The following is a 72,089-nucleotide window of genomic DNA, read 5'->3' as shown; positions in this document are numbered from 1 at the left end:
TTCAAATTAAAGCTCTGGGGACTAAAAATTTTAAATTTGAAGCCTGCGTGTCTGTAGCAGTTACTGATTGTTTGGGCATTGACCAAGATTGTCTTATAAGACGTAATGCGTCTAACACATTCAACACTAAATCCACGTGATTATCAATAGCTTCCAGTTGTTTTTAGCTCACCTGTCACAAAGTGACAGGGTGAGCTTTTGTGATCGCTTTTCGTCCGGCGTCCGGCCCGTCGTCCGTCAGGGTCCGTTGTCCGTGAAACTTTTTACTTTAAATGAATCTCCTAATGAAAGCCACTAGTCATTTCATCCAATCACAGGAATTGGTTTCTTTGGCTGGTCAATTTAAAAATTGTTCAAGAGAATTTAATTCCAATCAGAACTTCTGGTTCCATGCAACGAAAGGAAAAAACTTTAAATGATCTTCTTTTAAAAAATAAAGCTGAGCTTAGGATATTTGTTCATGAAATCTGCTAGTGGAGTGGGTTACAAAGTTTGTTCGAGGATAAGAAGCCTGGGGTCAAAATTGGCGCCCCGGGGGGTTTCCATTGAGTTTTCCTATATACATATAGTAAAAAACTAAAAAAGTCTTCTTTTAAAGAACCAAAGAGCTACAGCTAAGATATTTAGCATGAAACATGTTCTAATGGGTGTCTACGCAAGTTTGTTCAAATAAAAGCCCTGGGGTCAAAATTGGCCCCGCCCCGGGGGATCATTCATTCTCCCTATATGCATATAGTAAAAAACTTAAAAAATCTTCTTTTAAAGAACTCAAAGAGCTATGGCTAAGATATTTAGCATGAAACATGTTCTAATAGGTGTCTACCAAGTTTGTTCAAATAAAAGCCCTGGGGTCAAATTGGCCCCGCCCCAGGGGGGTCATTGATTTTCCCTATATGTAAAAACTTAAATAATTTTTTAAAGAACCAAAAGAGTTTAAAGCTAAGATATTTAGCATGAAACATGTTCTAATAAGTGTCTACCAAGTTTGTTCAAATAAAAGCCATGGGGTCAAAATTGGCCCGCCCGGGGGTCATTGATTTTCCCTATATGCATATAGTAAAAAACTTAAAAAATCTTCTTTTAAAGAACCAAAAAGCTAGAGCTAAGATTTTAGCATGAAACATGCTTCTAATAGGTTTCTACCAAGTTTGTTCAAATAAAAAGCACCTGGGGTCAAAATTGGCCCCGCCCCAGGGGGGAGGTCATTGATTTTCCCTAATATGTAAAAACTTAAATAATCTTTTTAAAGAACCAAAAGAGTTAAAGCTAAGATATTTAGCATGAAACATGTTCTAATAATGTGTCTACAAGTTTGTTCAAATAAAGCCATGGGGTCAAAATTGGCCCGCCCGGGGTCATTGATTTTCCCTATATGCATATAGTAAAAAACTTAAAAAATCTTCTTTTAAAAGAACCAAAAAAGCTAGAGCTAAGATTTTTAGCATGAAACATGTTCTAATAGGTTTCTACCAAGTTTGGTTGTTCTCAAATAAAAGCCCTGGGGTCAAAATTGGCCCGCCCCAGGGGGGTCATTGTTTTCCCTATATGCATATAGTAAAAACTTAAGAAATCTTCTTTTAAAGAACCAAAAGAGCTAGAGCTAAGATATTTAGCATGAAACATGTTCTAATGGTGTCTACCAAGTTTGTTCAAATAAAAGCCCTGGGGTCAAAATTGGCCCCACACGGGGGGACGGGGTCATTGATTTTCCCTATATGCATGTAGTAAAAACTTAAAAAATCTTGCTTTTTAAAAGAACTCAAAGAGCTATGGCTAAGATATTGAGCATCAAACATGTTCTAATAGGTTGTTCTGACCAATGTTTCTTCAAATAAAAGCCCTTGGGTCAAAATTGCCCCAACCCAGGGGGGTCATTGATTTTCCCTATATGACATATAGGTAAAAACTTAAAAAAATCTTCTTTTAAACGAACCAAAAGAGTTAAAGCTAAGATATTTAGCATAGAAACTGTTTCTAAATAAGTGTCTACCGAAGTTTTTGTTCAAATGAAAGCCCTGAGGTCAAAATTGGCCCCGCCCCGGGATCATTGATTTTCCCTATATGCATATCATAAGTAAAAACTTAAAAAATTCTTCTTTTAAAGAACTCAAAGAGCTATGCTAAGATATTTTAGCATCAAACACTGTTCTATAGGTTCTAACAAGTTTGTTTCAAATAAAAGCCCTGGGTCAAAATTGGCCCCCCGCCCCGGGGGTCATATGATTTTCCTTGATATGGTGTATAGCAAAAAACTTAAAAATTTTCTTTGAAAAAAAACGCCAAATAGCTAGAGTTAAGATATTAAGCATGAAACATCTTTTAGTGAGTGTCTACAAAGTGTTGTTCAAATTAAAGACCTGGGGGTCAAAATTGGCCCGCCGACCGGGGGGTCATTGATTTTTCTTTATAGTGCTGTATAGCAAAAACTTAAAAATCTTCTTTGAAAAAAACCAATAGATAGAGTTCAGATATTAAGCATGAAACATCTTCTAGTAAGTGTCTACAAAGTTTGTTCAAATAAAAAAAAGCCCTGGGGTCAAAACTGGCCCGGCCCCAGGGGTGTCATTGTTTTTAACTATATGATGTATAGTCAAACTTTAAAAAAATCTTCCTTCAAATAAAGCCCAATGAGCTATGAGCTTAGATGTTTAGCATGAACAGTCTTTCTTATGGGTGTCTACCGAGATTTGTTGGCAAATAAAGCCTTGGGTTAATTGGCCTGCGCAATGTTGGGGGGGGGGGGGGTTGGGGTGCCTATATACAGGTGAGCGACCTGAGGGCCATCATGGCCCTCTTGTTTATCACTTGACGAATGTAATGTACTTTTAAGTTTTTGGTAATTCCTTGGTCCAAAGGTTGAGTATGACTGTTGGTATTTGGTGGTAAAAACACAAGCTCAATTGCTTTGAGTCCTTTTTCTTTTGGATGGGCAGACAACTATCAATCACCATAGCCACTTTTCTGTTCTGACGATGAAATGTTTATCAAGTTTCATTAACCAGTATGTGAATAGTTCCCCTGGCATCCATGCTTTTGTATTCTACAGGTAATGTCTTTATATCCTTGAAACACCTGGGATTTGCTGACTTTCCTATCAATAACAACGAAACCTGTTGGAGTAGTCACCTTAAGTACAGTTAAACATTCTTTACTGCTCTTTCCACCCTGACAACTGACATTTTTGACTCTTGGGAGTTTTTTCTGGTTTAAGTTTATCGATAGCGCAGCTTCTTTGGCATTGGAAATGTTCATTGGTGAATATTTCCTAAGAATTGTTTCTAGATGACCTAACCAGGCGTTCATATCTGTTAAGTTACAATCTACCGATTTAGCTTCACCGCATATTGTTTTAAATGTTATTCTGCCCGGGTCAGTCTATAATTTACCCAAAGACTACCCCAAGACACCCAAAGACAACTGCAAGACACCCCAAGAATCTTCTTAATGGAAATTAACTTATAAATTGGAAATGTTTCATTAATATACGACCCTGTCGGAGATAATCTAAGGGGAGTAACTAGGTGCATCCGATGTCATTATTGGAATTAACTCCATGAAGTTGTGTGACAGGTTGGAATTAAAAAAATAAGATGTGATTCTTGTGTTTCTTCAATCATATTTTAATAATATGTTTGTTTGTATGTGTTAACTAAAAATATAGCAAGAATATCATAGCAGCAACAATGTTGGAAAAGTAGGAAAAGTACAATGGTCAATTACCAAAAGTATAAGTTTAAAGATATATTTCACAGGAAATAAAAAACAAGGATTTCAAAAAATATAAGAACATTTAATCTCCTTTTTTTTAAGCTCACCTGTCATCAAGTGACAGGGTGAGCTTTTGTGATCGCTTTTCGTTCGGGCGAACCGGCCATCGTACGTCCATCCGTCCGTCCCGTAAACTGTTTACTTTAAATGACATCTCCTCATAAACGCACCAAGCCAATTTCATCCAAACTTCACAGGAATGTTCCTTTGGTGTCCCCTTTAAAAATTTGTTCCAAGAATTTAAATTCCATGCAGAACTCGTGGTTGCCATGGCAACCGAAAGAAAAAACTTTAAATATCTTCTCTTAAAAACCCTAAGAGCTAGAGCTTAGATATTTGGCATGAAACATCTTCTAATGAGTGTCTACCAAGTTTGTTCAAATTATAGCCCTGGGTCAAAAATTAACCCGCCCCAGGGGGTCATTGATTTTCCCTATATGATATATGTAAAAACTTAAAAAATCTTCTTTTTAAAGAACTCAAAGAAGCTAGAGCTAAGATTATTAGCATGAAACATGTTCTAAGGGTGTTTACCAAGTTTTCTTCAAATAAAAAGCCCTGGGGTCAAAATTGGCCCCGCCCAGGGGTCAATTGAATTTCCTTATATGTGGTATAGCAAAAACTTAAAAGTCTTCTTTGAAAAAAACCCAAAAAGCTAGAGTTTAGATATTTTAGCATGAAACATGTCTCTAATGGGTGTCTACCAAAGTTTGTTCAAATAAAAGCCCTGGGGTCAAAATTGGCCCCGTCCCAGGGGGTCATTGATTTTCCTTATATGTGTATAGCAAAAACTTAAAAAATCTTCTTTGAAAAAAACCAAATAGCTGGAGTTTAGATATTAAGCATGAAACATCTTCTGAGTGTCTACAAAGTTTGTTCAAATAAAAAGCCCTGGGGTCAAAATTTGCCCCGCCCCAGGGGTGTCAGTTGTTTTAACTATATGTGTATAGTAAAACTTAAAAATCTTCTTTAAAAACCCCAATGAGCTAGAGCTTAGATGTTTAGCATGAAACATCTTCTTATTAGTGTCTACCAAGTTTGTTCAAAATAAAAGCCCCTGGATTAAAATTGGCCTGCGGGGGGGGGGGGTGAAAGAGAGGGGGGGGGGGTAGATCATTGTTTTATATTATTATGTGTGTAGTAAAAATTAACATTGTGAAACATCTTCTAATGGGTGTCTTCCAAGTTTGTTCAAATAAAAGCCCTGGGGTTTAAACTGGCCCTGCTCCGGGTGCCTTTAATACAGGTGAGCGACCTTAGGGCCATCATGGCCCTCTTGTTAATAGAATATGTAAACAAAAAGTTGTTTTTTCTCTCAACAAAATGGTATGGCAACAATCAGTCACACCTTGAATTATAATAATATTATTTATTTTTTAAACTTGAGTTTTTTAAACTTGAGACAATTTATTAAAGACACAACAGACATTATGTTAAACATGGTTACACAAAGGAAAAAAGAAAAAGTAATAGCCTTAAATGTCATATTCATCTACAGTATTTACATTTGTGTAAAAAAATAATTTTCATCGATGATAGTTCTCTAAAGAAAATTATGTTAGAGACAAAAAATGGCAAAGTAGAGCATGAAGAAATCCCGTCATTAAAAATATCATCAACAAAAAAATATTCTTAAAGTATAAAAAAAAATGACAAAATTATCTTGCTTCCATGGTTTTGAGAGTCAATTATTGAACTAATTGCATGAGTTGGTAAAAAGAATGTATCTGTTATGTAACATATACAAATATTTTAAGCAGCAAATAGAAAGACAAGTAAGTACACAAATAAAATGTTCAATACCAAATATTATATTGCTACTTATACAGCATTATGTATAACATTATATGTACATTTCAAAGACGACATGTACGTAGATAGGTCTGAAATCAGTTTATACTATGCTACCTGAATATACCTGGTATACAACACTCACTGTGATCAATTTATTATTAATACACACATTTCCGGCATTTCTAAAATTTACTGGACAGTTTTTAATTTTCTGTCTGTTAAAGGCATTGCAACAAAAAGTCAAGCAATATGCATACAAATTCATTAACTTTTCATATTCACAGCATGAACATTTAAATGCATGTGCACTGTATTTTTTGTCTTTATAATTTGGGACACTAGTTTTTGGGATCAAGGCTTCCTAGTTCTTTCATTGAGGGAACGCTTGCGCTGTCCTGGTTTCTTAGCCACACCACTAACTTTGTTAATAAATGTGTACTTTCCGTTTTTTGCCTCAACATACTTCATTTTTATCAGTCTCTTTTTGTCCATCAAGAATTGGTCAAATATTTCATTTTTGTGCCCCCACGTTAGTGGCGGGCATTTAGATTTACCCTTGTCCGTCCGTCCTTCCGTCCGTCCTTCCGTCCGTCCGTCCGTTCACTTTTGTGTCGCACGTAACTCAAAAAGTATTTGACCTAGAGTCATGAAACTTTACAGGAATGTTGATCAGCATGTGTAGTTGTGCACCTGGGTATTTTCGTCTGGATATTTTTAGTATTTTCAGAGTTATTGCCCTTGACTTAGTAAAAACTCGAAAAGTATTTGACCCAAAGTCATGAAACTTTACAGGAATGTTGATCAGCATGTTAGTAGTTGTGCACCTGGGTATTTTCATGTGATATTTTTTAGTATTTTCAGAGTTATTGCCCTTGCTTTAGTAAAATTTTGCAATTTTTCAACTTGTGTCGCATGTAACTCAAAAAGTATTTGACCTAGTGTCATGAAACTTAACAGGATGTTAATCAGCATGTGTAGTTGTGCACCTGGGTATTTTCGTTTGATATTTTTAGTATTTTCGGAGTTATTGCCCTTGACTTAGTAAAATTTTGCAATTTTCAACTTGTGTCGCATGTTACTCAAAAAGTATTTGACCTAGTTAGTCATGAAACTTTACAGGAATGTTGATCAGCATGTGTTGTTGTGCACCTGGGTATTTTCGTTTGGATATTTTTAGTATTTTCAGAGTTATTGCCCTTGACTTAGTAAAATTTTGCAATTTTCAACTTGTGTCGCACGTAACTCAAAAAAGTATTTGACCTAGAGTCATGAAACTTAACAGGAATGTTGATCAGCATGTGTAGTTGTGCACCTGGGTATTTTCGTGTGGATATTTTTAGTATTTTCAGAGTTATTGTCCTTGACTTAGTAAAATTTTGCAATTTTCAACATGTGTCGCACGTAAAACTCAAAAAGTATTTGACCTAGAGTCATGTAACTTTAAGCAGGAATATTGATCAGCATGTGCAGTTGTGCACCAGGTATTTTCGTCGTGATTTATTTAGTATTTTTAGAGTTATTGCCCTTCACTTAGAAATTTTTGCAATTTTCAACTTGTGTCGCAAGTTACTCAAAAAGGATTTTACATAGTCATTAACCTATATGGGCAGCTTGCTCAGCATATTTAGATTTGCACTGGGTTTTTGGCTTTGTGATTTATCAGTTATTTGTAGAGTTATTTCTTGACTGAGTAAAAAGATTGACAGAACATGGTGCGCGGTGGGGGCACCGTGTCCTACTGGACACATTTCTAGTTTTTCTCTTCTGTCTTACAGCGCTAAATTGAGTCCGGGATATGGTAACACGACGTTCTTCTGCGTCGGGTTGTAGTTACCCGTGTCATGAGAGGGATTCGGATAATCATGAAAGTGGAGATTTGTTATGACATACATTTTTTCGATTAGTTCTCGGGTTCGTTCGGTTTTCAGTCTAAAAGATAGTTTTGAGTATATTGTTCATTGATTCTGCGTTGTTTGTTTGTCCAATTTTTCTTAAATCCATTTGTTTTTTGCGACTCGGTTTTGAAGACAAATTCTAACAGTCTTGGTTTAAGGTTGTTACAGAAATACGTTTTTAGAGAATCATTTTTTTGTCTATTTTTTTCCTTGAATTTGAGCCTTAGTTTCAAATCCAAAGTTGAGGCAGCATCTATCAATCATTCATTAATATGTTTCTTTGTTTAATTTCAATGCCGGTTTTGTTTTGAAGGTAATGTTTAACATTGTCTTTTAGATGCTTGGTACACAAATATCTATCAGATGATGGAAACACTTCTTCAATTTCCTTAGTAAGGGCTATTTCATCATCTGTACCGAATTCCATATTTTCTGAAATTTTCATTTCAATTGTATCAATGTCACAATCTACTTCAGTGGCTATATGTTCCAGAAAAGCTTATTATGAAGGAAAAATATAGAAATGATACTTTCTTATTTTCTCAGTCAGGTTGATAACTTGTTGGCACGTACGTGTGATATCCCTCAGAAGGGAGATAATTCAATGTGTACTTGTGAATCGCATAGTTACCTCCCATAAACAATGTAAAATAGGATCGCAATTACATATCAGTTAAACAAAGTGTCTTAGGGTCGTCTTGGAATGTCTTGGGGTTGTCTTGGGGTAAATTGACCAACTGGATCAGTCTATTTACCCCAAGACACCCCAAAACTACCCAAAGACAACCGCAAGACACCCCAAGAACCTTCTTAATGGAAATTAACTTATAAATTGGAAATGTTTCATTAATATACGACCCTGTCGGAGATAATCTAAGGGGAGTAACTAGGTGCATCCAATGTCATTATTGGAATTAACTCCATGAAGTTGTGTGACAGGTTGGAATTAAAAAAATAAGATGTGATTCTTGTGTTTCTTCAATCATATTTTAATAATATGTTTGTTTGTATGTGTTAACTAAAAATATAGCAAGAATTACATAGCAGCAACAATGTTGGAAAAGTAGGAAAAGTACAATGGTCAATTAACAAAAAGTATAAGTTTAAAGATATTTTCATGGGAAATAAAAAACAAGGATTTCAAAAAATATAAGAACATTTAATCTCTTTTTTTTAGCTCACCTGTTACAAAGTGACAGGATGAGCTTTTGTAATTGCTTTTCGTCCGGCGTCCGTCCGGCGTCCGTCCGTCCGTAAACTTTTACTTTAAATGACATCTCCTCATAAACCACTAAAGAGGCCAATTTCATCCACTTCACAGGAATGTTCCTTTGGTGGTCCCCTTTAAAAATTGTTTCCAAGAATTTAATTCCATGCAGAACTCTGGTTGCCATGGCAACCGAAAGAAAAAACTTTAAATATCTTCTCTTAAAAAAACCCTAAGAGTTAGAGCTTAGATATTTGGCATGAAACATCTTCTAATGAGTGTCTACCAAGTTTTGTTCAAATTATAGCCCTGGGGTCAAAATTAACCCCGCCCCAGGGGGTCATTGATTTTCCCTATATGCATATAGTAAAAACTTAAAAAATCTTCTTTTAAAGAACTCAAAGAGCTAGAGCTAAGATATTTAGCATGAAACATGTTCTAATGGGTGTTTACCAAGTTTCTTCAAATAAAAGCCCTGGGGTCAAAATTGGCCCCGCCCCAGGGGTCATTGATTTTCCTTATATGTGTATAGCAAAAACTTAAAAGTCTTCTTTGAAAAAACCCAAAAAGCTAGAGTTTAGATATTAAGCATGAAACATGTTCTAATGGGTGTCTACCAAGTTTGTTCAAATAAAAGCCCTGGGGTCAAAATTGGCCCCGTCCCAGGGGGTCATTGATTTTCCTTATATGTGTATAGCAAAAACTTAAAAAATCTTCTTTGAAAAAAACCCAAATAGCTGGAGTTAGATATTAAGCATGAAACATCTTCTACTGAGTGTCTACAAAGTTGTTCAAATAAAAGCCCTGGGTCAAAATTGGGCCCGCCCAGGGGGGTCATTGATTTTCCTTATATGAAGTGGAAAGCAAAAACTAAAAAATCTTCTTTGAAAAAAACCCAGATAGCCTAGAGTTTAGATATTAAGCATGAAACATCTTCTAGTGAGTGTCTACCAAGTTTGTTCAAATAAAAGCCCTGGGGTCAAAATTGGCCTCGCCCTGGGGGTCATTGATTTTATTTATGTGTATACACTGTAGCAAAAACTTAAAAAACCTTCTTTGAAAAAACTCAAATAGCTAGAGTAAAGATATTAAGCATGAAACATCTTCTAGTGAGTGTCTACCAAGTTTGTTCAAATAGAAGCCCTGGGGTCAAAATTGGCCCTGCCCCAGGGGGTATTTGATTTTCCCTATAATTATATGCATATAGTAAAAACTTAAAAATCTTCTTTTAAAGAACCCAAAGAGCTAGAGCTCAGATATTTAGCATGAATCATCTTCTAATGAGTGTCTACCAAGTTTGTTCAAATAAAAGCCCTAGGGTCAAAATTGGCCCCGCCCCAGGGGGTCATTGATTTTCCCTATATGCATATAGTAAAAACTTAAAAAATCTTCTTTTAAAGAACTCAAAGAGCTAGAGCTAAGATATTTAGCATGAAACATGTTCTAATGGGTGTCTACCAAGTTTGTTCAAATAAAAGCCCTGGGGTCAAAATTGGCCCCGTCCCAGGGGGTCATTGATTTTCCTTATATGTGTATAGCAAAAACTTAAAAGTCTTCTTTGAAAAAACCCAAATAGCTGGAGTTTAGATATTAAGCATGAAACATCTTCTACTGAGTGTCTACAAAGTTTGTTCAAATAAAAGCCCTGGGGTCAAAATTGGCCCCGCCCCGGGGGTCATTGATTTTCCTTATATGACAGTGTATAGCAAAAACCAAAAAAAAATCTTCTTTGAAAAAACCCAGATAGCTAGAGTTTAGATATTAAGCATGAAACATCTTCTAGTGAGTGTCTACCAAGTTTGTTCAAATAAAAGCCCTGGGGTCAAAATTGGCCTCGCCCCTGGGGTCATTGATTTTATTTATGTGTATAGCAAAAACTTAAAAAACCTTCCTTGAAAAAACTCAAATAGCTAGAGTAAAGATATTAAGCATGAAACATCTTCCAGTTAGTGTCTTCAAAGTTTTTTCAAATAAAAGCCCTAGGGTCAAAATTGGCCCTTCCCCGGGGGACATTGATTTTCCTTATATGTATATAGCAAAAACTTAAAAATCTGATTTAAAGGGAGACAGGGGCAAAATTTTAATTTCTTAGTTTTAAATTTTTCATTCTTATTCTTAAAATGCCTCGAAATGAATACAGTTAGACAGTCAAAGGAAACGAACTTTTCCTCCTATAAAGAAAAAACGGTGGTTTTTTTAACTTGCCCCGCGTGGGTCAGGATACAGCGGGCTAATTTTTAAAATATTTCCAATATCGGGAAACTTAAAGGGTAATAAATTTTTTGGCTTTTTAAAATTTTCACATTTGTTTTTAAATTCTTTTTGGTCAAATTTTTTTTTTCAACTATTTGATTTTTTTAAAATTTTTCAAAAAAGATTTTTATTTTTAAACCCCAAAATTTTTGGGTTTGTTTTGACATGAGATCTTTTTAATATTTTTGTCTTTATTTTTCCCTGAATACCCCTTTAAAAAAAAAAATGCTAGAGTTTAGATATTAGCATAAAACTCTTCTAGTGGTGTAAATGGGGGAAAAAAGGGGCCCCCCCCAAGGGGGGTGACTTGCTTTTAACTATATTTGTTATTTTAAATCTTAAAAAATTTTTTTTTTAAAAACTCAACGAGCCAAAATTGGTTTACCCCATGAAAAATTTCTAGGTGTCTCCAAAGTTTTTTTTCAAAAAAACCCCGGGGTTTTTAAAACTGGCCCCGTTTGGGGGGGCCTTATACAGGTGACGACTTCGGGGCCTATGGCCCTTTGTTTGATAGAAAAAACTTAAAAATCTTTTTTGAAAAATCCAAATGGGTAAATCCCGGGGTAATGGCAGTTTTAAAATGACGTTTTTTAAAGGGGAAAAAAAAATTTTTTTTTTAAATTTATATAAAAAAAAAATGGAAAAGAAAAAGGGGGAAAAAGGGAAAGGGGGAAAAAGAAGAAAACAATGCCAAAAAAGAAAGAAAAAAAAAAAAAAAATTAAAGAAAAAAAATTGAAAGAAAAAAAAAAAAAAAAAAAAGAAAAAAAAAAAAAAAAGGGAAAAAAGGAGAAAAAAAAAAAAAAAAAAAGAAAAAGCAGTTTCTGCTCCAAAAACCTCTATGGCTGGTAAGCAATTGTATGACTTGTGGGGCTTAGGCGACGGCTTTTCGTACGACCTCTGTAACGTTTTTGAATTGTGGGTGGTAGAAAAAGTGCGTGCGATCGCTGGCTGTTAACAGAATTTTCCTCTTCCTCAGGAATAATATCCATGACAATGGCATCGCCGGTAGCAAGTAGACTCATTAACTGACAGGTTCACTTATATCTAAAATTGGAGCAAGTGAACTATCAGTTTGTTCCAAATGATACTGTCAGAAAGAAGACAGATTGTCACCATCGAATGAGACACTTGTAAAAGGCATTGTGACTTCTTCGAGGGATTCAAATTGATCGGAGCCGGCATACTCACTTCCTCTATGGAAATATTGCCTAGTGCTAAAACAGGCTCTGGTGGAGGGACAAACTGGTACATAAGAGACATTTTCCGAAACTATAACGGACTTAAGCGAACTAACAACTTGTTTTTAACGGGCATATTTTGTGATACTAATACAGGCTCGGGCGGACTTACAACGTCTTCAGAGGAGACATTTGCTGAAGCTGAAACAGGTCGAGTGACTGGTTGATCAGTAAGCTTACTTGGACAGAAAGCCCTTGTTGGGCACACTGCGCGTCTATTGAGAGGTACATACCACAGGCTCTAAAAACATTTTTGTACATTCGTTGATGAGACACAGCTTTCTCCCAAGCAAGTGAGAATAGAGCAGGAAATGTCCATTTGTCAACTACATGTGATAGAACATTTTCCTGCAAAAAAGAAGAACATGCATCATTGTATGCCTTTTTCAACGGCCCAAAGACTGTGCGTCTAAGGTTGGAGAAAATGGGTACAAAGGGGTGGTAAAACTCAGGAGGACAATATTCTCTTCAATAGCCCGCTCTATTTATAGCCAAACTCTCATGCGACCATGGCCATCCATTATGAGAAGCTGCGGCCGATCAGGACCACAGTGTTTCAGAAAAACTGTGTCAAACCACTCTTCAGCAATGTCATCTGTTATCCCATCCATTTTGTTGAAACGTCCATCATGAATTATCAGGCGCTCCAAGGGTATTGAATCCGAGTAAAGACCGTTTGGTTTTGCCTTTGTAATAAACATGGGAGGCATGCGATCACCTGCACCGTTAACGCAAGCCATCAACGTAATATTTGATGACATGTTACTGGTCCTGCTCACAACTGATTTCTCTCCTTTTTCAGCGTAAAATCTTGACTGGATTATGCTCCATATTAAAGCCGGATTCATCGCAATTCCAGATGTTTTGCGACTTATCCAGCAGATTATTTGCAGCAACAACTGACTCTAGTGTATCAAGTACTTTCCAAGCACTAGCTTCTGGATTTAACATGCGTGCCCTTACAGAAGAAATTTTTCGGGCTTTCTCAAACAAGGTGCGGGAATGGCGCTTTAAACCTTCGAACCATGCTTTTTCCAGCTTTGAAATCATTAATAAACTGGACTTAATCTAAGCCGGTCGCACAACACATGTGTTCTTCTCAATGATTTGTTTACGGCTAAGGCCACACTCTAAGTTTAGCAGCTGCTTTAATGCTACCGTACAATTTTTGCTTCTACAGTAGCAGGTAATGCTGGTGGTCTGCCATGAAATTGTGTTCAGACCATGCTTTCCGGACTTGCGGTCACCGATGGTTGACCTCGGCACATTAAACTGTTTTGCCGCATTTCGTACCGACATCCCGGCTTCAACAGCTCGAACAGCGTTTTCCAGTGACGTTTGTTCATATTTCATAGTTTTACCCCTACATTTTATATAGTATACTTTTAGGCATCCTGAAAAAGAAGGAATGGTTGGGATGATGAAATATAATTATAGTTATTAATAGAAATTGTCAAAGAGGGAAGAGCAAAGGAAAATAAATATGTCACTTTTGACAGGCCAAGATATAAGAGGTTTGATTAAGATATGTTTGAACAATAGGTTAATTAGAAACAGATTAAAATGGAATATATTTAGCATGATGAAGTGGCCTTGAGGAAGTTGCCTTGTAATTATAGCCCATATTAAGGATCGATCAGGTTTGAAATTCAGCGCGTGTGCAATGATTATAAGATAGATTAAGAGTAATTGTTTATTGTTATAAAACATTGTCAGTTCTATGCATTGAAAATGGAGAAAATGCCTTTATTTTTTTTATTTGAATCTTGTAATTGCTCTTCGATCAGCGTTGTCCGTATTTTCAGTACTGAAGAAAAAGTCGTAGGAAAAATACGGACGATTTATTTTTTTGCAAATATCTATTTAGTTAATCTTAAAATGTCTTGTGCAAGTACATTTTTTCAAAAAAAATAAATGTAATTTAAGAAAAATTCTATCAAATTTAAAGAGAAGGCTATACAATGAATTAAAACTGAGACCTCAAAACCAAGGTGACTGGTATATCTTCGATTTAAATGTTCAAAAAATAGCCTGGAAGCGTAGATGGTTGGTTTAAAAGAAAGGAAATGACGTCATACATACCTTATGACATCATCACTGTTAGATATATTCGAACACGAATATTAAAAGAAGCGACATCGTCATAAATAGACACTACGGTTTGTCAAGCGCTGGTGGTAATGATATTAATGTTGCTCGCGTCCGTATTTACCGAATTGTCCGTATTTACCGGGATTTACCCTAGCTAGAGTTTAGATATTAAACATGAAACATCTTCTAGTGAGTGTCTACCAAGTTTGTTCAAATAAAAGCCCTGGGGTCAAAATTGGCCGCCCCAGGGGGTCTTTGATTTTCCCTATAGGTATATAGTAAAAACTTAAAAAATCTTCTTTTAAAGAACCCAAAGAGCTAGAGCTAAGATGTTTAGCATGAAACATCTTCTAATAAGTGTCTACCAAGTTTCTTCAAATAAAAGCCATGGGGTCAAAATTGGCCCCGCCTGGGGTCATTGATTTTCCTTATATGTGTATAGCAAAAACTTAAAAAATCTTCTTTGAAAAAACCCAAATAGCTGGAGTTTAGATATTAAGCATGAAACATCTTCTAGTGAGTGTTTACAAAGTTTGTTCAAATCAAAGCCCTGGGGTCAAAACTGGCCCCGCCCCAGGGGTGTCAGTGTTTTTAACTATATGTGTATAGTAAAAACTTAAAAAATCTTCTTTAAAAAACCCCAATGAGCTAGAGCTTAGATGTTTAGCATGAAACATCTTCTTATTAGTGTCTACCAAGTTTGTTCAAATAAAAGCCCCTGGATTAAAATTGGCCCTGTCGGGAGGGGGGGAGTTATAGGGGGGGGGGGTAGATCATTGTTTTTAATATTATATGTGTGTAGTAAAAACTTAACATTGTGAAACATCTTCTAATGGGATTCTTCCAAGTTTGTTCAAATAAAAGCCCTGGGGTTTAAACTGGCCCTGCTCCGGGTGCCTTTATACAGGTGAGCGACCTTAGGGCCATCATGGCCCTCTTGTTAATAGAATATGTAAACAAAAAGTTGTTTTTTCTCTCAACAAAATGGTATGGCAACAATCAGTCACACTTGAATTATAATAATATTATTTATTTTTTAAACTTGAGACAATTTATTAAAGACACAACAGACAATATGTTAAACATGGTTACACAAAGGAAAAAAGAAAAAGTAATAGCCTTAAATGTCATATTCATCTACAGTATTTACATTTGTGTAAAAAAATAATTTTCATCGATGATAGTTCTCTAAAGAAAATTATGTTAGAGACAAAAAATGGCAAAGTTAAGCATGTAGAAATCCCGTCATTAAAAAAAGCTTAATTTAAAGGGAGACATAGGCAAAATTTTCATTTTCTTAGTTTTGAATTTTTGCTTCATTATTTTGTAAATGCCCACAAAACGAATATATTAGACAGTCAAAGGAACAAAACTTTTCTCCATATAAAGAATAAAATGGTGGTTTCCTAACCTGACCCGCGTGGGTCAGGTTAGAGCGCAAGAACTTCACAATAGTTGTCAAAGTGAACTCTGGAAACGTTAAAGAACATGTCAAAAGAATGACTTAGGCTTGTTTCAATCATACAATATCCACAATATCTGTTATTGTAACTTCAAGGATTTGTTCAAGTCACCTGACTTGTTTTATAACTATTTGGTGATTCTATTGGTTTCTAAATTTTGTCCAGCATATATAGATATATTTACGCTTCAAACCCAAAATATATAGAATTTAAACAGAAATTCATGCTGAAACGTCATTTTAGCGTGATTTGATTACATAAGATCATTTTAATATTTTTGTCATTATTTTGCCTGAATATCGCTTAAACGATTGTTTGCAAGAAAAAAAAAATTCTTAAAATATAAAAAAATGACAAAATTATCTTGCTTCCATGGTTTTGAGAGTCGATTATTGAGCTAATTGCATGAGTTGGTGAATGTATCTGTTATGTAACATATACAAATATTTTAGTCTTGGGGTAGTCTTGGAATGTCTCGGGGTAGTCTTGGGGTGTCTTGGGGTAAATAGACCGACCGGTTTAAATTCTGTGTCTTTCTTTGGAACGCTCTAACCATCCAGTTGACTGTTTAAATTCTTAAATTCCCAACTGTTCTGCGAAAAATTTAGACTCCTCTAAAAGAATCGAGCCACTAATGGCGATGTCTTGGTCACCAGCTTGTTTGAACTATCGTTACAGCGTGGTCTCTAATTCTTTGTAGCATCCCTGACATACTGTTTTGAGATATGAGAACGATACTAAATCGAAACCACTTTCATACAACCTAAAGAACTTGGGCACATTTCACTCATTTCATTTAATTTCATTAATTACCATTAATATGCATTTTGTTTTATCTTAATTAAAGCAGTCGATGAGCGAATATCACCTCCGACCTGTAACTTTGTCATACAGATTTTGAAATAGCTTGGCACAAATGTCTACCACATCAAGACAATGTGTGGCGTCTAAGAACCACATCCCTACCTGTCATGATATCAAGATCAGATAACTCTTTACATGTTAAGTTGTACAGTTAAAAGGATTACTTCCCTTTACTTGATATTCATTAATGCTATGTTATATATATTATCATGCCTCTCTTATACCTGGGCATTTCTCACTTGAGCTCTGGTCTTAACAACATGTATTAAATGGTTATAATAAATAGTAGAATAGTTTGAATCTTGTTATCCATACAACATAACACTACCTCAAAGGTCAAGGTCACACATTTTGAAGTTTCACATTATCACAGAGTTAATAGGTAAACACATTTGTGTCCTGGCTGTAACTTTGTCATGCATCTTAAGGATTTCAAAATAACTAGGCATATAGATCTACCGCATCAAGATGATGTGTGGCGTCCAAGAATTACGTCCCTACCTCAAAGGTCAAAGTCACACTACCATTTTGAAGTTCACTTTATCACAATTAGAGTTAATAGGTACACATAATCGTGTCAGGGCTGTAACTTTGTCATGCATGTAACTTTGCATAAATGTCTACCACATCAAGACGACGTGTCACGTCCAAGAATCATCCCTACCTCAAAGGTCAAGGTCACACTAACATTTTGAAGTTTCACTTTATCACATTAAGAGTTTATAGGTACACACATTTGTGTCCGGCCTGTAACTTTTGTCATGAATTGAAGAATTTTAAAATAACTATGCATAAATATCAACCACATTAAGACAACATGTCACGTTCAAAACCCCAGTCCCTACCTTCAAGGTCAAGGTCACACTTATAGTTTGAAGGTACTCCAGAAGAGTTTGAAGAGACGCATTCATGTCCAGACTGTAACTTTGCCATGCATGGAAGGATTTTAAAATAACTTGGCACGAATGTCTACCACATCAAGATGATGTGTTGTGTGCATGTTCCAACCTCCAAGGTCAAGGTCACACTGATAGTTTGAAGGTACACAATGTCATGCTCATAAGAAGAGTTTAAAGGTACACTTTAGTTTCCAAATTGTAACATTGTCATGCATTGAAGGATTTTAAAATAACTTGGCCTAATTGTCTACCACATCAAGATGTTGTGTTGCATCCAAGACCCTTCTCCCAAGGTGTTAAGTTTGCTATAAATAGCACTTCATTTCACAAGAACAATTTTTAAACAATTACTTTCATTCTCTTAACCTAAACCTGCAAGTTGGATAAGTCTTAAGTTCTATCTGTTCTAATGGCTTCATAATTTTCAATGGATTTATCTCCCTTTGAACTTAGAATTTTCCTTAAAAAATATTATAGGGTTAACACACGTTTTTCAGTGTTCCGAGTCCCGAGGAACGGTTGGTGCTCAAGGCCGGTAGGGCGAGGGCTCCAACAATTCGGAGGGACAATGCAGACTTTCTAACACGAAATAAACATGCGTTGACGCTATTTTAGCATAAAATTTCAAAACAGATTCATGATGTCTATTTAATACAAAACACATACATTAAATCGTTATGCTTGGACGGTATTTATCCAATTCTACATGTTTTACGTATGCGTTTTATTTTTCCTGGGCCAACATCTTTGGAAATACAAATGCTCAGAACCGAACGAAATTTCGAATTTTAATTGATTTAACAAAGCTTAACATTGGAGATTTATTAACTTAAGAAAAAATACACATTAAATTACTCTACACAAGATAAAACATGACCCTCAGAAATTCCTAGAGTTATTTCAGATTGACGGTAGAAAAAAGATCAATGACATCAAGAATTGTTTGGTTTTTTTCAAGCACACAAGTTTATAAAAAAAATCAGGCTCTAAACATTATTCTCTCAAAGAAATATAAAGAGCATTTATCAATATAAACATATATAAAACAACATTTTCTCATATTCATTTTGTGTTATCTTGTTTTGTAAGTTACTCGGAGGGTTTTGTTTACATTGGCAACGGTCTTTTCTTAGAAAGGGGCGACAACTAAGATTAGCGGCGATGTCTATATGCCGTATTTCCAAGCATAGTTGCTGCGCCGTTACTTATGCGATTGATGCCTCGAATCAATAATTTCAATATAACAAAAGCACATGACTCTTTGGCAAACAAGGCCAAATCGTCATTTTATTTGTTTGTTTACTGGGCCCTGTATGTATTGCGCATAAGTAAAACTGGGGCTATAACAAGAGCACGTGACTATGTTAACACATGGTTTTGGTCCCGTTATAACATGGGCAAAAAGAGGGAAAAATAGCCGATTTTATGCTATAATATATTTTTTACTGTTACTTCTTTATTTTTCTTAAGGGATCACCTTAATACTTCAAATATATGTTCCTTATCATTAACCACATCAGATTCTTATGTTACAAGGTTCATATCTCTAGGACCAATATTGCCTAAGAAAATTGTTTCCTCATTAACTTAGTTTTTTTTACTTGAAAAATTGTTATTTTTTACTATAACTTTTTTTTAGTTTTAAAGGTATCTACCTCAAACTTCAAATAAATATTCTTTTTATTAACCAGAACTTATGTGACAAGGTTCATAACTCTTGAAGCAATATTTTCAGACTTATCTCCCTTTTAACTTGGCCTTTCTTTAAGAAATATAACTTTTTTACTTTTTAAGGTTATTCTTCAAACTTCAAATACAAATTTCGAATTATTACACACATGTTGTGTGACAAGGTCCATAACTCTAGTGAGATTATTTCCCCTTGAACTTAGAATTTTTATTAACAACTATAACCTCTTGTCATTAGAAGAAATATACTTGTATCATAACTGATTTTTTATGCCCCCCGAAAAATTTTGGGGGAGCATATAGTGCGGCCTTGTCCGTCCGTCATTTCGTCCCTCCGTCCCTGCGTCCGTCCGCTTTTCTTGTCCGGGACATAACTTTGAAACAACAAGAGTTATCAACATGAAACTTTGTAGGTAGATAGATCTCATTGAGAAGGTGTACAGTGCACAAGAACCGTAACTCTGCCTTGCCTAATTTTTTAATTATTCCCCTTTGTTTATTTTTAAACTTTGAACTTTGTCCAGGACATAACTCTAAAACTATAAGAAGGATCAACATGAAACTTTGCAGGTAGATAGATCTCATTGAGTAGGTGTGCAGTGCACAAGAACCGTAACTCTGTCTTGCCTATTTTTTAGCTCACCTGTCACAAAATGACAGGGTGAGCTTTTGTGATCGCTTTTTGTCCGTCGTCCGTCCGTCCGTCCGTAAACTTTTACTTTAAATGACATCTCCTCATAAACCACGAAGCCAATTTCATCCAAACTTCACAGGAATGTTCCTTTGGTAGTCACCTTTAAAAATTGTTCAAAGAATTTAATTCCATGCAGAACTCTGGTTGCCATGGCAACCGAAAGAAAAAACTTTAAATATCTTCTTTTAAAGAACTCAAAGAGCTAGAGCTTAGATATTTGGCGTGAAACATCTTCTAGTGAGTGTCTACCAAGTTTGTTCAAATAAAAGCCCTGGGGTCAAAATTGGCCCCGCCTTGGGGGGTCATTGATTTTCCCTATATGCATATAGTAAAAACTTAAAAAATCTTCTTTTAAAGAGCCCAAAGAGCTAGAGCTAAGATATTTAGCATGAAACATGTTCTAATGGGTGTCTACCAAGTTTGTTCAAATAAAAGTCCTGGGGTCAAAATTGGCCCCGCCCCGGGGGGTCATTGATTTTCCCTATATGCATATAGTAAAAACTTAAAAAATCTTCTTTTAAAGAACTCAAAGAGCTATGGCTAAGATATTGAGCATCAAACATGTTCTTATATGTGTCTACCAAGTTTGTTCAAATAAAAGCCCTGGGGTCAAAATTGGCACTGCCCCGGATTGATTTTCCTTATATGTGTATAACAAAAACTTAAAAAAATCTTCTTTGAAAAAAACCCAAATAGCTAGAGTTAAGATATTAAGCATGAAACATCTTTAAGTGAGTGTCTACAAAGTTTGTTCAAATAAAAGACCTGGGTCAAAATTGGCCCCGCCCCGGGGGTCATTGATTTTCTTTATATGTGTTTAGCAAAACTTTAAATCTTCTTTTGAAAAAACCCAAATAGCTAGAGTTTTAGATATTAAGCATGAAAACATCTTCTAGTAAGTGTCTACAAAGTTTGTTCAAATAAAAGCCCTGGGGTCAAAACTGGCCGGCCCCAGGGGTGTCATTGTTTTTAACTATATGTGTATAGTAAAAACTTAAAAAAAAATTTCTTTTAAAAAGCCAATGAGCTAGAGCTTAGATGTTTAGCATGAAACATTCTTCTTATGGGTGTCTACCAAGTTTGTGAAAATAAAAGCCCTTGGGTTAAATTGGCCCTGCAACGTTGGAGGGGAGGGGTAGTGGGGGTAGGGGGGGGGCCTATATACAGGTGAGCGACCTCAGGGCCATCATGGCCCTCTTGTTGAATTATCCCCCTTTGTTAATTTTACACTTTGAACTTTGTCCAGGACATAACTCTAAAACTATAAGATGTATCAACATGAAACTTTGTAGGTAGATAGATCTCATTTAGTAGGTTTGCAGTGCACAAGAACTGTAACACTGTCTTGCCTAATTTTGAAGTTATTGCCTTTGTTTATTTTGACACTTTGAACTTTGTCCGGGACATTACTCTAAAATTATAAGAGATATTAACATGAAACTTTGTAGATAGATAGGTCTCATTGGGGTAGAAGTGCAGTGCTTAAGAATCATTACTCTGCCTTGCCTTATTTTGAAGTTATTGCCCTTTGTTTATTTTTACTTTTGACTTTTGTCTGGGACATAACTTTAAAACTATTAGAGTTATCAACATGAAACTTTGTAGGTAGCTAGATATCATTGCTTAGTACTGCAATGCTTAAAGAACCTAAACAAAGCCTGGTCTAATTTTGGAGTTATTGCCCTTTGTTTCATTTTTACACTTTGAATTTTTACCTGGGACATAACTCTGAAACTATAAGAGATATCATCAGGAAACTTTATAGATAGATAGATCTCATTGAATAGAAGTGCAGTGCAAAAAAACATTACTCCGCCTTGCCTAATTTTGGAGTTTTTGCCCTTTGTTCATTTTTTTATACTTTCCTGTGTCCAGAACCTTCTCGGGGAAGCATCGCCCGTTTCAACCGGTTCTTGTCTTTCATAGTTTTGTCTTCCATACTGAGTCCAGTTTTTAATTATTCGAGCTTTGCTGTCTTCCTGTGACAGCTCTTGTTGTTCATACAGCCTTTAATTTTTAAATTAATGTGTTTCATGTTTGATACTGACATGCCCTTGGAGGTCCTCTTCTTTTGGGTTTTGTTAGGGGTCATTTGGGTTCAAGTCACCATGTCAAAAATAGCGAAGGATTTTAAAATAACATTGCATAAATGTCTACAATATCAAGACGATGTGTTGCATCCAAGAATCATGTCCCTGCCTCAAAGGTCAAGGTCAAACTGACATTTTGAATTTTCACTTTATCACTTTTAGAGTTTATAGGTACACACATTCGTTTCAGACTGTAACTTTGACATGCATCGAAGGAATTTAAAAATAACAAATGTCTCTACACATCAAGACAATGTGTTGCTGCTAAGGCTCATGTCTGTCCATGCGTCCCCACTTTCACGACAGCCGAGTCCAGAATGTAACTTTGTCATGCGTTGAGGGATTTTGAAATACTTGGCACAAATGTGTACCACATCACTATGTTGTTGCATCCAAGAACCTAGTCCCTTCTTCAAAGGTCAAGGTCACACATACATTTTGAAGGTTCACCCTACTACAATAAGAGATTATAGGTACACACATTCGTTCCTAAACTGTAACTTTGTCATGCATCAAAGGATTTTAAAATAACTTGGCATTAATGTCTACTACATCAAGACGATGTGTCAAGTCCAAGACTCATGTCCCTACCTCCAAGGTCGAGGTCACACTTATTATTTGAAGTATGTTCACATTCCTGTCAGGACTTACCTTTGTTGTTCATTGAAGGATTTTTAAATAACTTTGCACAAGTGTCTACCACACTAGACAATGTGTCGCAGCTAAGGCCCATATCACTACCTAAAAGATCAAGGTCACACATACAGGCACACATTTGTGTCCAAACTTAAGCTTTGTCATGCATGGAAGGATTTTAAAATTACTTGACACAAAAGTCAAACACATCATGGTGATGTGTTTCATTAGTCAAAGGTCAAAGTTTGTTAATCAAATGTCAAGGTCACACTTACATTTTGAAGGTTTCATATTCTCACTAGTGTTCAAAAGGTATACACATTTGTGTCTGGACTAACTTTTTATGCAATGAAGGAATTTTAAATAACGTAGCATATAATGTCTACCACATGAAGATGACATGTCGCGGTTTAAGACTTATGTTCCTACCTCCAAGGTCACTCTTACAGTTAGAAGGTTTTCATTTTCTCTCAAGAAGAGTTTGAAGATACACATACATGTCCAGACTGTAAAAAACTTTATCATGCAAAGTTTTAAGTTTTAAATAACTTTGCACAAATGTCTACAACATCAAGACATGTTGTAAGACCCATGTTCCTATCTCCAAGGTCAAGGTCACTCTAATAGTTTGAAGGTACTTATGCTCATAAGAAGAGTTTGAAGGTACACATTAGTTTCCAAGGATTTTAAAAATAACTTGCATAAATGTCTACCCCATCAAGATTATCACATCTAAGATGGTCTTGGTTTTTAGCATATACTTTTTAATTATTTAGAACTTGTTTAAGATCTTTTTATACAAATTTAGAATTGTGATATGTTAGATAAAATCATTATTTATAACGGATTCCTGAAGGACGGCCTGAGTCAGACGAGATTCCTTTCAATCCTTCCACTTCCCAATGGCAAGGCAGACACCATTACCAACAGCTTCAAGAACTACAACTTCCACTCACCAAGATGTGTGCCTTTGGAAGTGATGGGGGCAAGTGTGATGGTTGGAGCGAGAAATGGTGTAGCAGCTCAGCTGAGACAACTCATCCCTCACCTGATCATCAAACATTGTGTTGCTCATCGCCTCACTCTGGCAGCAGGACAAGCATCAAAGGGACTCTTCTACCTGCAAAAAGACATCCTTGGGGACCTGTATCGCTTCTATGCTAAAAGTGCTGTTAGAACGCAAAGACTGGGTGACATACAAGTAAGTGTATAATATGAAAGACAAAAAAAGATATATGTAAAAAGTATTTTCAGGGAAATCATGATCATGCTTAGTCTCTTTAATGTTGGTTCTAGTCTGATTCATGACCATGGTTTTTTTCTTTATCAGTCCAGAAAGTTGACTAAAATTTGATATGAATATGCTCAAAAGCTCTATTCAAGATGACATGATATGTTAAAACGGTACAGTCTGAAATTTTAATCTTTTTCATATTGCTTTCAACTGAATAATATCATAATTAATGTCCAAGCAGCTTACAGTGGAAAGAAATACTTGTCAGACTAAATAGTCTTGTGAGTCAGACTAAATAGTCTTGTCATCATATTTTGCTTGTTTATTTTCAGGAGTTGATGCACGAGCCAGGCATCAAATTAGTTGAGGCCAAGGATGTGAGATGGCTGTCGCATGATAAAGCCACTACCACTCTGAGGAGATGTCTCCCTTCTGTGTACACCAGTTTAGAGTATGAGACAGAGGAACACAATGATTCCAGGGCAGCAGGCCTCTTCAGGTTCACACAGAACTATCAGTTTGTCGTGACTACACATGATGTGTGACGTTCTGCCTCATCTGTCTAACCTTTCCAAGGCTATGCAGGAAATCTTTTCTTCTTTTTAAGCTTAATAGTGGACTGAGTCATTTTTAGCTCACCTGTCACAAAGTGACAGGGTGAGCTTTTGTGATCGCTTTTCGTCCGGCGTCCGTCCGTCCGTAAACTTTTACTATAAATGACATCTCCTCATAAACCACTAAGCCAATTTCATCCAAACTTCACAGGAATGTTCCTTTGGTGGTCACCTTTAAAAATTGTTCAAAGAATTTAACTCTGCCATAGCAACCGAAAGAAAAAACTTTAAATATCTTCTTTTAAAAAACCTAAAGAGCTAGAGCTTAGATATTTGGCATGAAACATCTTCTAGTGAGTGTCTACCAAGTTTGTTCAAATAAAAGCCCTGGGGTCAAAATTGGCCCCGCCCCAGGGGGTCATTGATTTTGCCTATATGCATATAGTAAAAACTTAAAAAATCTTCTTTGAAAAAACCCAAATAGCTAGAGTTTAGATATTAAGCATGAAACATGTTCTAGAAAGTGTCTACAAAGTTTGTTCAAATAAAAGCCCTGGGCTCAAAACTGGCCCCGCCCCAGGGGTGTCATTGTTTTAACTATATGTGTATGGTAAAAACTTAAAAATCTTCTTTTAAAAAACCCAATGAGCTTCAGCTTAGATGTTTAGCATGAAACATCTTCTTATGGGTGTCTACCAAGTTTGTTCAAATAAAAGCCCTTGGGTTAAAATTGGCTCTGCCGGTGGTGGGGGAGGGGGCAGATCATTGTTTTTCATTATATGTCTGTAGTAAAAACTTAACATCATGAAATATTTTGTTCAAATAAAAGCCCTGGGGTTTAAACTGGCCCCGCTTTGGGGGCCTATATACAGGTGAGCGACCTCAGGGCCATCATGGCCCTCTTGTTTCTTAATAGAACTCATTTAAATCATTCAAGTATACTTCATTGAACTCACAAGTACTGGTGTCTTCTGGGCCTGGTGTTGTACAATGACATAGGATTTTAACTAAAGTTCAGTTCGAACCTTTATCCTTTAAGGTCTAAGGCACTAATTAAAACAAATAGAAGGCATCCAAACTTATTTGGCAAAAATTATCCTACAATTATGTAAATGTATGTTTACCTTAAAATCAATAGTAGAGATTTATATTGTCTTGAATTAATTTTGTTAACAAGAGTTTGTATTTGTCATGTCTTCAGTACTTCAGGGCCTCATGATGACACCAGGAGTACACTTTGAGGCAGACCCAGATAGAGTTGCTGCTCTAAAGGCAGAGGGTTTTAGCATCACTTTGCCAACACCAGATCAGGTTATCAGGTACAAAGAACAGGTCATTCACCGGTTGATCACCAATCTAGAAGAAAGATTTCCTGATCTGCCAGTACTTCAGCTCTTTGATGAATTTGACACAACAAAGTTCCCAAATGGTGATCTGGGTAACCATGGAGAGAATGAAATCAAGGTAATATACATGTAGCTGAATATGTAAACTTGATTATATTTTAGCAAGGATATCTATTTGACTGAACTTAATTGATTAGTATTTACAAAACAACAATATCTGTATTCAATTTTATTCATAAACAATCTTTAATAAATTTAAAATATTTAACTGATGAGCAATCTCATGTTATTTCAGAAACTAGTTTAGCACTTCAACCTTCCAGTAGAGTCCACTGTGTGTAACTGGCAGCAGGTACGTGGTGCACTACATGGCACAGACCAGAATGCAGACAAGGCCATAGAGTGAATCACCAACCTACATACAAGCCACCAACACTTGTACAAGCTGGCCGCTGTAGGTCTACTGCTTCCTTCAACTGCTGGTAAGATATAGTTAAAGTCACATTTGCCTGTACAAATAAAAATTGAACACTTTATAACTGACCATAAATCTGAACAAAAGATGGTTCTAGCTTAAGGGCCAAAAAATAGGTGATACTGTAAATGAAATTATAATGTGCACATGATATCATTTTTAATCTTTATGGGCCTTTAATTAATTTAGAAACAATCTTAAAAAGTTCTTTTAAAATAATAACAATTTTTTATATTTCTCTCTATATTTGGATCTTCATAATACTTTATTTGGATCTTAATAATTTACATGTAGAAACTATGTTGAAAAAATTCATAACCTGAAAGTATGTTCTATTTCAGACTGTGAGAGGGGCTTTAGCTCTATGAAGAGAATTAATGCGGAGAATTGTGCCTCACTAAAATCCACTGTCCTCAATGCATTGATGATGTTGAGCATGGAGGGCCCTCCCCTAGAGGCAGTGGATTTCAGTGAGATGGTGGACACATGGTACAAGGAAAAACCTAGAAGGACTGAACTGTAAAAAGTGTAAATACAGGATTAGTGACAATGTGAAAATGAAAGCGTAAAAATGTAAATTAAGAAAGAAATTGTTTGTGTTAAACTGTGAAGAGTGGACTATATCTATAGATAAACAGTTAATGTATATAGTGTTTATAAATGTCTTTTTGTGTTGTTTTTTTCATTGTAAATAGTTAATGTATATATTATTTATATATGTTTTTTTCATTGTGTTGTTTTCTTAGTTTTATGATAATTGTGTAATAAATTGTTAAAATGTTACATTTATTTGTTAACTTTTTATAACCCCCGAAACAAAGTTTGGGGGTGTATATAGGAGTCACTAGGTAGTCGGTTATTATGGTAGGTCCAGCCGTTCGTTGCATTTTCCTTGTCCCGGAGCATAACTTGAAGACTAAACGTTGGAATTCAATATAACTTCATACAATGGTCAAGCACATTGAGAGGAAGTGCAGTGTACAAGAACCATAACTCCATCTTGACTAATTACAGAGTTATTGCCCTTTGTTACTTTTCCTTGTCCGGAGCATAGCTTGAAAACTACTGGAATTCAAAACAACTTCATACAATTATCAAGCACAATCGGGGGAAGTGCAGTGCACAAGAACCATAACTCTATCTAAAGTAATTATATTGAGAGGAAGCCCAGTGCATAGAAATCATAACTCTTTCTTGATTCATTTAAAAGTTTTTTGCTCTTTAATACTTTTAATAGTCCAGTTCATAACTGGAAAATTAATGTTTAGAATTCAATGAAACTTTATACAATGGTCTGTGAGATGAAGTGCAGAAGAACCATAACTATTTGGACTAATTACAGTTATTGCCCTTTGTTACTTTTTTTGTCCAGTGCATAACTTGAAAACTAGTAGTTGGAATTTAATACAACTTCATACAATCGTCAAGCACAATGAGAGGAAGTGCAGTGTACAATAACCATAACTCCATCTTCAGTATATTTAGAGTTATTGCCCTTTGTCCTTGTCTATCTGGACTTATTACAGACTAATTCAATAAAACTTCATCAATGGTCAACCACATTGAAAACAAGAACCACAACTATCTTTAATTGCCCACAACCATAACTCTATTTCAATTTCAATTCTTTTATAAGGTAATCTGTTATCCTCATTTCCAAAGCAGTCTTGCGGGGGAGGGGGGGAGGGGGTATAGTTCTAGTTTGTTTTCTTTTCCAGAATATTGTGCATTATTATGAAAGTTATGCACTCTTGCTGAAAAAAGTTTGATGAATTTCACGGAAATGTTTTCAGTGCGATATCTAAAATTTTTATAAAAAAAGGGCATTACAAAAAAAAAATTGTAAGTAAAAAACAACAGCATTAGTCCATTAGAGAAATCTGTTCTCTGTCCAATTTAAAGTTTCTTAAGCAATTACTCAAAGTACATGTATAATTGTATATGTGGGGTGGTACATACCAAAAAACAACCAAAAGTGCAACACTTAATACAAGGCCTGGATGAGCAAGATACCTCTATTATATAAATAATTATCAGTGATAATAGTATATAACCTTTTTTCTTCTAAAAAAAATCCAGATATATTCAAAACAGAGAAAAGGAACAACAATTATTTCTTAACATTTGACTGTTTTATTTAACATAATTATTTTTTTTCACAAGAAAGTATATAAGAAATAATATAATTTTTAGTATGAAAAATAGTGAAGTGACAGGGAAAGGTTCAGCAAAATAAAATAAACCCCCAACAACAAATAAGTTAGAATAACCCCTTCAAGACACTTCTATTTAATATAAAACAGGTTTTTTCCATGCACACATAATAATAAACAACATTTATTCTAAATAACAAACTGGTTTTAAATTTCTTCATGTCACTATCATCATGCTTGTATACATTTTTACAGCATAATCTATTGTAAATCATTTACCTGAAAGTTTGAATAACAATAAACTCAACACTTGCAGGATTAATATATTGTATCATATCTATGAACAATTCTACCACCAGGGTTGTTTTTAGAAAATACAGATGCATGAATGCATAAAATTTGTATTATTTGTTAAAACTGGTATTTTAGATGTAAGATCACAACAAGTATGTGCTTAGTCCTTAACAATGCCTGTGATACAGGTTTTATTTTTTCAGTGCATGTGTACTAATCTACTTGTTTCAAATTTGCACAGTTAAAATCTTCATCAGTTTTAATAAATATCAAATAAATGAAAAAATCATGTTATAAAATTAAACTTAAAAGTATTTTTTTAAACTTAAATATTGTTACTTGCCTTTATAAATAAAGTGAAGCTTTAAACATATCATCAGCATGAATCTGATAAAAAATTTAAGGTTACAAGATGTCACAAATGTTTATATCACACAATGATAGAAAGATAAAATTATGTACATGATTTTTTTTCTATGTTTAAATGTCTGTTTCGCTGTTAAACTTGACTTTGGTCAAGTGCTGTATTGAACGAATTATTCTTGTACATTCCACATGTGCCTAAATGCTGAAAAATAAAGAGACATTTAATAAGCAATATGTGTTATAAAAAAAGAAATTAAAGCTATACTTGTCTGTAATTTTAGTTTTCACCCTTTTGGATTTGCCAAATGGTTAAAACACCATAAACAAAAAATGCAGTTTATTTTGATACTATCACTTTTTAGTTTGAAATTTAATTTAATATTAAAAAAGGAAAAAAGAATGCTCTAATATGAGAAAAAGTTTGAAAGTGATTTATTTCAATTCTAGTTTTTTAGTAAAGAATTTGGTAATACATGTATAGAGGAATATATCATAAATGGTCAACTTACTTCTGTAAATTTCTGTGATCGACAATAGAACTGTGTTGGCATTGTGTGGACAGATGGATTTTTTTGACCAATAGTATTTGATGTTGTCTTGTACATAGGGTGCTCTGGTTTACCTCCATATCCCTTAAACCATGCTGGAATTAAAAGTAAAATATGTTCACAAATTAAACATGATTTTTTTCATCTCTTCAAAACTAACTAAAATTCACTTACAAGAGGATATTTGTTTTGCATCTAAGATAAAAAAAAAACATACATGTATTTAACAGTCAGCACACCAATGAAATGTTTTCACAAATGCCTAACATTTGACATACTATTTGCAAAATGTTAAATTATAAAAAAATTATAGATACTTCTGAAATAAGTCAAAATTACTTGTATTATTTAAAAGTATAGAACTTCATTGACATTTAGTTTATGGTCAGAACAATTTTACCAATGTGTGTATGTTTTGCAATTATTTCTACTGAATCATAATATTTTTAGATAAACTTAATTTATGAAAAGATTATAGACTGGTGACCATCCTAAAAATGCTCAAACCCCAAACAGTTTCTTAAACAACTAGTGAAAAGCAACATGAGCCAACCAGGTTATATTGCAAGCTTAATACCATATTAGTATATATGCCCTAATAAAAATTATTCTCGGTGTGACATAATACATGCTTACTTAAATATTGGATACATACTTGGATTATCAAATCTGTTTGGTATATTTTTTGTTCGGTAATAGTCTGATGTCTTCTCATTTGCTGCAGCCATCTGAAAATACATAATTTTTAAGCTGTGAAATCAATTCAATATCTTACATTGCATTTCTTAAATGTAAGCAAGCCAACCATGATGAAATCTATACCATAATAAGGTGTTTACCCAGGATATTTTAGTTAAGTGGAAAGGAAATCCAGGAAGAACTATTCATTGTATCCATTATATATAATTAGCATTAATTATACAGAAAAAGATAAAGAAAGTTTGTTAAGATATAACCTCATTATAAATAATTGTACACCCTTTGTGGAGAACATATTGAGGGTTGACTGAAATAACTTAAATGAAATTAAGGTCTTACAACAGTTATGCAATAAACCCTCGATATACTTTCAATAATTGAGAGGGGGGGTGTAACTGCAGCTTAATGTGAAATGTAAAAATAAAACTAAGGGAGAAGAATCTCAATTCCTGCATATATGAATTATAAATTTCCCTTAGTTTTAAGGTCATTTGGCCATTGAGTTACTATTCAGTCACTATTTCACTATTTATAACTAGATCTACTGTAAATGAATATGCTAAACTGGAACATGAGCAATTTTTCTGTTTTGGTAGCCAGTACCCATCTGTCCGCAGCTATTCTTTTAACAATTATATTTACCCAATTTATTTGAATATTTCTTCAATATCAATTAATATTTCTAATAAAAATATTTAAATATTGTCCTTTTTTTTTTCTAAATTATAGTAAATTTTTAAAAATGAATTTGTACAATATGAAAATGCTTAAAAATATACAACATTTTTTGTTTACAGTATGGATGACATGTATTGAAAAAAAAATGAAATAGCAGTATTAAATTTTAAATTTATCATGGTCCGCCTCGTCTCGAGTCATGGTCCGCCCTGTCCCAAAATATGGTCCGCCCTGCCCAAATATACGGTCCGCCCTGGTAAGGTATGGCCTGTCTCACGGTCCGCCTCGTCCTACGACCCTGCTAGCGTTAGTGTTTGGGTTATGGTAAGATTAGTCAAAATATATATTGATGTGCCAAATTAAAGCTAGATTCAGAGATGTTTTTGTTCTGGATGGAGACCATACTGTACACAAAGTATCACAATATCTCATCGCGAAGTACAATAAGTTAGACTAGTGTTAGAATCTTGCTGCAGACAGATTTTAAAAATGCTCCAGATAGATCTCTAGATTCACGGCTTTAATTATCAGCCGTGCAAGATCCGAATATTATCATATTGAAAATCATTACCTGTTCGCACTGCTGTGAATCTTCCATTGACATTATTACTTTTCACTGCTCTCCAAATAAGTTACCTATTAAATTTGTTAACTTGTTAAAATAGTTCAGAATTAAAAAACAGTTGTTTATGTTGCCACTGACAACGGGACATGCGCAGTAATTGTATCCGGTGTAGTAATAGTCGGCGTCCATCACGTATGCGGAACTGGTTCACGTACAACACCATAATTTTACAAAGCTCCATAATTAATAAAAACAAATTCGGAACCTTGTTTTCTTTAAAGCAGCATGCCTTCAGATTCATGCTAATTTTCATAAAAAAATGAAAATTTATTTATTATAAGGAAAATATTGTAAAGTCAACAAGGAAAGAAATTCACTTATGCTCTAATTCGTTACAGTACACTCAAACGAGCATAAATCATTTACATTCTTTTATAATACACCTTTGAAATAATAAACAACACAACACAAAGTTTAAGGAGGCTAGAGGGAGTATTTGTAAGCCGTCGACACTAACCGTTTATTTTCCGAAAAAGTTCTGTATATAAAGCTACATATCAATTTTTGTTAAGACAAAAGTCCAAAAAAGCTTCCACATGACTTATAGTAATAAATTTTCTAAGCAAATTCAACTGTTTAAATATGCCAAATACTTCTTGTAAAAGTAAAGAAATATAAACGTTCCAATATTACTGAATAAGAGGGTTTTGTAAATATGTTCGAAAAGTCAGGTTGCTGCGAGCGGGATACCCAACCCTTCTCCAACGTGGGAGGGGAGGTATTGTTGAAGGATGAATCCAGGCTCAAGACCAGCGGCTCCTTCGAACCTACCTGACATAAAACCCAAATTTAGCGGTCTCAAATTTTATGTCATAATGGAAAAAGGAAACGAATTTTGAGAATTATAAATAGGCAAAGTCAAAAATAATTTCTCTCTGAAATAAACTCATTTCATGTCCATAATTATATGCAAACAGAATAATAATTTACAGTGAATCAAAACAGAATTAAATGAATATGCCTCATTGATTTTTGAAAGTCCATGAATCATATTTATTTCGTATAATAAGGCACTTTTTACTTTGCTCCAAGCTGTACATAATCCTGAAAAAGAAAACAATTGTAAGAAACATTTACAAAACTTTCTGTATAATATAATCGAAATTATTTCAATATTTTCGGAAATTTCACATCTAAACGGCTTGGCAAATAAACCTCGAATGCCCGCTTTACTAATTACAAGAAACTCGTGCACTATTGCCGCCAAAAACATAACTTCCGAAGGAAATACTAAGTTACGGTGTATGATTCAGATAATAAATACATAAATTGCTTGCAGTTCAGGTGTATTACAAAAGTGTATTAGAAAGGAGAAAAGAGCTCAAAAATATGGGAGAGCTCAAATAAATTAATATGCAAAAAATAAAAAAAAATAAAAATAGCCCATACTGTGTCAATATGATGTAGTAGAATTATGGTGATAAAAATAGCCCTTGCTGTGTTACTATGATGTAGTAGCTAGAATTATGGTGATAAATACCACACTGGCCATAGCTTTCGCAGAAGTGGTGGGTCCATCGCCGCGGCGGTGGAGTATTTGTCGCAGAAGCAGTGGATAAAATATGGCCGTTTGCTGTAGTCGGTAAGTATATGACTGAATTTTAATGTTTTACTTGAAACACTAAGTGAGACTGGAGCCCACATATGTAGATCTACTCTTTAAACCTATTACACGCACACGGTGCAATTTATTGCCGGTTATGCAATGAGGGGACGCCACTTTGCCTATTTTTTGTTAAAACACATGCAAATACTGCAAAATCATTTATAATCGCACAACACAACATGAATCCTGAATCTTTTAAAATCTTAGTGCAATGTACATTTTCTCAAGTTTGATGTTCTGAAATATTTTGGATAATCTGGAGACATTCAGCATGTATTCAACAACGATGATAAAACACTGCAGGTAACAAAAATGTACATGATAAGCTCGATATCAAAAGGAAAAAATTGCAATGAGAGATGTAGAAACTGACATGTTTTATTGGTATCCAGATCTGTTGTTTGTTGCATCGTCTTTCCAGTTAATGATGAATTTTATAAAGGCCAACTCATCGCAAACAAGGCAAAAAAAGGGTGCTAAATGCTTTTTTTAATTGCATGAAATTTCTTGGAATCTTTAGACTTCCTTCCAGAATGATGTTGTCGCCTCGTGGCTTCATTGAAACAATCATAAAAACACCAAACAAAATTAATAGAACTTTAAGGGAACGATCTACAAAACATAGACTAACGGTAGAATAATTATTGTTTTATTATTTGGCACCTCTGACAGAAAGTCTTTTCCTATATGGAAAAAAATGTTGAGAAAGCTACGGCCAGGTACGTTTGTAACAACTATGATTTCGCCAGGTGCTAATCCAGTTTGTTACAGAACCTTTATAAGGGTCCATAACTCCCTGATTATCGGTCACTTGGGGAGTATATCAAGTATGTTCCACTATAAAGTAAAGCACGCCTGTTCTGTTTTATCCAATTCAAACTTTTATATTTCTTTTTAGTCCATTTTATCTTTCTTACTAGTAACGCGCTAAGTCTAGGTCTCGGGAGACAATGTCCTTATCCTAACTCGCAGTACAATTACATTTAGCAGGAATACGAGGTTTTTTGGTCTGAGTATAGAATATGCGTCTGTATCACAGACAGGAAAAATAACATGGTGTTTTTGCAGACAAATGTCTACAAGAATATTAGGGGAAAACTGCCTGATTTTATAGAATTTTCCAGACAAAAAAAAAAAAAAACAACTTTATATATCATCTGCTTTAGAAAGCAAAATGCCCTGAAATTGTACAAATTACAAAACAATAATTATAAACAAAATAGAAACCTTAAGGAGATAACTTTAAAATGATTATTGGTTTTATAGATTTAAAATCATTTCCGCATTTTACGTTTATAAAAGAAAGACACTAGCTAGAGTTATATAAGAAGCGCAGCGCGAATCATGCAAGCAAGTTTTTAAGTGGGTACGTACATCTTATGAGAGCCAGTTTTTACCTGCTATTTTACTCTTTATTTCTCTCATCTCATGATCTGGGTATCATTATTGAACAGACAAACATGACAAGCGCACGGATTTAAATGTCAAGCTCACTATAACAATAATATATCGTCATCTTAGTGTCATATTGGCATGACTAGATCTATTTAGAAAGCCCAGCACTACACTATATACGTGACGGTCTGCTTGTAAAGGGAGGTAATTACATCACGTACTTTGATGAATTTTATTTATGGACTAGGTTTGCTTAACGTTTGAAATGAAAATGGCGAATACGGAAGTCAGGTAAATTACAGGTGTGATAAATATCTGCTAAAATTTTAAAGAGAGCAATAATCGGTCAATATTTACATCATGTTCATTGTAAATCGGAATTAGGTTCGAATGTTGCTGATTTTATGTATAATTTGTCATCCAATATTTTTATATGGAGCGATTTTTGATGACCTACTTTTTGCCTTGTTTTGATGAACCAAACTTGACATTTTTTATTATTATACAATGGTTATAGGGCTACAAGCATGAACTATATGCGTTGTGTTTTTTATTCCCATAAATCCAACCTTTCTGATAAGGTTGCTAGAAATATCATTATTTAATGTATAAATTTTACTGTAATTTGAGCTGTTGATAAAATTCCTTTCTTATTATGTCATTTGATTATTACTTAGTTGAAAAGCCGAGAAAAGAAAGTTTTGTTGTTATTTAGATAAGGTGATCAGATCCTGAATAGATGGGGACTAATCCAGAGTAGTCCAACTCATTGTACTACACAATGGGATATTGCGCTGCTATTTGTGTATGGCATACATGCCATAATTTCCAGACTGTTTTCCGGGACACTTTAAAAAATTGTTTCTAAAATTAACATAGCAGAATGTAACCTAGTAAACTTGCAAATATTATGATACAGTAAAGCATGCGCTATGCTATATCACTGTGGTAGCAAAAGGTATTCAGCATACCTGTTTTTATATGGTCATAATGCCACATCTGACAAAAAAATGTTAATAAAGCAGCTTATAAAGTTTTGTAAGCCAGAACCATCACAGCGGAAGCTTCAAGGCGGGTAACATTCACTGTTAAATCACCACAATTTATCTCTGAAAAGTCACCGTGTTTTATATCACAGAAATGAGGTGTACCTTTCTATTTTCTAATAAATTAAAACATTTATAAGTAATTGTCTCAAGACTCGTATGTTAAAAATAATGCTCAAAATTGCGACACTTCAAAAATAATTGCAAGTATGCAAACATTTGAAGAACTTGTAAAATTATTTCAATACAATTACTTTCTTACAAATGTATAAAACAAAATTGCAACTAATGACCTAAAATCATTATTAATGTTGAGAAGATTTAATTTCACACCACCCTTTTAAATGAACTGATACTGGAGACAAGTGATTGACAGTTGCTAGATAATGTTTGGTGCACTAGAAGTGTCAATCATCATTAAAGGGCGGTCTTATCAAGACTTAAAAAGACTTTGCGGACCCGCGTACAAGACAAACTGCTAGGTAAATGTAGGCAGAGTCATTTATGCAGACATATGCAGTTGTTGACACACTTGGTGTTACCATGTATATTTATCGATCAGTGGATTAGTGTCTTGTGTATTACTAAACTGTCTGGTATCAACATGATAACATCTTAGTTAGGATAATTAACATGCAAATATAATTGCATAATATTGGAATTGTTCTTGCTGCAAATAAGGTCTAAATTTTTATTTTCACCCTGAAAATTCCCCCCCCCCCCCCCCCCCCCCCCCCCCCCGCCGGCTGATTTCCATGACAATACCGGATATCAAGGACGTCATATGGCATGTATGTGTATTGGCAATATATGTAGAAGCATTAAGATTCCGACCCAGAACAAAAATATCTCAGAATCTGGCTTTGGCACGTCAAAATATTTTTTCACTAAATCCAGAGTAAATGTCAGATCTAGTACATATATTGCCTGATTTAAGCATCGTGCACAAATGGGTATGTCAATGTTATGATTCACATGGGTGTGTTTAATTAATGACCAATCATTGTTTCATTATTTTGAAATATGTGTATCTATAAATTGTTAGTTGCTTTTATAATAATTGATTTGTATTTATATTTGTCTTTTCTTAAAATATAAAAAGTCAGGATATCTGGAAGGCTTCAGTCCTGTATAATCTCCAATCTGCTCCAATCTCCCATCCCAGCAGATTTGTTCCCTGGAAAGTAAGAATTAAAATAGTATTTTTAAAAAAAAAAGGGAATAACAAAATACATTTTTAGCAGCTTCAATGGAAAGTTTGTTTTATTATTGGGAAAAAAACATATTCTTAACTTGTTGTATGCCAAAATTATTTTACCATACAGTTTACTATTGAATTAGTTTCAAATCAAAATTAAGTGATAAAATAAGTTTTAAATTGTTTTATTTTGTTTCAGGTGAATCATTCATGATGTAAAACCAAAAGAATAGAAAATGAAAGTTTTGGTGCTTGTAGTGCTGGGATTGGCAATCTTTGGAAATTTCGTGCATTGCCAAATAAATAGTATTCCAGGCTCTGGTAAAACTAACTGTAAGTAGCAAGGATTTTTTTAAGAAATATTGTTTTTGTATTAAAATGATAATTATTAATGTAAAAGTTTTGCTTACTTCCAAGAATATGATTTAGTGGACATAATTAGGTTCATGATCATTAACCAGGTTTTCCGAAGGAAAAAACTGGTTATTAGATTGAGGTATGTCGGCGGGCGGATGGGCGGGGTGGGTGGGCGGGCGGGCGTAAACAATTTCTTCTGTGCGCAACTCCTTCTACATTTCTCAACGGATTTTGACCAAACTTTTACAGAAGCTTTGTCATCAAGTGCCCTGGCGCATATTGTCGGGGTTTTGCGATTGGATGATATTTGACCTAATTATGGCCCTTTGTTTTTTTTCCTTATATAGAATATATAGTGAACAATTTCTTCTGTGCACAACTCCTACATTTCTCAACAGATTTTGACCAAACTTTCACAGAAGCTTTGTCATCAAGTGCCCTAGGGCATATTGTTGGGGTTTTGTGATTGGATAATAAATGACCTAATTATGGCCCTTTGATTTTTTTCCTTATATAGAATATATAGTGAACAATTTCTTCTGTGCGCAACTCCTCTTACATTTCTCAACAGATTTTGACCAAACTTTTACAGAAGCTTTGTCATCAAGTGCCCTGGCGCATATTGTCAGGGTTTTGTGATTGGATAATATTTGACCTAATTACGGCCCGTTATATTTTTTCCTTATACAGAATTATCAATATTTAGTGAACAAATTCTTCAGTGCTGAACTCGTCCTACATTTCTCAACGGATTTTGTTTAAACTTTCACAGAAGCTTTGTCTTCAAGTGCCCTGGCGCATATTGTCGGGGTTTTGTGATTGGATAATTTTTGACCTAATTATGGCCCTTTGATTTTTTTCCTCATACAGAATATACATGTATAGTGAACACTTCTTCTGTGGCAATTCCTCCTACATTATTCATGTTTTACATTGCACATAGTTACATTGTTTGTTGCTTGTATTTGTATTTCAAATACAACATATTTATCTACTATGGTGATAATTGAAAACCTGGTTTCGTGGCATTGCCATGTTTCTTGTAATTAAGGTAAAATGCTTGCTCATTTTTTTGCAATTAGATGTGAATTGGATTGAGTTGCCCAGGCATGAATTTCATTGACCCTTTATCAATATAAATCTTGTATCATGAAGGCCTCTCCTTGAAAAACAAACATTTTATTTAGGTTTTAATAGCAATTTTAGCTATAAATAATTGTTTAAACATCAATGTATCTTTTTGATTTTACAGTACAGCTTTTTATTATTCAAAGTTTATTAATTAACAATAGGTCTTTTAAATAATTAACTTAATTTTTCAAGAATCTTGTTAACTACATGGTATATTTCTGTGATTTTCAAGTTGAATATGAAATAATATGAGCTGTGTCACGACAAAACCAACGTAATGGGTTTGCGACCAGCATGGATCCAGACCAGCCTGCGCATCCGCGCAGTCTGATCAGGATCCATGCTGTTCGCTATCAGTTTCTCTACTTGTTATAGGGTTTGTAAGCGAAGAGCATGTATCCTGATCAGACTGCGGATGCGCAGGCTGGTCTGGATCCATGCTGGTCGCAAACGCACTTTGTTGGTTTTGTCGTGACGCGGCTCATATAAAATATTGTTTTTCTTCAGTTTATCTGGACCGGTACTCTGACTGTGATGGAAGACCAAGAGAGGTTGGTAAATCAACTGTTTTCATCAGTGGTCAAAGCACAGAGTTACAGGTGAGCTATTTAATTTGAGACACAGAGCATTTCAGTGAGAATTTATAAACATTATATGGCTACTTTTAAGTTTCTCTCTTTTGACACATTACTTGTTTTGAAAGATGCGTCTCAAGGTTTAGATAAAATATATTAATTTTACTTTCAGCTTTTTAATGTATGCTGAATTTTGATTATCTTAAACTTTCTATAGTAAGGCACTGTTTTAAAAATCATGTTAACTTGTGTGACTAATTTAAAATCAACCAAATATATTACAGAAGTATGTTCTTTTTTGGTAATTTAATATTGTTGATAAAACCATGAATGAGATCATAAAAACACTTTTTATTTTCAGGGTAATGTGGGTTCTAAGACCTAATGTGCTAAACACGTGTTGAAATTTAAATTTATAAAAATCCTGTTTTGAGCAGGACTAAATCAAGGGAAATGTCCAATCTTGGCCCATTTCAGTTATCACTTGTATGAAATAAAATTTATATGCATTAGTTATTTAATGTTGAATGTATATTGAGTTGAATGTTTTTTAGGGTCAGCCTGTAACATCATGTAGTGTTACATTAAACACAGAAAATATCAGAGAACCGTACAGATTCAAACTGCAGGTCCTCAGTGTGCGAATAGATGATCCAGGTGTCTACTTCTACATATACGATGGTGAATTCCAAGGAAAATTGCTGGTTAGATTCTAAATTTATTACTTATGCTGTATTAAAATCTCTAAAGTTATATCTAATTGAAAAAAAAAATTAAAAGAGGGTTTGATTTATGGGTAAAATGGGCAAAATAATGGGCAAATAATCATATAATGTAAATGTATAACTGTAACATGGCAAATCTAACCATACAAAAAAGTTATTTGATCAATTTCTGACTTGAATATGTATTACTTTAGTATTTATTTTTGTGCATGAATATTTAAAAGGAAAAGTCAGAAGGAGTGGGGGAACCCAATCTTAAAACATTTTTGACTGACAATTTGTTAATGCAAACAAGATTGATGCTAGAAAATGGCCTGATGATTCAAATGCTATTTTAGAGCCATAGGTATCATTGGCACCATTTGCCTGGAAATAAATGAAATGATTTGCCAATCATAAATTTTGCTGTTTTCTGCATTTTCTGTCTAAATGTCATATCATGTGACAGCAAAAATCTTATATTGATTGGCAAATTGTATAGAAAATAAGAATGTATCAAACTCATCCAAAAAAAAGCTTAGTTTTTGGAACAGACTTGCCTTCTGCATTATATTATACTTTTACAAGTCTTAACAAAATGAAAACTTGGGACTGGGAAACTGTACATACCAGTAATATAAGAAAAAACAAACAAAGACTTTATAAGCAAGCAGCTTCATCTAACATTTTCAAAATTGCCTATACACAGTATCTGTTTATGAAGGTATTGACATTTTTTTTAACTCGCGTTAAGAAGTTTCAAGATTTTGGTTATATTTCTCTTTAATAAAATGCAAGATTTATAAAAGATATTTTTTTTTGTTTATTTCAGAGATCATTCAGTAAACTTGAGGGAAAGCCACCAAGTCTAAATTTCATATTTACGTCTGGACAGTTGGTGACATTTCGGTTAACAAGAGGGGAGCTGGAGAGAAATTTTGATATCAGGATTGTAGTTACCCCTATACCCTGTAAGTATACATGCAAAATTGCTAGAATAGAATGATAAATGAGCTGCGTCACGACAAAACCAACATAATGCGTTTGCGACCAGCATGAATCCAGACCAGCCTGCGCATCCGCGCAGTCTGATCAGGATCCATGCTGTTCGCTTACCAACCCTTTACATGAAGAGAAACTGATAGCGAACAGCATGGATCCTGATCAGACTGCGCAGGCTGGTCTGGATCCATGCTGGTCTCAAACACATTATGTTGGTTTTGTTGTGATGCGGCTCAAATTGATAATAATTGGCATGTCCTGACTAAATTCTATGTTTACACTTGATTTTGATATGTTAAAACTAAGCTTTTTATTCAAACTAAAAGACAAATAGCCAAAAAATGATATTATTTTTACTAAATTCTTTGTACACGCTAAGTGGAATGTTTGCAGAATATGATAGGTTTAGATAAAGTCGAAGATGTGTGCATAAAACAATGAAACATATTCACACAAATGATTTACACCTTAAGATATTTATTGCCAGTACATGTATGTGTATATCAAAGAACATAAACTACACACTATTTAACCAACAAAAGCAAAAATCATGATGATATATACATGCTTGTAGAATGTAAATGTTCACATAACATGTATCAGATATTCACAATGATATTAATGTATGCACAAAGTGAGATATTACATCTTGTGTTTTATAAACATAAGGATAAAGAAAATTTAGTTTTCACATAGTTTAAACTTACACTAAATGCCTTTTTAACCAGGTTTTCAACGAAAACCGGGTTATTGTAATGCCGAAGTCGGCGGCGGGCGGCGGGCGGGCGGGCAGGCGGGCGGGCGGGCAGGCGTCAACTTTTGGTTTCCGCTCAATAACTTGAGTTTGCTTTGACCTATTGACACCAAACTTGGTGTGTAGGTAGCTTATATCAAGAGGCAGCTTGGGATTGCTATCCAGGTGTCTGTGATCAAGGTCAAGGTCACTGTTACTAAAAATAGAAATTCAGTTTCCGCTCAATAACTTGAGTTTGCTTTGGCCTATTGACACCAAACTTGGTGTATGGATAGCTTATATCAAGAGGCAGCTTGGGATTGCTACCCAGGTGTCTGTGATCAAGGTCAAGGTCACTGTTACTAAAAATAGAAATTCAGTTTCCGCTCAATAACATGAGTTTGCTTTGACCTATTGACACCAAACTTGTTGTGTAGGTAGCTTATTTCAAGAGGCAGCTTGGGATTGCTATCCGGGTGTCTGTGATCAAGGTCAAGGTCACTGTTACTAAAAATCGAAATTCAATTTCCGCTCAATAACTTGAGTTTGCTTTGGCCTATTGAAACCAAACTTGGTGTATGGATAGCTTATATCAAGAGGCAGCTTGGGATTGCTACCCAGGTGTCTGTGATCAAGGTCAAGGTCACTGTTACTAAAAATAGAAATTCAGTTTCCGCTCAATAACTTGAGTTTGCTTTGACCTATTGACACCAAACTTGGTGCTTTGACCTATTGACACCAAACTTGGTGTATGGATAGCCTATATCAAGACGCAGCTTGGGATTGCTACCCAGATGTCTGTGATCAAGGTCAAGGTCACTGTTACTAAAAATAGAAATTCAGTTTCCGCTCCATAACTTGAGTTTGCTTTGGCCTATTGACACCAAACTTGATGTATGGATAGCTTATATCAAGAGGCAGCTTAGGATTGCTACCCAGGTGTCTGTGACCAAGGTCAAGGTCACTGTTACTAAAAATAGAAAATTCAGTTTCCGCTCCATAACTTGAGTTTGCTTTGACCTATTGACACCAAACTTGGTGTATGGATACCTTATATCAAGAGGCAGCTTGGGATTGCTACCCAGGTGTCTGTGACCAAGGTCAAGGTCACTGTTACTAAAAATAGAAATTCAGTTTCCGCTCAATAACTTGAGTTTGCTTTGGCCTATTGACACCAAACTTTATGAATGGGTAGCTTATATCAAGAGGCAGCTTGAGATTGCTACCCAGGTGTCTGTGATCAAGGTCAAGGTCACTGTTACTAAAAATAGAAATTCAATTTCCGCTCAATAACTTGAGTTTGCTTTGGCCTATTGACACCAAACTTTATGAATGGGTAGCTTATATCAAGAGGCAGCTTGGGATTGCTACCCAGGTGTCTGTGATCAAGGTTAATGTATTTAGTTTTCATGTTATAACTTGAGTTTGCTTTGACCTTTTGACACCAAAATTGCTGAGTGGCAGCTTTGGATTGCCACTTAGATATCTGGGAGCAAGTTCAAGGTCATTTGCTTACAATAGAATTTTCAGCTTCTACTCAATAACTTCAGTGCACTTTGACCTATTGATTTCTGTCACATCAAAACTTGGTCGTTGAAAACCTGGTTTTCGTCGCATTGCGGCGCTTCTTGTACTGTTTGTTTGACACAGCTTTTACCACTTAAACCATACTTACAGTAAGAAGATTTATTATCCATCAATAAAAATTAAACTGTATCGGGATAATTTTTGTACGACAAAGTCTGATAATAAATATTGTAGATTATAAAAGAAGAAAATATGCTTTATCATGTTAACAAGTATTGAAAATTTAGGTACATAATATAGATTGCTACTCAAGATAGTGACATTCTTTGTTTATGGCGGTACATTATCATAACATTTGAAATATTATATTATATCTTCAGCGGGAACTGTTGAATGTAACTACGAGAGTGAACACAACTGTGATGAGTATGGTTATAACTATCGTATCCTCGGAACTAAAGAGATCGCAGCGATTATAGCCGGATGTTTCGCTGTAGTTATTTTAATCGTCATAGTTGTTGTCTGCTGCTGCTATAGGAAACAGCGTGGAATCAGTCAGAAATGGAAGGAGGAAAAATTAGGTCACGTAAATACTGCAGCTAGTGTTCATAGTTTAAATGGAAAAGTTCCACATAATAATAGTTCAAAGCCATGGACATCGGAAAGTTCAAAACATGGGTTTGCAAGCATTCGTAGGTCACCAAATCTTCCGAGAGCAAAGATTGCAAGATCTCAACGGACAATGGGCAGTGATCACTCGATGTTCGATAGTAAGTCTTTGTTGTTGAAATGTTCATTTTGTGATTTGATTGTCACTAGAAATTTTTTTTTACAATTAGAATTCTCTTTAGATCATTTGCCATATTTATCAAGGATCAAATATACTCGAGACAGATGTATACAAAGTCTGGTTTTTATGTTTTCATTAGTATACACAATTATATGCTCATGTCACAGGTGTTTGCTCATGGCCATGACTTAAACTATACCCCCGTCCCAGCTCTACAACCCAAACCCTTGAACATCATCAAAACATCATAAATATTTACTACAATCAATTATTTGGAGAAAGAAAAATTATGACTCTAAAAAATTAAGTCATAATTTTTTTTCTTCTTCATATAATTGATTTTTGGTTGTAGAGGGGGAACAGGGGTATAGTGTAAGTCATGGCCACGCGCTGAACATCTGTGGTTCAGGTGACTCTATTATAAACATTCAACATTAGAGTTTACTTGTAAAGTCTTACTGTTTATATCAGTTTACATCAATTGTGAAGGGTGGAGTTAATAGGGGAGGGGTGAATCATAAATATTTTGATTCTTGATGAATGTTGGCTCTTTAGATATCTAGATAAAGTTGAAATATTTGTTAGCTGTGCATGGCTGCATGCTTTGCTTTTTTAATGCATGAATTTTTTGTGCTAACTTGCACTTAATTAATGGTTAAATTATTTTTTTTTTCAAAAAGTAACAGAAGTAATGTATAGTAATTTATACTGTAGAAAAGTCACAAGATGATCTTTTCAATAATGAAGGTTTATTATCAGAACAGTAAAGATCAAGCTAAAATGCAAATTTTCTCTTGGAATAAGATTTACATTCAACAGAGATAGTTCTCTAAGATTGTTCATATTATTTTAAATATACTTTCTGTAAAAAGTTTTTTTTTTTATTGAATTTATAAAGTTTTATAGTTCAGAATGCACTTTGCCCCTTCACTGCCAGGTGCACATATATCCTATATGTTCACTGCTTTACTAGTTGTTTTTTTAGCTTTACTTGTCACTGCAAAGTGTACCCACCCCTAAACCTAAGGTAGCATTTTCTTTTCAGAAATAAAGACTAGCTACCTTAAAGTTTTCAAGGTGCATTGTTATTGTTTTGTAGACAGTAACTGTATTATTAGTAAGACTGACAAAAAGAAACATGCATCTTTGAGTTGTTACAAAATTACATGGTATGGTGTACATATAAACCTATATTTGAGAAGAATCTCTGTGGCAGAGTTTATGTGAGTGACTTTAATTTACTGTAGGGAACCTCACCAGACGGATAGAATCATTTTATTTAGCTGTCTGAGTAACTTTCATGAGATGTGCGTAAAAAAGTATTTTAAATGACACACAAAGATGGGATCGGAATCTTTCAACATAGATGTTTTTGTCTGTGTCTCAAATAATGTGCAATGTTACGTCTGATGTCTGTAGCCAGAGACACATTTGGTTTGAGCCTCAAATAATGTACTTAGTTGCTTCTGTTGTATTTCGCCAAAACTTATCACTGCTAGCATTCAAATGAGGGTCATGATATAATTATATGATTTTAGAATTTAAAACATCATAATATGCCATCTTTAACATATCCAAATCATAAATTATATAATTTGAAAAAATGTTTTTAACCCATATCTACTGTAAGTATTGTTTGAAGACAGAAAAAGACATTTTCTTGATAAATATATATGTTTGCGCCTCATATAATGCACAAAATTGCTTCTGTTGTCTTAACCAAAAATGATCACATCTGGCATGCAAAATTTCAAGGGTCATAATGTAGGTGATTTTAAAATTTAAAACATCAGAAAATGTCACTTTTATCATATCCAAACCATAATTTTAAATGAATTTTATAATTTGAAAAAAATGTTTTTAACCCATATCTTCTGTATGTACTATTTGAAGACAGAAAAAGACAAGACATTTTCTTGATAAATATATATTTTTGACATGAAACATTTTTTTCCCTTTTTATAGGTAATGCAAGCTTGCCTGTTAAAAGACCTCTTCCACCACCTCATGTAAATTTGAACCCTCGTGGAACATCAGAACGTAGTGGGAGAAGGTACAGAGAGAAGTATGATAGATATGAGGAAGATGATAGATCGTCTGACCGATCATTTACTGACAGGTCGGCTAGTACAGCCACTAAAAACTTCAGTGAGAGGAACTATGTTCCGCCTACATACCGTGAAGCCATGAGACATAATTCAGAGTCATCTGCTGATGAAACTACTTTTGTTGGAGCAGATGATTCACAACAACAGTCTGTTTTTGTTGAGCGTGTTTTAAGACCAAGTGCTCATGCTAATAAAAAGACCTCGCCTAAAGTAATGAGAGCTCAGCGTGCTGTTCCTCCCCCTGATGAAGATGAGGAATATGATACCATAGAGCCTAAGAAAAAATCAAAAGCTCTGTTGGTTGACCAAGGGGCGGGATCTGAAGAGGAAACAGATGAGTCTGACACTGACAATGAATCGGAGGAGGAGTCATCAGAAGAGGAAACAGAATCGGAGGCGGAGTCAGAAGCAAACGCAAAATCTGACAAAACAGATGCTGTTTATTCTCAACCTAATAAATTGAAAAATAAACAAGAGAATGCACCTCCTGCACCGCAGCCTGTAGGCTTCAGGCCACCAGCTACATCCCAGCCTCAGCAGTTTCAAGGTCAACCTTACCCAGGGTTTGCACCCCCAGGTATACATCAACCTCAGCCTCAATATGGTTATCCTGGTCAACAGCAACATTATCCACAGGGTCAAGCACCATATCCTCAGGGCCAGCCTCAGTACCCACAAGGTCAACCCCAATACCCACAAGGTCAACCCCAATACCCACAAGGTCAACCCCAATACCCTCAAGGTCGGTTGCCACCTGTCAATCATTCAAACCCATCCCAGCCCAATGCCTACCATCAAGCTAATTTTACTGTTCCTCTTCAACAGCCAGGATCTCAACCGGCGGCTCAAAGCCATCCTCAATCCCATACAAACAGAGAACGTGGTAACCCAAGCCATAAATCAAACAGAGAACCTAAAGGTCAATTGAATCCTAACGACCCCCCAGTATATTCATACCTTGTAAATAGAGGATATAGACCAGTAGATGGTAGGTACTCGCCTGTCAGCACGTCAACAGGGGCAAGTAATCTTTCTGGAGACAGAAATCTGTTAAACGAGGACTCAGATTTTTCAGCAAATCTTGGCAGTGGTGTAGAACTCATGAAGCGCAAAAATTAAGAGGAATTTTTTGTGTACCCCAAAAATATTGTAATATATTCCCTTTTTCATTTGTTTTGTTATCAATTGATGATTTATAACACTAAACTTGAAAAGTTAAATTAAACAAAGATTGTTTGGCTTTTTTTCCTGTTTGATATAGGAAACTTGTTTCTCGGTACTATTGTTTTTGGACACATTTTCATGTAATCAATAAATGAAACATCAATATGTTTTGTTAAAACCTTAGCCTGTATTATTGATGAAATAGTTCTCATCAAAGGACATACATGTATATCTGAATTTAAAATTTGTTGAAAAAGAACAAACTTATGCCTCTACATGCTTCCTAAGATTTTAAACATATTTTTGTTTGTAACTACATATACGTGTACATGTTTTTGTAATATAGTTTTACCACTTCATTTTATTTAGAAATGTAGCATAAATATAATAAATATGAACCAAAGGAAAATTGTTTGTATAAATTTTCATTAAAAGATTTCTGAAAATGAGGAACATAATAATACAAGTGAGGGTGCCATAAAAAGTATGTGTATCTAAAATATATTTTTGTTTCATTGCAGGCCATTGGCTCACCACAAAGTTTATAAAACAATAAATTAGTAAATGATTTAACATGAAGAATCTTATTATTCTAAAAAGTTTGAGAAATTCACTTTAATCTACAAAGATAACTTGTATGGTAAAATAGATATAATAGCCGTAATAAGTTTATTGAGAAAATAGGGATTCATTTATTGTCTGTAAAATTATAAAGTCTGCTTCTTAGAGAGACTGAATAATGTCTGTGCTTTTTGATGCTCAGTTAACTTTTTTGTTATCATTTAAAAATAGATATAAAATCTGCTCATCTGGCATCATAAAATTTTAAGTCTTCAGTTTGAATTCTTTATTATAGTGTACCTGTAACAGATTGAATAAGTAGCAAATTTTGAGTTATGTTTTTGGCACTTCTTTTTTTCTTTATATATACACTAACTGTCTTCATTACTATTTGCATTTAATGGTAATTGATTTTTAACATCTTTTATTACTGTATGTTTCATTAAGAATGTTATATTACTGTATTTGTGTTTTTATAGTAAACAGAACTTGTGTTATGTTTGTTGTATAAATAGTGCTGATTTAGCCTCTTCTAATTATTAATTATAAATTTAAGTTTTAAATAGCATTGTAGACTTATGGTTCATTACATGGAAACTCTTGGAATACATGTGAATTTTAAGCTTACAATCTCTTTGACCTGAACAATTCAATTTGTCATTGAACCAGTTTTTAATTATGTTTGAACCAGTTTTTAATTATGTGATTCATGCCGCCTAATAGAGAAGTTTAAATGAACAATTATTTTTGCAATCAAGGTTAGTGATTATCAAAAGAGTTTCAGGCGTTCAAAAACACAAAAACAATCTGCACTGTTTTGCTTCAATGAAACAAAAATTTATAAGTATGACCAATTATTACAAGAAATCAAGTGCAGTAATTCTGTGTAGTCTTTATTATAGATAGTTGATAACCATTTTATGTGCCATTTATTGACTAGGCCTCTTGGAACTTGCATAATTTAAAAAAAATATGTTCTGTCTATGTGTATGTTGCTTGCCATTCAAAATACTGTTAATGATTTCACTTTCTTAAACCTTCACACCACTGAATATTCGTTTTTGCTCTGTCTACTGATTTAAAGTTTAAGAATTTTATTGTCAAAATTTCAAAAAGTTAAAAATACAATATTGTATATTGGTCAGATACATGGGTTTACTGTGGTGTTGATTATCTTCAGATAGCACAGGCTTGTGATAGGGCTTTCAATAAGATTGTTGGCTTGGAACTGTCTAATATGCCACTGACTTTAAGTGCAACAGTATATAAATAACAAATTGGTTTGTGAGTAACAGTAACAGTAACAATACCTAGAAAAATACTGATAGCCAAGACATAAGCCAAGAGTAAAAGTATTTTTATGAGGGGTAATATTTTAGCTGTTACTCAAAATCCATTGTTATTTATTTTATTACCCCTGCTTCATTGGGACACTATTTCTTTAGGTTTTTATTTTTCAGCTTTTTACTGTGAATTTTTTTTAGTCACATGGTACACTTGAATTAACAGTAAGAATAACTCCCATTGGCCTATGGGAAATTAACATTACAAAAATAGTGAGGGGTAATAAAAGTAACTATTGAAAGATCTGCTTTCATTATCTTTATATAAATTATGATTTTTAATACATATAATTTTAACTTTTTAACAAGTTCTCACTTTCAATAATTTTAAAAGTAACTTGATTAAAATGATAACTAGATCAAATAATATGCTGTAAAAAATAATACAAATGTTATGTTAACTGTTGGAATGTTTTAAATTACAATGTGCAATGTAATTGTGGGAAAATCTTGATTTTACAGTTTTCATAATTTTCATTTGTTTATTGAAGCATGACATCATTTACACCGGTCCATTACACCGGTATACTTTTAAATGGTTGTATATTTTGTACATATCAATGATTTATTAACATTCCTATACATTCTCATATCAATTTTTTTTAAAGAAAATATATTTATGTTTACATAATATACATGCCATCTTTGTTGAAGACTGTATTTTATCAGTTTTTTTTTACATATCTATAAATAAAATATTGATTTCTAATAAAACTAGAAGTAGACATTCTCTGTCTTGTGTTTTATATGTAATATTCCTTATGTTATAAGTGTTTTACAGAGTTATTAATCCTTTGGTGAATTGTGGTTGAATCTTCTACTTTATACTTAGAAATGAAATATTGAGATATATTTATAAAGTAAAGTGCTTATTTTTATTTCTGTATTTTACACTGTATAAATTTATTTTTCACTGCCATGAAACATATTTTCCGTATTTTCACTGGTGTCTTGACAGACGACTTTCTTCTTAATTTAGCCAAAATGCAAAATATCAGGGGAAGTCTTTCAAACTGAAATGTCAGAAAAAAGAAAAATGTTTCAAATATCAGATTCTCTACTAGCTATAGTGTTTGTAAGCGAACAGCATGGATCCTGATCAGACTGCTCAGATGTGCAGGCTGGTCTGGATCCATGCTGGTCGCAAACCCATTATGTTGGTTTTGTCGTGACGCAGCTCATTATTGCATATTCTTCCTTATTTATACCCAGTCTGAGGAATCTGACTGTTCTTGTACTTAAACTACAACTCAAAGTACAGCAACTTTTCTGAAATGGTCATGGGGATACAAAATTATGCAGCAAACAGTATAGAACTAAGTCAAACTTGATGGATGTCTAGTCTAATGGAAAAGATTATTCAGTATCTTAATGCTAACTTTTGCCTATAGTATCCTTGAAAATTTTTGTTTGAGAATATTAATATTAACGGAGCAAAACAAACATAAACATTCTGTATATAAGAAAAAAGGCATGGCCCCAATGGCAGGTCAATTTTGACACAAGGGCTATAATTTGAACAACTTTTGTAGGGTCCAGTAGATAATGTTTCATGCTAAATATCCAAGATGTAGCCCTTGCAGGTTTCAAGAAGATTTTTGAAGTATTTACTATATAAGGAAAAGCCAAGACCCTCTGGCAGGGCCAGGGCTTTGATTTGAACAATTTTTGTAGAATTACATAAGATGGTGATAAAAACAAAATATATTAGTTCTAGGCCTTGCTTTTTGAGAGAAGATTTTTAAAGATTTCAGTTTTAACAAGAACTGTCGGAGAACAGCGACACTCCACTATTCGAAAAGAGTTGTCACAAGGGTGTTTTATTGAGTATCATAAATGCTTACCTATATGAATACATAAAAAATTGACCGAAAAAGGTACAAACTTAGGCTTGTTATTAAGATGTCTTATCGAGTAAATCACTGCTTGATTATTATGAATGCATAAAATTGTCACAAAAAAAGGCACAAACCCTTCAATAGTTATGGAGATACCAGTTTACACGCAAAAACTTAACAAAGAATTTCTAAATCGAAAAAGAGGCATAAGTATGCAAAAAAAAAATCAGTTATGGGACATGTGCCAATCATGTTAGATAATCAATACCAACTTACACGCAAAAACTTAACCAAGAATTTCTAAGTCGAAAAGGGGGCATAATTATGCAAAAAAGCTAATCTGAGTTATGGGACTTGTGCCAATCATTTTAGATAATCACAGAGAACAAATGTGTGAAGTTTCAATCTATTCCCTTCAGTAGTCATGGAGATACCAGCTTACACGCAAAAACTTAACCAAGAATTTCTAAGTTGAAAAAGGGGCATAATTATGCAAAAAAGCAAATCAGAGTTATGGGGCTTATGCCAATCATGTTAGATAATCACAGAGAACAAGTGTGCGAAGTCAAACTATTTCCTTCAGTAGTTATGCAGATGCCAGCTTACACGCAAAAACTTTACAACAGGGACACCGTGCCAAGAAATGGGTGACTGCATTAGCTCGATTATTATACGAATAGTTGACCTAAAAACTCACCAAGATGTTCAATGAAGCAGAACTATTTAAATAATTGTAGTAGATCTTCGTGCTAGAAACATCCAAGGTAAATTTTTATCAAATATGACCCAGTGCTTTCAGAGTAGTTGTTTGAAAAAGTTGATGACAGACGCACTGACCGTCGATGGATAAATTGAAAATTGTAATCACAAAAGCTCACCATGAGCATTTTATGCTCAGGTGTCCGCTACAAAGAGTACAGGAAAGCAATCTTTAAGGATTCATTTTTATTTGAATTTTGTACTGGCAGTGATACTGAAATGAAAACTTCAAACTTTTAATGCAATTGGAAAAGGGAATACTTAGTTGACAGTTTCTTGACTTGCATTAAAGAACTGAACAATTGTTGAGAACTGGGCTTATTATTGTGCATACCAAAATGTCAGCAAAAACAAGAATAAAGAAGACTTTTAATAATTCTATTTCTTCAACATAATAATTTAAGACAAATATGTACATAAGACAGCAACAAATTATAACAGTACAAACAGGTCATGTATGTTCCAATACATAGGTAAAAATTAAAATATCAATATATCTTAGTTTTTAATTCATCTAAAATTCAAGATTACAAACATCACTGCATAATTATACAAGAGATAACATGGTGTAATTAAGGTGTGGTAACTGCATTTAAAAATATTGTGTCAATTTACATTGAAGTTTTCAAAATAATACCATTGATCAAACAAAAGCACTTCAACCACACAGCTATATACGTCCGAATTTGAATTTGTTTAAAAAATAAATTTTTCAATTTGAGAAGAGACTCCTTCATTAAACTTGTCTTTAACATGTTTAACATTTATTTTCATTATGACAATCGAACTTTTCGGCCCTTTCCGTCAGTTTTCGGATAAGGGCCTCAAACACAATAGTATGAATACACAGAATGAATACGGTATTTCGGTCTAACCTAAGCTAAGAAACTTAACATCTAAACAAATAGTAATTTATTGCTGGGAGTTGTTGACAAGTTTATTTCCAATATATCAAGTCAAAGTCCACCTAAAATAAGTGAATTCATACATACAAAAGCAAACCATATATTATTTATATATTCATTATTATGGTTGTAGGAACCAGAAGTACAAAATGCAAAACTGTTGACATTCAGTCGCATTTGTTTAAAGTTGTACATCACTGGGCATTTTTTAATTAAAAAATGTTGTAAGACATATTTTCAATCATAATTGTACCGAAACATACCTTCTTTCATTTGGATGTCAAATATATACATTTGATTTACATTGCAAACTCTGTTTCTGTTTACATATAAAACCATGTGGTAGAAGTAGTTCTAACTTTCAATTCGTATTGTTTCCAAGGTTATTATAGATAATAGCCGGAACGTTCCTATTGATCATTATGATAATAAGTGAAACACAGGGCAGGGGCCTTATTAACCTTAAATGTATGATTATTTCATGATCACCAATCTATAAGAAACAGTCAAAGTAACTAAGCTCTTACCACAAAACAACTATTAGAGATACAAATGTTTGTGTAAGAAAGAGGTAAATTTTTACAATAATGTTTGTTTTTTGTATAAATAATATTATAACAGTACTTCTTAGCACAAATATTAAAACTTAGTATATCTTGCGTATACAGAAGATGTTTATTTTACATTTAAAAAGAGACTGTATAGCATTAATCAGTTTTTTCAGATAACAAATTTGAGCATAATAATAATACCTTTAATGATATCAATCTTAACAGAAAGAATTCAAAACTGTAAAGTTTGAAGGTAGTTAAACATACTATTTCAAATAATAGGCCCTTTCATACATATAAACTTATGTAAGAAGTTTGAGTGTGACCTTGACTTTGATCCAAGCAATCCTGCAGATTGTCTTAGTGCTATTAATATTTCGGCCAAATAATTTTGTTTTCCTTCTCCATAGGTTCCAAAAGAGTAGACAGGAAATTTGAAATTCATACATTACTACATTTGTATTTAGTGTGAACTTGACTCGAGTGCCAAAACCTGTGCTCTGCACATTATCTCATTATGGATAATATTTCTGCTAAGTACATGTAGTTTAAATTTCCTTCAAATGGTTAAAACTAAACAGTGGAAACCAAATTGTAAAGGAATAGATAAAAGACTACCAGTTGCATATGCTGGATTTGTTTTTTTTTTATATAATTAAAAACATATAAAACAACTTAAAATTTAAATCATTGAATTGATTGAGAGAAAAATTCTATTATCACATACTATTAGTCATATTATACATGTATAAACATAAACAAAATTACTCAATTCAAGTAAATCATGGATTTTGGTTTTTAACCACACATAGAAAATGTGTACATCACTTTCTAAAGCATCTTAATTATTGTATAAATTTGTACACCTTAAAAAAACTGATTTGAACAAAATCTGTCACAAGTCAGATAGGATTTTATTCTTACAATAATTATTTCAACTCATTTTTAGATCAATATGAAGGACAAATATATACAACAAACAATTAAATAAGCTGTATGAACCTGAAAAAATGAGATTCAATAATCAGCCTAGCTCTAAATGACTGTTCAACAGTATGATTGTCAATGTAGATGATGAAAATGACAATTTCAAAATCACGTAGAAATAATTTAATACTTTCAAATTTCTGGTTTAGAACAAAGCCATGAATGCACCAAGACCTCCGTATTCTTGCTGATTTGCCGTGGCAGCTGATGTTTGTATAATTGTATAAGTCTGACCATTTTGATCTGTAGCTTCCGTACCAGACGACACTATAGCACCATTTACAACTGGATCAATATGATCTGTATTTGACACAAGGTTGAGGCATGGAACGTTTGATGATATAACAGTCACAGATTGATTCTGCAGTCCCGCCTCACTGTTAACTATTGGACTTGTCGCTTGCCCCACTATATTAGAAGACCCCAATGCTTTTGCTGCACTGATGGAGGCGTTGATTTGATCGAGTGTTAGTATCTGTTGGATAGGTTCTCCGGTCCCTAACTGTTCTCTCAGTACGCAATATTCACCGTCTGTATTCAACAGAGGTCCGGCATCCCCATCTTGTACAGATGAATCCTGGGAATCTTGAGCTAAAGAATAACTCCCATGATCCCATTTCACCATCAGAGGTGTATTTACTTCCATTTCTTCATCTTGTTTTATAATACTGTTTTCCTCTATTGCCTCAGACTTCTTTATTTTACTTGTTGTTATCATTTTAGCTTTCTTAGGTGTCCGAACAATAGCTGCTCCACTATGGTGACGTTTCATGTGGTCTTTTAGTTTATCTTTCCTTGTTGTTGTGTATTCACATTTCTCGCACTGTAGTCTATTATCAGTGTGAAGTTTCTCATGGCGCTTCAAGTGACTTCGTTCTATAAATGTTTTACCACATACCTCACAAACATGGGCTCGTATACCAAGGTGAGCTCTCATATGTGCTTTCAGTTGACTTCTTTTCGGAGTAGAGTAGCTACAATTTGGGAACTGACACTTGAACACTTCACCTGAAAATTTTTCATATAATAATGATTATAAGAACATTAATTCAACAAGAGCTTCGCTGAAATGGGGCAATATAAACCTGATGACAAATTTTAAAGAAGGTATCACAGAAAATTTAATATGCCTTTAAGAATAAGATAGATGTTTTAATTGTCATAAAATAATATATAGAGGATATTCAAGTTTTTTCTATAAATACATGATTTATTTTCATCGAGTGGTATGAAAATAAATATTTCATGAGTGGCGATAGCCACGAGTGAAATATGGTAATTTTCATGCCACAAGATGAAAATAAATCATGTATTTATAGAAAAAACTTGAATTTTCTGTTTATTATATACATTTTTCTCTTTCTGGACATTAAAATTTGCAAGACTTTCCCTTAAATTTTGAGTACTGGCAGAATTTAAAAGAAAGTAGTCCGGCAAGACACCAGTGAAAATACGGAAAATATGTTTCACTGCAGTGAAAAATAAATTTTTACAGTGAAAATACGGAAAATGAAAATACGCATTTTATTTCATCAATATTTCTCAATATTTCATTTCAAAGTATATAATAAATGATGAATTTTCCGTACAATGTGAAGAAAAAAATATACATATTAGCAATAGAAGACAATAATTTGAACTTATTTGATTTAATTTTGACTTAACAAAAACACTACTGTCCAAAAATCAATTATTCAAATTAGCCTCATCAAATTCAAATTTGCTTTTGCAATATGAATGATCCATACATATAATCTTCCATAGGCATAATGCTATATTCCTTAGTGCAAAAAATATATTTTCACAACTAATTCATTATGACATTACATACATGTATTAACACAATCATTAAAATCCTTCAAAATTTTCTTGCAAAAACCAATAATTACAATGAAAATTTGCTTAAAAACATAGGGGAATAAACACAATTATTGACATCCTTCAAAAGTCAGAGGGACCAAGCCATACTATGTCATAAAGAATCTTTGGGCGTATAAAAACATTTCAAATCTAAATAGCCCAATAAGGCAATAGAAGTCGATCCTTATGCCTGCGCTTAAACAATCCTTGGCAATTTCAAATAGAACTTTTCTTTCCTGCATTTCAAATAATTGCCCAAGCATATTCCCATGAATGCACTATGATGCGCAAGCAAACAAAAATTAACTTAACTGAAATCTTTTGGTTATAACTTATGTTATAGGGTTTCATTCATTTTAATAACATAATTCTGACTCAGTTTTAACGAGTGTTAATGGTACTTGAGCATACAATGTCCAAAACAAGCATTATCTGAAAGACAAAGTTCATGAAAAAATATATATTAGAACTACCTGTATGTATCCTTTTATGAGCTATCAGATGTGATTGAAACTTGGTAGAAAATCCACATAAGTCACACAGATAGGGTCTCATATCACTGTGTTTGACACTGTGCTGACTTAAAGTATTCCTTGTTGCAAATGATACACCACATTCTGGACATGTGTAATCTTTCTTTCCTGTAACAAAACAATTTCATATTACTAAAATATATCAATAATTCAAAACTTATTTGTGTAGGAACCTATAACTTTATAGACACACTCTCAAACTCATTCCTGGCACCAATCACTACTGAGCAATGAGTGAAAAGTTTATTGCCTAAGAAAACAACAGCTTGCCCCTAGGGTTTGAACCAAATATGTGCTTGATGGACAAAGTAAAATTATATCTAAAGTCTAACTTCAAACCTTATACCTTACAATAGTTTAAGTTCATCAAACAAGTTTTATATAAAACTGATATCTTTCATTCCTGTATTTTTTTACTGGAATCAAACTTAAATACCTCAACAAAAATTACAAATACGAAAAATCCTATGTGACTTGGTCCTTGTCCTTCTTAAAAAAAAAAACCATTTCAGTTGATACATTATTTAAAAGCAATTACCTAAATGAACCTTTTTATGGGCAATAAGTGTGTTGTTTGTCCTAAATCTCATTCCACAGTGACAGGTGAATGGCCTCTCGTCTGAATGAATTGCTCGGTGTGTTAACATTGGCTGAATCTTGTCCGAACTGTAGGTACATCGAGGATAATCACAGGTGAAAGGCGGTCCAATAAAATGATCCTTCATGTGCTTGTTATATTTCCTTACTTCTTTAGTTTCAAACTGGCAGAGATTACACCTTAGATCAAATGATGCCTCATGGGCTGTTTTTATATGCTTCTCCATTCTTGTTGTGAATTTTGTCATGTAAGCACAGTTGTTATACTTGCATACAATGATTTTAACATTAGGATCTGATTCTCTTCTTTTTCTTCCCTTCCGTATACTCCTCCCAGATTGTCTCCCCTTCACTATACTCCTTTCTACTTTATTATTACCTTCAGCATCTTCATCACCACTTAGACTTTCCTCTGATTCCTCAGTACTTAAATCTTCATAATTCTCTTTTTCCTTACTTTCATCTTCCACTTCTTCTGGCTCTACCTTGTTTATAACTGTTTCTGCACTAATAACTGCTACATAAACCTCTTTATCAGCTGTTTTAACAGCTACATTCTGTAAGTCATTCTCATCATTAAAGTCCTTATAGGCTTCAGAAGCTTTCTTTCTACTCAGCTGACGATTTGAGCGTCTGGCTGTTTTCTTTTCAAGTTTCTTTGCAGGAGCCTTTTCTTCTTTCAGATCTATAAGTGTTTCAGATGCTTCTTCCTGGTGCTCTTTCAAAATCATTCTTTCTTTTTCTTTTTGGTTCATTTCATGAATCTCTGCTTCAATAAAATCGCCTAATGTTTCAAACTGCTCATACTTGCTAGTTTCGTTAACAAAAGTTTGTTCTTCAATAAGCGTGGACTGTTCTACAGCTGGTACAATTTCTTTTTCAGATTCTTGAAAATGAAGACTATTTACATCTGTATTGATTGCAGTTTCTTTCAAATTGCAAGGAAGTTGCGAATTGTCAGTATTTACTGTAGAGTCTTTCATGAATGGCCTAAATTTTACTGATATTGTTACTGGGTTGAACTGTTCAGTCTCAATTTTTAACAGATTTGTATGAACAACTTCCTTCAAAATGGCTGAATGGTTTTGTCTCAGCTGTGGAAAAACTTCCTTATATGGACCAAGTGGGATTCCAGCACTAAACAAAGTTTGTAGAAGTAAGTAAAGACTAGATTCATGAGTAGTGAAGAAATTCTCTGTTCTATTAATCTCCAGGAGAAAGTCATTTGCAACAGTTGACCAATCGATGTGGCCAAGAAGAACAACAAGGTATTTCTCACGTTCCTGTACATCATACCCTACCCAACTTATAATCAGAAACAGCTTTATCTCAGGCTTGATTTTTTTCATCCAACCTTCTGATAAAAAAGTGTTGAACTTTTCTGCTTTCAAAGACAGAAACTCTCCTTGTTTCACTGCATCGGACAGGTTCAGCTGTAAGAAGCCAACAATGTATTCTTCTAAAGTCTCCAGTTTAAACTTTCTGCTTAGAAAGTATGTACTGACAAAATTTCCTAAGTGAAGGTTACATCTCAAGAACTCTTCGCAGTAATTTTTCAAAGTTTCAATTTGAAAACTTACTGCCAAGTGTAGAAGTTGCAGAAAATTTGTTTCTCTTGGAGCAACATAACCATTGTACATGAAGTCAAGCAGATCTGAGAAAACCTCACTATTGTCATAGAAAACAACAATGTGATCTTTATAAACTTTTGGATCATCACTGTACAATTTTGATCCCAAAACTGGACTCCATGAGGCAAGTACATTTTTGTGTGCGACAAACTGGACTCCTCTAACTTCAAGAATGACATCACAATACTTCTTGTTATCTCTCAAATATTTGAGTTTCTCAAGAATGTTAAAGTCTGTTTTCTTTTCAAGAATACTGGTTGAGTTAGCTGCTGGGTTGGCTGGACGATCATCATTAGGCAGCATGGATACAGCTGCAGATGACTCATCAACAAGTGGATATTGACTCATTCTCAAAGCATCAAAATTTGACCCATTTCTTTGTCTGAAAAGTGGATAAAAATCAAATCATCATTATCAAATTCAAAATAACAAACCTTTGATTAATGATTAATTTTAAAACAATGACTGATTTCCTTCATGCCATTCCTGCGAGATAATTCTCAGTCAAAATAATTTGAAATAGTTGATGATGCCCCAGTCAATTATAACTTTGACTTTTGGTGTGGGGACAAGACAACTTGATAAATTGGTCAATTATTGTGTCTAGCCTTTCAGTTTTTCAGGCAACATTACAATGACAGAACAAATATAGGACGCAGAAGAATTATCATGTCGGCAGGTAAAATTCTTTTGAGTCATCGTCTATTAAAATATACTTAAAATAAGTTATTTTGCGAAAAATATATCATGTCTTTCTGTCAGCACCCTCAAAAGATGACGGCAAAGACACAATAAGTGAGCATATTATCCAGTCTTTGTCTTTTGAGGAGACAAGACACAAAAATGGCAAACAAATGTAAATAAAGTATCATCTGATACCAAGAAATCAGTTTACACTATTTCATCATACTCGTGAATATCTGCCTTGAAAATTAGGAAGATGAGAAAATTCTATTAAACTAGTTAAATCAGATCTGTTTTAATAACTTGTTGACTGAATTTGAATATCTTACTTAATAGCCCTAATTTCATAATTGCAGTAACTTGAGTAAGAATCGTATTGGTAACGACTTTAACAGTTTAATTACAGCAATCAAACTCATAGAATCATCAATATTCAACCATATGTCAATGAATGAATGAACCCAGTCAGTGACCATTGTAAACATAAACAAAATAATGACCCAGTTTTAATCTACTTTCGGTTTATTAAGGAAAAAAGAAACCAAGGGGACACACTCACGGGAGACAATCAACACAATTTTTCAACTTATAAAGGTGATATTTTCAATACCTTAGCGGCACCATTTCCTATGAACAATATATTGTTATGTTTATTCTTTAAAGACCTATGTAAAGGCTAAATATTCATTCTATAAAATTTAAAAATCGTTCAAGATAATCAAAAAAGTCCTACGTTGAAATGTTCCCCCAAATTTGGTATTTCGGAAGTTTGTACTGCGCATGAACGAATTAACTATGGACTGGAACTCAATTGAAAATTATTAGCATACCAGTCTTATATATAGGAAGTAGTTGTAACTACTGACAACACATACACTTCCTGGAGCTAAAGTTCACCGATTTTGATGGATTTAAAATGGTAAATTAACATACATGATGTTCTATATCATTATTAATGAATATAAATGCTCTTTCACATGTAAAAATTCACAATTCAAATAAAAGGTTTGTAATTAACAATGTCATTGAAAATAAGACTATTGTCACATATTTCCGCGAGGATGTGACGAATATCATTTGATAGTTTTTATTATAAATGAAATTAAAAGTTCAGCGGAAAATACTTTCATGTGCATGATATGAGATTAATTCGCTAATCAAAATGATAGATGATTCATTTTGGTATAAATTTTTAAGAATGTGATAAAAGAAAAAGGTTTATAATTAAAACTTTTAGGATTAGGGGTGAAAATGACTTGTCTGAAAGATTTTGATCTTATAAATCGATTGGTAACCAATAAAATAAAGTTTTCATTTGTTTTTATGAGAAATTCGAGTGCTTTCCGTTTTTTCGGTGCTATTTGGTGCTTTCGGGTTTTTCTATGCACCGCAGAATTAGCTTGAGTATAGCTTCACGGTCTGGTCCCCCTACACAGGAACTCTCATTGACCAGATAGAGTCCGTCCAGAGAAGGGCTGCTAGGTGGGTCAAACATGACTTTGGCCGTATGTCGAGTGTCACTGACATGTTGACTTCCCTTCAATGGAGGCGCCTTGACCTTCGGCGTATTGACCAACGGCTGGTCATGTTTCACAACATCTTGCATGACCAGGTGGCTATCCCATTCCCAAAATATATCGTCCCTCTTACAAGATCATCAAGAACATCCCATCCCCATGCATTCCAACAAGTCCAAACTAAAACTGATTACTATAAATATTCATTGTTCCCAAGAACAATAGTCCACTGGAATGCTTTACCACCTGATATCATGAACTTGTCTGGCCCCGAGTTCAGTCTGGCTGTAATCCGGATTGAACATAAGTCTCCCTAAAATACCTTCTCTATTTTTAACCTGTTTTTAACAATATACTCATTTCCATTACTTTTATATTCTTTTATTTCAGTTCTTTTACTAACATTCTTGTCAGTTGACGCACATCAAGTCTAGGTCCCCAGCAGGGGTTTGACTATATGGAAGATAGATAAATTAGGGTTCTCTCCGTGTTAATTTTAGTATGCGCCAGAAAATTCGCCAATCAGAAAAAGTTGGTGACAATGGCTCCTAAGTTGGAGCCAGTAATTCTGAAACGGAGACATGCCTATCTTTGTAAAGATAAGCTAGAAGTTATATCATTATTTCATTATGATTACATAGAGGATATTTGTTTAGTTCTGAGTGTAAGATCCGATCGGAATATATTTCACCGAGTAAATACATTTAGATATGAAAATATTAACACTGTTAACACAGTAAATAGTGGCTTCAAATCAATCATTAGTGAAATTATTATCTTAATTGTCACCCAATTTAATATTTCAATCTGTAATTATTTTTAGTCTCTTGAGTCGAGTCAACTTACCTAAAGTTTAATTTTTGTCAACATCTCAAATTTGCTACTTACACCAGTTGACCACATGTGTAATTAACAGTGCTCTAAGTCAGGGATTAAAGACGTAAAATTGTTCCAATTAACACATTGACACTCTCATCTCGACATGTTCCCGAAGTGTCACACAATTTAATGATACAGTTTGATAAACAAACTAATCGCATGTGACCTTTTACATCTGGGCTGCTTATGTAATTAACCAACCACTTATTGACTTTTAAGTGTACTAGTTGTAGGATATTTTTCTCTTCATGGCACCAGTTAGATTCTCCAATTAAAGATTTTATGCGCCAGAATTAATACATTGTCACATTTGGCGCCATTGGTGAGCTACAGCGAAAACCCTGAGAATAACACACATTCCATTTACCTCATTTTAGTTCACAAATACACTTAAAACAAATAATTCTGCAGATAATATTCAAAATGAATCTATACATTTAAACATCAAATTACCTATTTCACTATGAAACATGACTTACAACAACCTACCTGTATGTCGGCCATGACACTGTGGAACAACATCATCATGAGAACTTGTAATTGTATGATGTAATTCACACAAACTGCTTAGAGTAAAATATTTACCTAATTTTATATTTCTTTTCTTTTTTCTTTGGAACAAGTTTATATAAAATAAAAAAAACAAAGAAAATCATCTTTATAATTTTTTTGAACATGAATTCAAGAGTCACCCATTTGTCGGCGTCGGCTTCAGGTGTACCTGTGGTTAAGTTTTTGCGTGTAAGCTGGTATCTCCATAACTACTGAAGGGAATAGATTGAAACTTCACAAACTTGTTCTCTGTGATTATCCTACATGATTAGCACAAGTCCCATAACTCTTGATTTGTTTTTTTTCATAATTATGCCCCTTTTTTTGGCTTAGAAATTATTGGTAAAGGTTTTGCTTGTAAGCTGGTATCTCCATAACTACTGAAGGGTTTGTGCCTTTTTTGGGACAATTTTATTCATTCATAATAATAAAGCAGTGATTTACTCCATAAAACATCTTAATAACAATTAAGCCTTTGTACCTTTTCGGACAATTTTATGTATTCATATAGGTAAGCATTATTATACTCAATGAAACATCCTTGTGACAACTTTTCGAAAAGAAGAGGGTTGCTGTCCTCCGACAGTTCTTGTTTTTAATGTGTGTATAAATATTTTTTACACAAAAATAGAAATGTAAATTATTTCCTTTATATACTAATGCATGAAGTTTATTATTTTGCTTTTAAACATATACTATATTATCTGTTTAAACAAATACTCTTTGAAAAGCGTTTAATGTAATGGTTGAGGGTAAAATTTACTATCTTAGTCTAGAGTATTTCTATAGTCTTGTATTTTTTCTTTCAATAGTTTGTCTGTCTGTCTGTAGTCTATGCTTAATGAGGTCCCATCTGTCTGTTTGGGCCCAAAAAAATGGCAGCAGTCACTGCGAGTACAAACCCCAGAGATGTCACTTATCAATGAGATTTCTAATTTTAACCCTTAGAAAACCAATTTTTGATTCAGAAAACAGAATAGTACTCATATGTGAGCTGGAACATTTATGGTTATTTAATATAAATATGATTTCGAGAATACATTGTGTAGTAGCAGAGATACCGGTAAAGGCAAGACTGATTTATTACTTTTTAAGTATTTACCGCTATAAAGATATGAGGATATTGATCATAGGAAATTTGTTTGTCTTTAACTGCCATTATCTTGACAGGGCAATGAATTCAAACTTAATTACAATGATAAATGCTCCTTCATTCTTTAATAACTCAGTCTTTACTCAGATTATTGCACCAAATGTATATTTACTTAAGAAAAGGAAACATTTAAGAATAAAAGTGTATAGACAAATTCTTTTGCCTTTTTTTTAAGTTTTAAAAAATTGGAGAAATATTTGTGATTAATGATTGTTTTTTGTTAAGATTTTTTGAATTCTTTTCTTGAATAAAAGTTTTTTGTTTTTTTTTGAAAGCAGAATTTAGAGAAGTCTCAGTTCAAACAGATTAGGAATGTAGTTTATATCAATTTTAATGATATATTTATAGTTAGAAGTACGGTCAAATGAGCCTTGCTTAAGCTATCTATAAACAAGGTTACAAATTACTATAACCTAATGTATAACGCTGAACACTTTTTGTGTTATTCAGGCTGTTGTGCTACATGATTATGTTTGACTTTAGACTACATGTCTGCTCAATTTGGGGGCGTGGGGGGGGGGGGGGTTCTATAAAACTGTAACAGATAGTTACAATTTCTTAGTAGAGACAAGTTTATCAATTAAATCTATCTCAGTAAAGGTTAAAGTAATTTAAGATTAGCTAAAAATTTACAAATAACAAACAATGTTGAGTACTATGATAAATTGCAAGTGCTATGTTTTCTTTTAGGAGAGTTTTTTATCTTTGAAGCCATATGATCAAGGGATATGTTATCTGAATAAAGAAAATAATCCATTTTTTGTATGATATCAGTGTACAAATTTTGACAGTCTTGTCATAATAAGATGTCAATGTTTACTCACCACTTTAAGCCATGTGAAGATTTTCAATAAAGGTGACATATTAAAGTTAAACAGTTCTTTACAATACATTTATTCGCTTGTGTAAATATTAAAAACTTATATTACTTTAAAATTTAAACAAAATTGACAAAGTGATTTTTAACTGTTATGAATACAATAACCCTTTAACATTTTTTTGTAAATGCTTTTCCGTGCCATAGTTTTTAAGAATAATAATGACTTTGTGAAATTTTATATCATGTATATTTTATTAAAATTTCACAGCTTTTGGTTTTTACAATATTAAATTTCTTTCATTTATTCTTGTTTAAATTGATTTTTTATTTAGGTTTTTGGTATATATATATATTGTTACAAGTTTTAAACATATTTTTTACTCACCAGTTACTCATATTTCAAAAGAATATATATCTATAGATTTAATACAGTTTGATATGAAATTTGTTTAAAACTGAAATTATTTGTAGTACATTGTACATGATAGCATGCGTTTAAGAAAAACACAAGATAATTATTTTTTTAATTTTATTTTTATTTAAATTTTAACTTTAGTGAACTTATTTGCTATAACATAGTTTTTATGTTAACTTATTGACAATGTAATATTATGACATTTAATGTAAGAAATGAAGGGATCTTAAAATTATGTTCCCAGTCTACTGGTCAAGTCTCCAAATACAAAGAGAATCTATGTAAGAAAATAGTCATAATTTTACGGGAATTTGTATTGACCAGTTTTTAAGGATATAATGTATAATGGTATATAGTCCGTGTTTAATACTTTTAAAACATATAAAATATGGACCTGTGCTATATTAGAATTGTCAGTTTTATGAGTTGATTGGAGCAGTCAGGAACTTGGAATTTAATCAATACATCACAAAATATAGGTATATTAATGATACATGTATAGCCCTTATCTCTTAGACTCTATAATCGATTATAGAGATACAGGGCTATATCATTAATATACTATATTTTGTGATGAATTGATTAAATTTCAAGTTCCTCTGATTGGAATGATTTCTTTATCAAAATTGTAAAACTGTAAAACAGTAATGAGCCAGGTCAGACTACACATGAAGTTCAAACTGGTTTTGCCGTTTATAATACTGGTGGCACAAACAAGTCATTGTACATAACTCAGCTTGAATTCTAACTGTGTGACAAGCATCTGTTTCAAAAGTATTTACACGTATTACAATAATTCTAGATTTTTTTGCAAGAAGCCCAATTGTCATTTCTTAATAATAGAATTAAATAGCCTTGTGTACAAGAACCAACAACAAAACAAAAAAGATTTGTATTTAAATAACCTTATGTAACACTAAATATCTGAAATGAACTTGTCCATCTTTCAATCTGGTAAAAACCATTCATCATATTACTTGACTAAATAGCAAACAGACCAGTCCATGAATAGACAGCTCAAATATCAATGGCGGTATGGGTAGAATCTTTTGCTGCCAGCAGGCTAAGAATTAAGTAATTAGCAAAAATAGCTGGGAATAGAGGAATTTAGTCCCCTCCTGACTACTGGATCATAATGATTATTCAGTCCCTTTCATGATTAATGATTGGTCGGACTTCAATTATAATTACATACAAGATTTAATGTACCATAGTTTACTGTGTAATGGAAATTAAAACTTAATTGTGACATTATCTTGTTATTTTTATGTGGACAGATTTTGTATTGCATTAAGCACTATTGTATAATATCTCAATGCATTAAAAAGACTTCAAACAGTCTCATGGATTAAATATACTTATGTCATTTGAATAAGTAGTTTTTCTATGTCGTTAAACGCCCGTAATGCTATTAAGATGTTAATTTAAAGTCACCCCTTTTTGGCAGCATGAAAAGGCTTTGAATTCAATTCTTTGAATTCAATTCTTAAAGAGAGTTCAGCATTTCATTGAATAATTGAAATTCAATAGGTTATTTGAAAAATAGATTAGGCAACTTTTGGCCCTGGTTTTTATTGATCAAAATTTATTTCTTTTTCATGATTTACTGGTATGTAGATATATTAAAATTGTGAGAAAAAAACTTGCTTTTAACTTGAATGTTTATAGACACAGTAGCTGGAATTATAAAATTCAGTCAGATATGAATTTCTAGACATTTGATTTTGGCTTTCAAGCATGCAGGTTTGTTTACAGTTTATATTTTACAGAAATGCCTTGCTTTACCTTTTAGAACATACTGACTTAGTTTTTTAATGTTTTTATTTTTATAAAAAGACACTACACCATTGAATTTACATAAGAATGATATTATATACTGATTGCCTCCAGCTGAAGATGATATAACACAAAACAATATTATTGATATTAAATTAGTCTAGAAAATGTGAAAAACTAAATTAAGGGATTTAACTCACTTCAGTGTTGAATCTGTACCTCTTGAGGCTTCCTGTATTTTTTTTACCTTGGAGATCATATGCCTTCCATGGAATGGCACTAACATGCCACATTGAAGTTTCCATGATAACCACCATATGAACCCATCTGCGGATGTTTCAAAATTCCAAATTTTACCAGTTCATGTTAAATGTTGAATACTGCTTAAGCTGGTGCTAGAGGGTGTGGACAGCACCTTGCACATTTCATTGCCGTTCATGAACAGGCTCAATCAAGCCACTAAAATATCATTGATCATCAGGATGTCATTTCTTCCATGTGTAGTTGTGCACCTGGAAATTTTCATGTGGATTTATTTAGCATTTTTAGAGTTATTGCCCTTGACTTAGTATAATTTTGCAATTTTCAAATTGTGTCGTATGTAACTCAAAAAGTATTTGACCTAGAGTCATGAAACTTTACAGGAATGTTGATCAGCATGTGTTGTTGTGCATCTGGGTATTTTTATCTGGATATTTTTAGTATTTTTAGAGTTATTGCCCTTGACTTAGTAAGATTTTGAAATTTTCAACTTGTGTCGCAAGTAACTCAAAAAGTATTTGACCTAGAGTCATGAAATCTTACAGGAATGTTGCTCATCATGTGAAGTTGTGCACCTGGGTTTTCGCTTGTGAAGTTTGTCTGAGTTATTGCCCTTGACTTAGTAAATAATTTGCAATTTTCAACTTGTGTCACACATAGCTCAAAAGTATTTTACCTAGTGTCATGAAACTTTTCAGGAATGTTGATCAGCATGTGTAGTTGTACACCTGGGTATTTTCGTGTGGATTTATTAAGTATTTTTAGAGTTATTGCCCTTGTCTTAGTAAAAAAATTGCAATTATCAACTTGTGTCGCACATAGCTCAAAAAGTATTTGACACAGGGTCATTAAACTTTACAGGAGTGTTGATGAGCATGTGAAGGTGTGCACCTGGGGTTTCGTTTGTAGATTTATCCAGTATTTGTAGAGTTATTGCCCTTGACTTAGTAAAAACTGTTTCATTATGTTGTGTTATTTGTTACTTGAGTGCTTGAGTTAGAATCTACCAACTTAACTGAAATAATGATCAACCTCACTGTGAAGCTATGCACCTTGGATTTTGCATGTGGATTTTTTTCAGTTTTGGTAGAGTTATTGCCCTTGACTCATTATAAATTTGCAATTTACAACTTATTCGTGCATAACTCAAAAAGTATTAGACCTTTAGGCCTGAAAGTTTACAAGAATGTCGGTCAGCATGTGTAATTATGCACTTTGGGGTCGCTTGTGGATTTATTCAGTATTTGTAAAGTTCTTGCCCTTAAGATTTTTAGTTTTCAACTTGTGGCACATGTAGCCCAAAAAGTATTTGACCTATAGAGTCATAAGATTGACAAAACAGTGGAATGTCGGGGCACACATGTCCTTTGGACACATTTCTAGTTTTCATTCTAAGGAGAAAAAAGTGATATAGCTTCATAACTGGATACAAAGAATTATGCTGGGATATTCATACTGTATTAGTTTGATAATTAATTTGCACAGGCCGCTCAAAGAGAAAGTTTTGAAAAAGTGCTGAATTTTTCCCAGCCTCAGGAGGCCACTCAACTGTTGTCAAAGACTTAAAGCTTTGCTACACAGAATATGAAAACTAATAAGTAAATTATTTCATTTTTAACTGCATCTTAGTTATAATACAATAGTAAAATATTTAATTATATTTTCAGATTGTACATGCAGTGCAAGTGTAAGAGGGTTTGGTCTCAAAAGTATTTTAACTGTAGGAGGACCTACAAAGGACTTGGTTTCCTTTGTAGTGTGCCTACAGGTTTTGTGACACAGGCCTATGGCCTTGACAGTAGATGAGTTCAATACTCGCCCGTCAAGTCACGAATCTAGAATGGTAATAATTTTTATGATCCTGTAACATAGAATTGGAGCAACTTTTTTTATATCATTAATTTTGTATTTTATCTTCTGTATTTACAATATTTGATATGCTTTTTTCGTCAGCTGTTAAAATGAAGGCAGAATTACTATTTTAAATCAATGTCTTTACTGTTTAGATTTTTCATTTGTAATGATATAGATTAGATATTAAAGATTGAAGTCTTTTATAAATTCTACTTTATTCAATTACCTGATGATTGACAAACATTAGTCCTTAATAGAAGAGACCAAGTTTACAAATTGTTTTTAAAATATCAAACATTCCATTGACCAGCATGATAAACACAACAAATATTTGATTTAAGCATGCAGAAACCATAAAGATTTATCAAAAACAATTTTGAAAATTCAGAATTTGGTAGTGTTTCCCTGTCAGGGGGATTTGCAGTATTCCCCGGTTGAGGGGAATTTACAGTAACTATACAAACAGTCATGGATTCTGTGTAACTTGGCGATTGGAGGTTTTCTAAGCAAACTTTACATTTTTTTAGTGTTTTTATCTTTATAAAAAAAAGAAAATTGTACAGAGTACCAGTATGTTACAATCTTAAAATGTTCTAAATTTTATTTTTATGCCCCCGCCATATATGCTGGGGGCATATAGTGTTACCCTGTTCCATCATTCCGTCATCATCAGTTTCCGTTCATTATCTTAGTAATGGTTGCACACATTCAACTCAAATTTTGCATATGGATATGTATGAGAAAATACAGGTCAAGTTCGAATTTGGTCATGGTTCGATTATTTTTGGCAGAGTTTTGCCCCTTTTACTTTGAAAATAATATGAAATTTTCAGTTTCCGTTCATTATCTCCCCATTGGTTGTACACATTCAACTCAAACTTGACATATGGAAATGTCAAAGGAATGCGCAGGTCAAGTTTAAATTTGGTCATGGTTCAATGATTTTTGGCAGCGTTTGCCCCTTTCACTTTGAAAATAATATGAAATTTTCAGTTTCCGTTCATTATCTCCCTAACAGTATTACACATTCTACTCAAATTTGACATATGGATATGTTAAAAGAATGCGCAGGCCAAATTAAAATTGGTCATGGTTCAATGATTTTTTGCAGCGTTTGCCCCTTTCACTTTGAAAATAATATGAAATTTTCAGTTTCTGTTCATTATCTCCCCAACAGTGTTACATATTCAACTCAAATTTGACATATGGATACATCAATTTTGTCATGGTTTGATGATTTTTGGCAGAGTTATGCACCTTAAACTTTGGGGAAAAAAAGGAAATTTTCAGTTCACATTCATTAATATACCCAACAGAACTTGTACATATTCAACTCAAATTAAAGATATGGATATATCATAAGAATGCATTGCTCAATTTCCAATTTGGTCATAGCTGACAGAGTTATCCCTCTTGAACTTTGAAAAAAAAAATCAGAAGTTTCCGTTCATTATCTCCCCAATGGTTGTACACATTCAACTCAAATTTGATATATAGATACATACATCTTAGGAATAAGCAGTTCAAGTTTGAATTTAGTTGTGGTTCATTGATTTTGGACAAAGTTATCTTTCTTGAATGTTGGAAAAATTTTGAATTTTCAGTTTCTGCACACTTTTGTGGAACTGTAGATAGCCATTATTTTGGCTACAAATATGCAATATGCAATTTACAAGAGGTTAACACTGAATAGTTTCAGTGCCTTGAACTTTGTGTGTTAACATTGAATAGTTTTAAGGGCTTTGAACTTAAAATGAAAAAAATAATTTGTGCAAACAAATTTGAAACTAAATACATGTCGTAAAACTAGGACAACTATTGTTTACATCACGTGTCAAAAAGATTTCAGCAATATACATGCATGTCAATATCAAGGTGAGAAAGTGCCCGCGGTCGTATTAATGGGTTTCCAAATGTACAGAATTTACGAAATGGGACTGCATTTACTGGTCGTATTACGGAATAACGGGGTGGTCTCAAAATCGGGGTTAGCGACCATTAAAATAAAGAATAAATAAATCGGGTCTTTAAAAAATCGTTCGTATTAGCGGGTTGGTCTCGAAAACGGGTTGGTCGTAAAGCGGGTTTTTAGCTCGACTATTCGAAGAATATGAGAGCTATTGTAGTCGCCCCGGCGTCGGCGTCGGCGTCCGCGTCCGCGTCTGCGTTGGTTAAAGTTTTTTGTAAAGTCAAATATCTCAATTATTACTTGTGATATTCAATTGAAACTTACAATAGTTATTTATAGTAACAAGGTACATCAGATTGACAAGTTGGATAACTCTGCCTACAATATTGACAGAATTATGCCCCTTTTTAACTTATAAATTTTGGTTAAAGTTTTTTGTAAAGTCAAATATCTCAATTATTGCTTGAGATATTCAATTGAAACTTACAATACTTATTTATAGTAACAAGGTACATCAGATTGACAAGTTGGATAACTCTGCCTACAATATTGACAGAATTATGCCCCTTTTTAACTTAGAAATTTTGGTTAAAGTTTTTTGTAAAGTCAAATATCTCAATTATTGCTTGAGATATTCAATTGAAACTTACAATACTTATTTATAGTAACAAGGTACATCAGATTGACAAGTTGGATAACTCTGCCTACAATATTGACAGAATTATGCCCCTTTTTAACTTAAAAATTTTGGTTTAAGTTTTTTGTAAAGTCAAATATCTCAATTATTGCTTGAGATATTCAATTGAAACTTACAATACTTATTTATAGTAACAAGGTACATCAGATTGACAAGTTGGATAACTCTGCCTACAATATTGACAGAATAATGCCCCTTTGGAACTTAGAAATTTTGGTTAAAGGTCTTCAAAGATATTTACTTGAAACTTTACACATGCACGTAGGGTCATAATTGGAGGGTCATACTTGTATGTCACTGACCAAGTTCCATAACTCTATCTTGCATTAAGGCTGATTCATATCCCCTTTTCTACTTAGTCTCTTGGTTAATGTTTACATGCAAGTTTTACATATCTCAATAACTATTAAAGATATTTATTTAAAACTTCACATATGCATTTAGAGTCATAATTGTAGTTCACTGACAAAGATCCATAATTCTATCTTGCATTTAGGCTGATTTTTCTCCCCTTTTTTAACTTAGAAATTCATGGTAAAGTTTTGCTTGTAAGCTGTTATCTCAATAACTACTGAAGGGTTTTTGCCTTTTTTGGGACAATTTAAGCATTAATAATAATAAAGCTGTGATTTACTTAATAAAACATCTTAATAACAAGCCTTTGTACCTTTTCTGTCAAATTTATGTATTCATAGGTAATTAGTATTATTATACTCAATAAAACGCCCTTGTGACATTACCTTCCGAATAGTCAAGCCAATACTGTATAATTAGACTCTCTCCAAGGCCTATAACTTGAATTTATAAAAAAAAATTAGCCCTTTTGTGAACTTAAAAAATTTAACATTATCAAGGCTCTTTTACTATCAAGCACTTAGAATAGTCGAGCGTGCTGTCCTTCCGACAGCTCTTGTTACTGTATAATATAACATCTGAAATTTTGGTTGCATGCGGGGGCATCTGTGGCGTGACGACACATTTCTAGTTTGTTAATAATTCTTATTTTAATAAAAACAATAATGTTTTAAATTGTAAAATTGTAAAATTTATGATTCTGAACTAGTAGTCTATATTTTAATCAAAACTTCTCCATCTTTACAGCCAAAGAAAAGTGGAA

The 72,089-nt window shown here is 33.6% G+C and overlaps 4 protein-coding genes and 1 long non-coding RNA gene across 8 annotated transcripts; 3 read left to right on the top strand and 2 right to left on the bottom strand.

Annotated features, from left to right (window-relative positions):
- The first annotated feature begins 23,051 nt into the window (after positions 1–23,051).
- LOC132741938 (uncharacterized) lies at positions 23,052–25,183 on the top strand. Its single transcript, XM_060730210.1, has 2 exons — positions 23,052–23,783; positions 24,149–25,183. Exons 1-2 carry the CDS (start codon positions 23,400–23,402, stop codon positions 24,359–24,361), a joined length of 597 nt encoding a protein of 198 aa, XP_060586193.1. The 5' UTR covers positions 23,052–23,399; the 3' UTR covers positions 24,362–25,183.
- Positions 25,184–25,703: 520 nt separating this feature from the next.
- Positions 25,704–26,974, top strand: LOC132741939 (uncharacterized). Its single transcript, XR_009627365.1, has 3 exons — positions 25,704–25,834; positions 26,012–26,198; positions 26,533–26,974. It is a non-coding gene; the product is annotated as an uncharacterized LOC132741939 (long non-coding RNA).
- Positions 26,975–28,301: 1,327 nt separating this feature from the next.
- Positions 28,302–31,661, bottom strand: LOC132741937 (piercer of microtubule wall 1 protein-like). Its single transcript, XM_060730208.1, has 4 exons — positions 31,501–31,661; positions 30,208–30,280; positions 29,514–29,647; positions 28,302–29,206 (listed from the first exon to the last, which is right to left on the bottom strand). The coding sequence occupies exons 1-4, from the start codon at positions 31,531–31,533 to the stop codon at positions 29,138–29,140; spliced, it is 309 nt and encodes a 102-aa protein (XP_060586191.1). The 5' UTR covers positions 31,534–31,661; the 3' UTR covers positions 28,302–29,137.
- A 3,066-nt stretch (positions 31,662–34,727) lies between these two features.
- On the top strand, positions 34,728–49,519 carry LOC132741936 (uncharacterized). Of its 3 annotated transcripts, none has more exons than XM_060730207.1 (7): positions 34,728–34,846; positions 36,999–37,132; positions 38,795–38,886; positions 39,417–39,566; positions 40,399–40,537; positions 43,209–43,409; positions 45,584–49,519. In XM_060730207.1, exons 2-7 carry the CDS (start codon positions 37,036–37,038, stop codon positions 46,843–46,845), a joined length of 1,941 nt encoding a protein of 646 aa, XP_060586190.1. In that variant the 5' UTR covers positions 34,728–34,846; positions 36,999–37,035; the 3' UTR covers positions 46,846–49,519. The 3 variants fall into 3 exon arrangements, with proteins under 3 accessions (XP_060586190.1, XP_060586188.1, XP_060586189.1); XM_060730205.1 differs by having other exon boundaries at positions 43,209–43,598; XM_060730206.1 differs by having other exon boundaries at positions 34,758–34,857; positions 43,209–43,598.
- Positions 49,520–51,883: 2,364 nt separating this feature from the next.
- LOC132741935 (GDNF-inducible zinc finger protein 1-like) lies at positions 51,884–59,951 on the bottom strand. 2 transcript variants are annotated; one of them, XM_060730203.1, is made up of 4 exons: positions 59,873–59,951; positions 56,766–58,837; positions 56,168–56,335; positions 51,884–54,842 (listed from the first exon to the last, which is right to left on the bottom strand). In XM_060730203.1, exons 2-4 carry the CDS (start codon positions 58,801–58,803, stop codon positions 53,980–53,982), a joined length of 3,069 nt encoding a protein of 1,022 aa, XP_060586186.1. In that variant the 5' UTR covers positions 58,804–58,837; positions 59,873–59,951; the 3' UTR covers positions 51,884–53,979. The 2 variants fall into 2 exon arrangements, with proteins under 2 accessions (XP_060586186.1, XP_060586185.1); XM_060730202.1 differs by lacking the exon at positions 59,873–59,951 and adding an exon at positions 59,750–59,862.
- Between the last annotated feature and the right edge of the window lie 12,138 nt (positions 59,952–72,089).

This window comes from Ruditapes philippinarum, unplaced genomic scaffold (assembly GCF_026571515.1).
Source record: "Ruditapes philippinarum isolate M1 unplaced genomic scaffold, ASM2657151v2 ctg3425_1_1_1_1, whole genome shotgun sequence".
In the NCBI taxonomy this organism is placed as follows: Eukaryota; Metazoa; Mollusca; class Bivalvia; order Venerida; family Veneridae; genus Ruditapes; species Ruditapes philippinarum.
Note: the sequence above shows the minus strand (reverse complement) of the source record. Positions and strands in the feature narration are given on the sequence as shown.

Bases quoted from the DNA above. Each gene is read 5' to 3' on its own strand.
- LOC132741938 (XM_060730210.1), top strand. From the start codon at position 23,400: ATGTTAGATAAAATCATTATTTATAACGGATTCCTGAAGGACGGCCTG. The intron at 23,784-24,148 runs GTAAGTGTATAA...GTTTATTTTCAG, and splicing joins AAAGACTGGGTGACATACAA to GAGTTGATGCACGAGCCAGG.
- LOC132741937 (XM_060730208.1), bottom strand. From the start codon at position 31,533: ATGTCAATGGAAGATTCACAGCAGTGCGAACAG. The intron at 29,648-30,207 runs GTATGTATCCAA...TTTTAATTCCAG, and splicing joins AAACAGATTTGATAATCCAA to CATGGTTTAAGGGATATGGA. The intron at 29,207-29,513 runs GTAAGTTGACCA...TTTATTTTTCAG, and splicing joins GATCACAGAAATTTACAGAA to CATTTAGGCACATGTGGAAT.
- LOC132741936 (XM_060730205.1), top strand. From the start codon at position 37,036: ATGAAAGTTTTGGTGCTTGTAGTGCTGGGATTGGCAATCTTTGGAAAT. The intron at 37,133-38,794 runs GTAAGTAGCAAG...GTTTTTCTTCAG, and splicing joins AGGCTCTGGTAAAACTAACT to TTTATCTGGACCGGTACTCT. The intron at 40,538-43,208 runs GTAAGTATACAT...TTATATCTTCAG, and splicing joins TGTAGTTACCCCTATACCCT to CGGGAACTGTTGAATGTAAC.
- LOC132741935 (XM_060730202.1), bottom strand. The intron at 56,336-56,765 runs GTAATTGCTTTT...GTTTTGTTACAG, and splicing joins CCATAAAAAGGTTCATTTAG to GAAAGAAAGATTACACATGT. The intron at 54,843-56,167 runs GTAGTTCTAATA...AAAAATTTTCAG, and splicing joins TCATAAAAGGATACATACAG to GTGAAGTGTTCAAGTGTCAG.